Source organism: Ananas comosus, linkage group 21 (assembly GCF_001540865.1).
Source record: "Ananas comosus cultivar F153 linkage group 21, ASM154086v1, whole genome shotgun sequence".
NCBI classification, from domain to species: Eukaryota; Viridiplantae; Streptophyta; class Magnoliopsida; order Poales; family Bromeliaceae; genus Ananas; species Ananas comosus.
Window position 1 is genome coordinate 9,105,436 of NC_033641.1, and position 72,089 is coordinate 9,177,524.

General features: G+C 36.0%; 5 protein-coding genes across 6 annotated transcripts in view; 3 read left to right on the plus strand and 2 right to left on the minus strand.

The window, feature by feature from the left end:
- LOC109726629 (probable sucrose-phosphate synthase 5) lies at positions 845–13,369 on the plus strand. The gene is given in 14 exon segments (XM_020256341.1): positions 845–1,213; positions 1,899–1,988; positions 2,140–2,384; positions 3,658–3,721; positions 3,828–4,042; positions 5,057–5,546; positions 5,779–5,909; positions 5,911–6,043; positions 6,627–6,803; positions 10,088–10,141; positions 10,609–10,671; positions 10,801–11,649; positions 12,029–12,156; positions 12,860–13,369. Coding segments are annotated over 14 exon segments (3,129 nt in total). The 5' UTR covers positions 845–979; the 3' UTR covers positions 13,116–13,369.
- Positions 11,542–17,452, minus strand: LOC109726630 (putative pentatricopeptide repeat-containing protein At5g08490). Of its 2 annotated transcripts, none has more exons than XM_020256343.1 (3): positions 14,317–17,452; positions 13,857–14,201; positions 11,542–11,629 (listed from the first exon to the last, which is right to left on the minus strand). In XM_020256343.1, the coding sequence occupies exon 1, from the start codon at positions 17,243–17,245 to the stop codon at positions 14,435–14,437; it is 2,811 nt and encodes a 936-aa protein (XP_020111932.1). In that variant the 5' UTR covers positions 17,246–17,452; the 3' UTR covers positions 11,542–11,629; positions 13,857–14,201; positions 14,317–14,434. The 2 variants fall into 2 exon arrangements, with proteins under 2 accessions (XP_020111932.1, XP_020111931.1); XM_020256342.1 differs by lacking the exon at positions 11,542–11,629 and adding an exon at positions 12,975–13,069.
- Positions 17,585–25,294, minus strand: LOC109726631 (auxin response factor 7-like). Its single transcript, XM_020256344.1, has 14 exons — positions 24,241–25,294; positions 23,408–23,523; positions 22,789–22,884; positions 22,625–22,681; positions 22,276–22,428; positions 22,063–22,147; positions 21,840–21,930; positions 21,573–21,737; positions 21,066–21,185; positions 20,913–20,988; positions 20,503–20,671; positions 19,395–19,885; positions 18,729–18,919; positions 17,585–18,351 (listed from the first exon to the last, which is right to left on the minus strand). Exons 1-14 carry the CDS (start codon positions 24,287–24,289, stop codon positions 18,177–18,179), a joined length of 2,034 nt encoding a protein of 677 aa, XP_020111933.1. The 5' UTR covers positions 24,290–25,294; the 3' UTR covers positions 17,585–18,176.
- LOC109726449 (cleft lip and palate transmembrane protein 1 homolog) lies at positions 46,049–54,109 on the plus strand. Its single transcript, XM_020256032.1, has 12 exons — positions 46,049–46,372; positions 47,891–48,037; positions 48,201–48,315; positions 48,407–48,501; positions 48,758–48,858; positions 49,129–49,166; positions 49,728–49,963; positions 51,778–51,871; positions 51,968–52,158; positions 52,726–52,945; positions 53,041–53,208; positions 53,458–54,109. Exons 1-12 carry the CDS (start codon positions 46,157–46,159, stop codon positions 53,652–53,654), a joined length of 1,818 nt encoding a protein of 605 aa, XP_020111621.1. The 5' UTR covers positions 46,049–46,156; the 3' UTR covers positions 53,655–54,109.
- The window catches only part of LOC109726571 (protein NRT1/ PTR FAMILY 4.4-like), a 4,290-nt gene continuing 1,088 nt past the window's right edge, over positions 68,888–72,089 (plus strand). Inside the window, exons 1-4 of the mRNA XM_020256231.1 lie at positions 68,888–69,226; positions 69,714–69,931; positions 70,330–70,773; positions 71,777–71,904. Of these exons, the coding sequence (XP_020111820.1) occupies positions 69,094–69,226; positions 69,714–69,931; positions 70,330–70,773; positions 71,777–71,904 (923 nt within the window). The 5' untranslated portion in view covers positions 68,888–69,093. The remainder of the gene's footprint in view (positions 69,227–69,713; positions 69,932–70,329; positions 70,774–71,776; positions 71,905–72,089) is intronic.

Below are 72,089 nucleotides of genomic sequence, written 5' to 3' on the forward strand. Positions count from 1 at the left end.
ATGAAATGCTCTTTGTTTTTGAGATCATGGGAAAAGAGAATAAGAGAATAAAAGAGAGAGGTTTATAATTAGGAATAATCCTCATTTTAATCAATAAATTAAAAGGGAGATCTAAGAGATATATACTTCTTTATTATTGCATGGAATAAAGAGAGCATCTACATTAAGGTTGGTATCTTTGAAGTCCCCTTTGATAACCAACACATTTATTATGTTAGGAAATTAAATAAAGAGAAAAGTAAATTTAATCACTTTGATGTGAAAATGAAATGGTAATGGTGCATGGAATATGTGAGTGCTTAACCATCTCCCTTCNAAAAGAAAAAAAAAGAAAAAAAAGAAAAAAAAAAAAGACACTACCACGCATCATGGAGCACTTAATTATGAAAAAAAATTCTTATTTGTAGCATGTATATATACGGCATAGGGTGTATTCCAAACCAATTATATATATATATGTATATATAATTAAAAAATAATATAATAATTTCATATTAATATAATATTATAAAAGAAGCTGTTCTTATAATTGTATACAATACAGAGATCTTGGTTGGATATGGTTTTTTCAACCTAGAATAACTATACTTTTTACGTGTAAAAAATTGAAAATAAAAGGAATAATTTTGAAAATCAAAGATATACTAAATATTTTTCAAATTTTAACTTTAAAAAGTATATTAAATATTATCCCTAAAATAAAAACACTTTTGAGCCCATTTTTCAATGCTCACTAATATCCCTCATACACTACTCTAGTATATACTATTCCCTCTCTCTCTCTCCCCTATATATACATACACAACTCAGCCCCCTCCATAACGGTCACCAACAACTACACTCTACACAAACCCTAATCTCTCTCTCTCTCTCTCTCTCTCTCTCTCTCTCTCTCTCTCTCTCTCACCAATCTTAAAGCAATTCTCTCAACAAAAGTTCAAGCAAACTCAAAAAACTAAGATTAAAAAGAACAAGGATCATGGCTGGAAATGAGTGGATCAACGGCTACTTGGAGGCCATCTTAGATGCCGGGGCGAAGCTCCGCGAGCAAACCCTAAACCCTCCGCTATCCGCTGCGAGACCCCTGCGACGTCGCACCGAGTACGGTAGCGAAGGAAAAGAGAAGGCGGCGGCGTATAGCCCTACCAAGTACTTCGTCGAGGAGGTCGTTAGCCGCTTCGACGATGCCGACCTCCACAAGACATGGGTCAAGGTATACGTACGATATATCATGGCATCAGAGCTAATTCTTTCACTCTGCAATACTTAACGGGTTAAATTTTCACATTATATAATAAGTTAAATCTTTATTTCCTAACCAACGTATCACCTTTATCTATCTTTCATATTCATTATACACGTGAGTGGGAGTGTTAATATATTTTATACACCAATTTTCTATTAGATTGATCTTTTGGATAATACAGTATCAGAACTAATTCTAAACCTATTCATCAATATTTTAGATAATAGTATTGAGCATTAGGAATAAAAATTCCTACTTACATATAATGTGAAGAGTTTTTGCACCTATCAGTTTAAGTTTTTATATTGTGTCTCGTACGATAATAGGTAAATATTGCAACTCAAATAGTGCAATTGCATCCGCGTATCATCAAATTAAATTGAAATTTTAGCAAAACTATTTGATGTTGCAATGAATAATTACAATAATTGAAAAGTCAGAGACTAATTAAATTAATGAAACCTCGCAAAAAGGTTAGACATTTGTAGTGCAATTTATTTACAATGTGTAGAGTATAGTACTTGATTATTTATAGTAGTGTCATTTGGGTATAGCTTTTAAGCTTTATACAATTTCATAATAGTCAATGGAGCAGCATCAAATTTTATTTTTACCATAATTTGTAATTTGTAATTTTATTTTATTTTTGTAGGCGGTTGCAAAAAGGAATAGCCAAGAGCGTAACAATCGACTGGAGAATCTTTGTTGGAGAATTTGGCACCTCGCTCGCAAGAAAAAACAGGTTTTTTTTTGATGTGTGTGTAATTATATAAATTTTAAAAAATTAGAAGTAAACATAAAATAATAGCGATCTGTTTCAAAATCTGTCTATAGTTTAGCAGGTGGTTATATATATTTTTATCTTTTTCTTATTCGATGAGTATCAAATACAGATTGAGTTGGAGGACGCACGACAGTTAGTAAAAAGGCGATTGGAGCAGGAGCAGGGGAGGAAGGAGGCGGCGGAGGACATATCTGAGCTGTCGGAGGGCGAGAAGGAGAAAGGGGAAGGAAATGCCAATAAGGACCGGAGTGAAAACTTCGCGAGGATCAATTCCGATGTGAGGATGTTGTCCGAGGAGGAGGACGACGGCGAGGACGAAACGAAAAATAGGCGACTATACATAGTACTCGTCAGGTCCGAATTCTAGTTCATTCATTTTGAAGGCTGAATCTGATTTATCTATTTACTAAACGTAATGTTCTACAATGATAAAAATAAAAAGTTAACATATTATCATTAGTATTTAAGGTTTTTGATTCATAAATATAGGCTAAATTACATAAAATCTTCCTGTCAAAACCCGATTTTTCACTTTTTTTCTCTGTCATTTAAAAACATACACTTCGCTTTCTTGTAAAATAAAAAATGGTCACAGAAGAGTACGGTATAAATTGTGATGGCAAAATGACTATTTTGCCCCTCACCATTTTTTGGCAACAGGAGAGAAGGCTTAGGGCATTTTTGACATAAAAAAATATATAACAATATTTTATAAACGGAACCCTAACGAATCACTAACGGTAGGAGATGAAGTGAATATTTTTCATTTTACGAGAGGGCAAAATGTAGGTTTTTAAATGACAAGGAAGGAAAATGAAAAATTGGGTTTTAACATGAGAGTTTTCTGTAATTTAGCCAATATTATATGTTAGTTTTAGTTATCATTGTTAGTTATATCCAACTACATTGATCATAAAGATTTTACATAAGTTTATGTCTCAACAAAGTTTTTTTTTGGGTGTCTTTTTTAGTGATTGGTTGACATGGAATACAAAAAAGGCCCAAAATTCAAAAAGGGTGAAGTGCTTTTAAGATATGGAATTGAAAATGGACCACACATAGAAGGATTTGAAGTAAAGCAAAATGATGCTCTCCAATTTGCTAAAATATTCTTTGTATAGTATATATCCCAATTACTAGACAATAACAAAAATTAGGACATGTGATGGGAGAGATTATTCTCCAATTTAGCTAGTTCTTGAAATGGGGTATAATTCCTTATAATTAGCTTTTAGAACATTTTTTGTATATAGATTTGTTCGTTCGCACTTCAGAGTTTATCAGTTTAATACTCCGTGATAAAGCTGTTATTTGAATTTTAGAATAAGTATTACAGTAAAATATTGTCAACTATTGTTTTTTTTTCCCAAAAAAATTGGTATCTTTTTTTTTTAGCTTTTTGCTACAGCAAACACTTCAGATTTTTCTCTTTATTAAATGCTCTATTAAATTAAATCACTAGTATTAATTAATTGCAAAAGGCAAAGTAAGAGTCAAACACACTCTTATAGAGTTACTATTAAAACTTGAATGGTATTTAAAATATATAAATATATATATTTCTTATAATGCAATATTTTGTTATTAACAGAGTAAACTAAGCTGAGTATTTATATGCGTATTGTAGCTTGCACGGGCTCGTACGCGGCGAGAACATGGAGTTAGGGCGGGACTCCGACACCGGGGGACAGGTGCAGTTCGTTGTACTCTCCTTATCGAAACAAAAATTTAGTAGGGACGGTAAATTGAAATGTATAGCGCTCTTCTTCTGTCGATCTCTCTCTCTCGCTCTGTCAGGTGAAATATGTGGTTGAGCTAGCCCGAGCACTCGCGGCGACGAAGGGGGTCTACCGCGTGGACCTGTTAACTCGCCAAATCTCATCACCCGACGTCGACTGGACCTACGGTGAGCCCGTTGAGATGCTGAGCCGACCGTCTGATTCGGATGCCACTGCAAATGGCGACGGCTGTGGGGCCTACATAGTTCGACTTCCGTGCGGGCCAAAAGATAGGTAAGTGATAGCGGGATACATCATAGTTTGCAGTAGGAACGTCAACGGGTCGAATTCGGAACGGATTTTAAAAAATCCGAAGCCGACTCCAAACCCAAAATTCGAATCCGAATCCGAATCTGACGGATTTTAAAAATCCATATCCAAATCCGAAACGACAAAAAATTCAAAACCTGAACCTGAATCCGAACCCAAAAATCCGAATCGAAACAATTATTTATCTTTTCAATATTTCAAAATATATTATATTAAATTTAAAATTTTAAAATACAAATTCAAATATAACATCAAATTTTTATATACTTATTATTTATAATGTAAACTAAATTCGGGTTCGGGTCGAATTCAGGTTCGGATAGGGTACAATCAGAATTCATATCCGAATTCATATTCGTCAGGTTTTTATTTGTAATATCAATATTCGAAACTATATCCGTTTAGCATCGGATAAATCCGTTCCGTTCAAATTCGGTTTGGATAAAATTTCTGATATCCGTACCCATTGACATCCCTAATTTACACTTGTTTAGCCAGATCAAAAATGCTTAGGGGCTGCTTGGGGTTTCTCCAAAAAGTATAAAAAAGAAGGTTTTGTATGGAAAAAACTCTTTCTTCAATTTTTCATCTATATATTTGGTTAAAAAATAATTAACTTTTTGGTTAAAAAAATTCAAATTTTATGAAAAACTAGTATTATCGTTTTCCTAAAAAAAATTCTGAAAAATAAAAAAAAACTATTTTTCCATAATTTTTTTAAGGAAAAACTTTCCAAAAAAACTTACTTATCTTGGAACCAAACAAGAGAACTTATAAAGGAGTTTTCCATTGAATTTTTTTTTTCTCAAAATTTTTTTCTATACTTTATTGTAGAGCCAACCAGATCTTTACTAAGAGAATGGAAAACGTCGGCCTGTTCTTTAATAACTTAAGTTTTAAAAATAATTGATTGTTTCACACGGTATCAAAACAATGCATACTTAGCGACTTTGCATGATGATTGCTTATCATTATTAGGTACATAGCAAAGGAATCCTTATGGCCCCACATCCCGGAGTTCGTGGACCGGGCCCTGGCCCACATAGCGAACGTGGCGCGGGCCCTCGGCGAGCAACCGGCCGACGAGGGCCCGGCCCAGCTGGTGTGGCCGTACGCGATCCACGGCCACTATGCCGACGGGGCGGAGGCGGCGGCCCGGCTGGCCGGCGCCCTAAACGCACCGGCGGTCGTGACGGGCCACTCGTTGGGCCGAAACAAGCTGGACCAGCTCCTCAAAATGGGCCTGATGGGCCGGGCCGAGATCGACGCGACCTACCGGATCGCACGGCGGATCGAGGCCGAGGAGGCCGGGCTCGACGCGGCCCAGATCGTGGTGACCAGCACCCGGCAGGAGGTCGAGGAGCAGTGGGGCCTCTACGACGGCTTCGACCTCCGCCTCGAGCGCAAGCTCCGCGTCAGGAGGCGGCGGGGGGTCAGCTGTCTCGGCCGCTACATGCCCCGCATGGTGGTACGTCTCTCACGTCTCGTTAGTCACATCCTCAGGTTCGAATATCAAAGCAATATTACTGACACGTCACAATTCTTTTTCACAAAGCCATATCAGTATCGAGTTTTCAAGTACATATCTTCAGAAAAAGCTCAATTTTGAACGCGCAATAATTTATATGAAGAAGTACTATACTATGAATTTTTTTCAAAATTTCAGGGACTAAATTGTGAAAATAATCTTGATCAAACAGGTGATTCCCCCAGGGATGGACTTTAGTAATGTGACCACACAGGAGTTAGTAATAGAAGGGGATGGTGATCTCCACACACTCATAAACTCTGATAAAATCACTGCTCAAGCAAAAAGAGATCTCCCTCAAATAGATAATGCGGTTTTTTACGAACCCTCACAAGCCGATGATCCTCGCGCTCTCGCGACCGGACCCGAAGAAGAACGTAGTGACCCTGCTGAAGGCGTTCGGGGAATGCCGACCCCTTCGCGAGCTCGCCAATTTGGTAACGCATTCAGCTTGTTTCTTTCGTTTACGGCTTTGATTCGGCTTACAGAACAACTTTTCTACTTTTTTTTTTTCCAATAACACAAAAATTGTGTTCAAAAATATTATTTTAAAAAAAAAAAAATTGGCAACAAAAATTCTAGAACATATGTTACAATAGCGAACTGGAAAATCGAGCTCGTGTTTAGTTCGTCTATTAAACGAGCGAGCTATATATATTCAAGTTATATCGAGTCGAACACAAGCGAGCCGATTCCAGCTCATATTTGGCTCAGTTAAGATTTCGACCTAAAGAAATTAGCTTCATTTTCGAGCCGAACACTAGCTGGCTCACGAATAACGAGCTGAATTGCCAGCCCTACTGATCATATAGCTTAAGCTTTTAAAAAATAACAGTTATTATTATATATTCTTTAACATGGTATCAAAACAGAAGGTTCACTGTAACGCGCCTAATTAAAATACATCACCCCTCCAAAGGGCAGAGGCACATTATTTGTTTGAATTATTAATTTGTTATTATTATTATTATTGTAGTTAATATTATTATTATTATTATTATTATTATTATTATTATGCAGAGCCTAATATTAGGTAATAGGGAGGACATAGAGGAGATGAGCGAGAACGGTGCGACGGTTCTCACAACGGTGCTCAAGCTCATCGACAGGTACGATCTCTACGGACACGTGGCGTATCCTAAGCACCACACCCAGTTGGACGTCCCCCGTATTTACCGCCTTGCAGCAAAAACGAAGGTCAATCCTTTTTTCTTTCTTTCTTTTTTTTTTATTTTTATTTTTTTCTAAACGGAGTCTAACAAGTTCTCCGATTTTTTTAAAAAAGTTTTGGTTAATAAATGTTATTCATATCACCTGATATTGTTCGAATTTTCTTGATTTTTTTGTAACGATTCGATCCACTAATAATAATAATAATTTGTTAGGTTCGAATCATTGATCCAAAATATTTAAGCCCTATTCTTATTCGATGTGGGACCATTTTTAGGTCCTGACGTTTTCGTCAATCCAATCACACAGCTCAAGATCACCAAATGTAATGATCCGATCTGTTAGCAATAATAACTTATACTTAAGTTTAGTTTTTATTATTAGAGTCCATAGTCACTTATATATCCAATCACAAATCAGTTTTCATCCTATATAGAACTATTGGGATATCATACTTTCTTTAAAAAAAAAAAAAAAAAAACTCCGAGCTTTTCGATCGTGCCAAATTTAATCCAGGCCAGGCCGTGCCGTGCTCCGAACCGGCCTCTTAAAATTTTTATTTTTTATTTTCTTAAAAACATAAAATTTAAAATATAAACAATAAATTATTTCAATTTAAATTAATATTTTGATTAAAAATTTAAAATTAATGAAAATAATTCTAAAATAACAAATATTCAAATTTATTTCAAATATATATCAATTTTTATTATTTTTTGAAAAAAAAAAAAAGGATTGAGATGGTTTTTGGTCAAATGAACGAAAATTGTCTGGTCCGTTGGACTAAAAATGCTCCTCCCAAGATTTTAGGAGGATAGATTCTGGGGAGAAGGGCCTTCTCCCTAGAAGCTCATACCCTAAGGCTTGATGCCTTGTAGGGCTGGCAAACGAGCGAGCCGGCTCGCGTTCGACTCGTGTTCGGCTCGATATTCGGCTCGCTCGAGCTCGACTCGAAATTAAATGAGCCGAGCTTGAACAAAATAAAAGGCTCGAAATTCATTTCAAGCCGAGCTTGAGTATTACTCGGCTCGTTCGAATTAGGCTCGAAAAGCTCGAAAAGCTCGAAAATTTTTAACCGTTGATTGATGCGATGTGTGGTTAGGATGATGGTGGTCCTCATTTAGAATGATAGTGGTCCCCTAGGGTTGAGTGGGTAGTTGATTAAATAGTATGATCTAACGGATGAAAATGATTAATGGAATAAATCTAAGGGTCGAAAACTTATGAGTATAAAGGAGCCAATACTCATAAAAGTATAGTAGCCGAACTATATATATATATATATATGTATGTATATATGTATATTATATACATATATATACATACATATATACATANCTATAGTAGCGGAGCTCCGGTACTGTAGTGTTGTTTTCGATTTTCGAGCGTTCAAGTCAACGATCCACACCTTTAAAACTGATCTAGGGTATTTAAAATATTTAGAAATAAAATTTTATATTTTTTTGACATAGTTTACTTTATGATCAAACCATTCCAAAAGTGTCAATTTTCAATAGATATTATGACGAGTTTGGAGTTTAACGGTGTAGAAGAATCTAAATTTCTTCAAATTTTGATAGAAAATACTTTAAGCTATATATATTAAGATAAACATTCTTGATCTTGAATTTAAAAGTCCTATGCTCAAATTTTAAAGAGTATTCAATTTCCACCGTTTTGACATAATTTATTTACTAAGTAAACGATATCGAAAAAAACTAAAATTTTATTTCTAAGAACTTTATATACCCTAGATCATATTTAACGGTGTTGATCGTTGATTTGAACGCCATAAGATCAAAAACAAACACTATAGTACCGGAGCTCAGTACTATAGATAGTATAGTAGCCTAATTCTATATATATATAGAGTTGGACTGGGCTACTATTAGTAGCAAAATTTTATTGTTGCTACCAGTTTTTTAGCCTTTGGATCAACTCTTTTCATTATTTCTAACCATTGGGTTAAATACTATAACCTAGTAGAAAGCACTCAACCCTAGGCGGACCAGTCAACTCTAACCGACTAATATCATCCTGACCCTACAATTTTTTATCTAAGAGTTAAAAACTTGATAGCAAAAAAAGCGTTTTACTATTAATAGTATTCCAGCCTAATTCTATATATATATATAATATTTATAAATATAATATATTTTAATTATATATAGGCTTTAATTTAATTTGGGCCATTATTGTTGGCCCATAAAATAAACCCAACAAGTATAACCGTGCAATTGAGCCCAACTCTAAATTTACATAACACACTCTCTCTTTCAGACTTTTACTGTTGCACATAATCCTAAAACATGATAACATTCAAATTTCCAAATCCCTACTTTTTTTCCCCTCTCTCTCTCTCTCTTTCTCTCTCTCTCTCAGACCCTCATCCAGGTAGGAAGTCATTCTAGCTCACATTTCTTATAATTATTTTGTATTTTGAACTATTGGACATATTGCATCAAATTGTAGGTAATGTTCTATAAAAATTAAACTATTGATTATATAATGTCGAGAATTTCAATCGGCTCGTTTAGAGCTCGAGCTCGGCTCGACTCAAAATTAGGCTCGCTCGAGCTCGGCTCGAATTAATTTCAAGCCGAGCTTGAGCCTAGATTTAGGCTCGAAATTAATTTCAAGCCGAATTTGAGCTGACATAAGCTCGCTCGAGCTCGGCTCGTTTCCACCCCTACAGAGCTCGAGCTCGGCTCGACTCAAAATTAGGCTCGCTCGAGCTCGGCTCGAATTAATTTCAAGCCGAGCTTGAGCCTAGATTTAGGCTCGAAATTAATTTCAAGCCGAATTTGAGCTGACATAAGCTCGCTCGAGCTCGGCTCGTTTCCACCCCTACGGGCCTTGGGATTTGGGTCGTGCTAGCCCGGCTTGCACGGGTCGTGCCGTGTCGGGCGATTTGGGTCCAAAGGGAGAGGCCAGGTACGGTCCTGAAGTTCGAGTCAGGCCAGGCTGGCATAGATGCTACAGCACCCGTGCCGTGCTGCAACCCGGCCTGAGGCCGTGCACATCCCTAAGTTGAGGCCACGAGATCTACTTGTAAACGTGTAATGGAGGATCGAAACTCTGACCATAGGCACGGTATCTGGCTCATTGATTATTATTCTAATTCTTTTGTCAATACATTAAGTACGGAACTAGCTCATGTGCAGAAACATTTGAGTGCAGAAATTTTCTGTACATGCATCTACAACAAAAAAAAATACAGGACCGGATTCTAATACATAAATAGTTTGATAGTTTTTTTTTTTTAAAAAAAATCCTTCTTAATTTTATTGTGTATACTTTTTATTTGGCAGGGAGTTTTCATCAATCCGGCTCTTGTAGAACCTTTCGGTCTCACTCTCATTGAGGTAAATTTGTTACTGTGTAAATGCTTAGTATAAAGCCAACAAATATTAAACCATCTAAAATATCAAAGATAATTTAACATTTACTAGATGTCATTTGTTAGAAATTTATGTGTGAATAGTTCTGCATCGAATAATAATGAGAGAACAAAATATGGTGTCAACTTTTGCTGTCAAATTATATAAAATAATTATTATTCTCTATCAGCTTAAGCTACCAGAGAACGGTGTTTTCGTATTTTATCTTCAATACTCTTTTTCACCTTAAGATGTTCCGATTAGCCCATGACGTGAATTTGAATAAAATAAGAAAAAATTTAATGAGACCAGGAGCCTTACAGCATTCGAACTCAGAACCTTATATTCTGATACTATATCAAATTATAGAAAATATTTATTATTCTTCAAAAACTTAAAAGCCATCAGAAAACAGTATTTTATGTTTTACCTTCAGCAATTGCTATTTACAGGCTGCTGCTTATGGTTTACCAGTAGTTGCAACAAAGAATGGAGGTCCTGTGGACATTCTCAAGGTACTTTTTTGTATTATCCAAATCAATCATTTGTAACTCATAAAACTTTTAAATTACACATATTCAAAAGTTAAAAATTTTTTGATGAGTTTCCCTCCAAAATTTGAATTTGAATTCGAATTCGTACAGGCGCTGAACAACGGACTGCTTGTCGACCCCCACGACCCCGGCGCCATCGCCGACGCGCTCCTCAAACTCCTCGCCGACAAGTCGCTCTGGCTCGACTGCCGCCGCAGCGGCCTCCGCAACATCCGCCGCTTCTCGTGGCCTCACCACTGCCGCCTCTACCTCTCCCACCTCGCGCTCCACTGCCCACCCTCGGCCCCCCTCGGCGCACCCCCGCCGCGTGCTCCCCCCTTCGACGATGACGAGCCCCTCACCGACTCCCTCCGCGCCCTTGACTCCATCCGCTTCTCCGTGGACGGCCCCGATCTCACCCATTCTATGAACGGCACGCACGCAGCCGCCGACGCCATCCTTGACGCGCTCCGACGCCACCGCGGGCATGCTGTGGCGAACCGCACTGCAGTGTTCTCCCCCGGGAGGAGGCAGCTGCTCCTTGTGATTGCCGCGGACTGCTACGGCGAGAGCGGCCACCTGGTGATTGACAACTTGAAGGAAATCATTGAACAGGTGATGGACATCGGCAGTGGAGCTGGCGGGCGGGTCGGGTACGTGTTCTCGAGCGGCTCCACGCTGGCAGAGGTTGCGGATGCGATGAGATGCTGCGACGTGGATCCGAAGGTGTTCGACGCATTAATATGTAGCAGCGGGGCCGAGCTGTGCTACCCATGGAGGGACATGGCGGCCGACGCGGCCTACGGATCGCACGTGGAGTTCCGGTGGCCCGCGGAGCATGTCAAATCCGCCGTGCCGCGGCTCGCCAAGTTGGAGGGGGCCGAGGAGGAGGATATGATCGTCGACGAGGCAGCTTCTTCGGTTCATTGCTATGCTTACTCTGTCAAGCCAGGAGCTAAAGTAAGCACATTGGAGTTTCTCCTTTTAGTACTTCTCTACTTCGAGAAGCAGCAGCAAGGTATATTAATAAATTAAAAGAAAAAACATAAAGCTTTTGCTGCGGCAAAAAACACAAATGTGCAAATGATCATCAATAGAAAAAGCTTCAATAGGAGGAGAAATTATTAGAGAAACATCGAAGAGAAATAGATAAGTATCTCTACAAACAGCTTTAAAACTCAAACAACAGTTCTACAGAAGCTCTACCGAATCCAAACATGTCTTATTTGAGATGTAAATAGAACTAAAAAGAAAAGAAAATTCGTAGCTCTGTCCACAGAATTTGGTTTTTTTTCAAAAAAAAAAAAATGAAAAATCATATCGTTTATGTGAATTGTAGGTTCGAAAGGTTGATGGTATTCGACAAAGGCTTCGAATGCGTGGCTTCCGATGCAACCTTGTATACACACAAGCATGCTCACGCTTGAACGTTGTTCCTCTTTTTGCTTCACGGCCGTGTGCATTGAGGTAAAAATAAATTACCTATCTTTACTTGAAAGAAGTTCCATATCCTAGGGGTTGTTTCATGTTGTTATTTTGTTTCCTTAGTGTTCTTAGGTTGCCATATTCTACGACACCCTCTAATATTGTTCACATCAATGGTTACTTTCGCAAACAGAAAGTACCAGATGAAACAATCGATTTATTTTGAGATAAATTTTTACATCATCATTCTTGTTTTTAGTTTCATCTTCATAACCTCGAGTTATCTTAAAGCACAAAAACAATAAAATGCAATCTTAGAAGGGCATATTTTGTGTTGTTCATATTATTATGTTTCTTATTTTCCATCATGTTTTTGAAGACATTTTAAAATGGCCTTACTCAATTTTGTTGTTCTAAGATGATTTATGAATTTCAGATGTATGATTTCTATGTGGCAACAAAAAGACTAGGAAAAATAGTAATGTTGTGTCTTTGTCTCTTTATGTAATCAATGATAAGAAAAATTAGCAACTCACAAAACACCTTCAAAAGCATCAAATTTGAAAAAAAAAAAAAAAAAAAAATAGGAGGACGGGAAACATGTATGACATTGTCAAACACACCCTTAATTTTCTTTTATCACATTCGGAGCAAAAACATGACTTTAAGTATTAATCAACACGCATTATTATTATTATTATTATTATTCGACAACAGATTAAATACTTCATGTGTTGTTTGCAAGGTATCTATCCATACAATGGGGAATTGACCTTTCAAAAGTAGTAGTGTATGCGGGAGAGAAAGGAGACACAGATCATGAAAGGCTCTTACCTGGTCTCCATAAGACCATAATTTTCCGAGGTTTGGTCTCCCATGGAAGTGAGAGGCTTCTACGAGACGACGACGGGTATAAGATGGAGGATGTGGCGCCACTTGACAGCCCCAACATCATCTTTCTCAACGAGAATAGTAAAATTCCGGATATTATGAACATGTAAAATTATTACGAAAAAAACTAAATTGCAAGGGGAATTTCATTCTCCATTATAGGAACCAAGATTGGTTAAATTAGAAATACATATTACTAAAGCGAAAAAATACAAGAGTTCCCTCTGTAAGTGTAAATAAATTGAGATTTATCTCTCTTTTTACTTGTTATATCCAATGTCGGAAGTGTTAAATAATGAACAGAAGAGTTATATAGATGTATTATGCTTACATTTCTCCCTCTAAGATCGTAAAAATGTTATAAGAGCACTCATTTTATTGTTACTGCAATTTGGGAATTGATCCCCATGTTTATTATTTCCAACGTTAAGAGAATTTCGTGCGGTTATTTTCATATAAATGAACCTACTGCTGACTTACTCTTGATGAAAATAAGGGTTTTACATAAGGAAATACTACACTGACACATAAATCTGCCACAAGAAGCAAAACTTATGGTTTCATAGGCATGAAAGAAAAAAAAAATTTGTGGTTTAAAGTACCATCTCCTTTCATCATAAATATATATAGGAAGCATTGAATTAGATATAACAATGTAAATGAGTTTGCCCTAAGAAAGGTAACATAACTTTTCCATTATCAGCCCTAAAAAAACAAGCTCTGCTTTAACTAGGTTGTCAAACCATGTTTAATCTCTTAATTTCACATCACTGCTTATATGCCTAGAATTAACCACAAAATACAAGATCATTTTGCAATACTAACAATTGGAGGAGAGACAAAGAGCTTACCACTGCCGATCAGAATCCTATGAATCCAGCAGATAACTGTACGCATAGCAGAAGGAGGTGTGGAGGTAAATGTGCTTCATGATGCTGATGAACTGGATTTTTAGATTGTGACTTGATAAGGTTAACGCTTTGCCTTGCGCTGATTCATGTCGCCGAAGAATCTGCAGTGTTGACTCGACACAAATTTCACATTCTGGGAGAGGTCAGAGCTAAGTTGTTTTGATGTCCAAACTACATGAAAAAATAACTGCAGGTATGGAAAGAAGAGTGTATATTTTTACACATCTTCCAGATGCAATTGAATACTCTTTGTTGCATTACTCAATGAAATCATCTGTGAAGAACCTACACAATGAACAAGTAAATGATCAGTTAAGTAACCTATATAGATGGTAATGTGCTGATGAGGTATGTTAACATATCAAACCACATACGGAGAGAAAAGGAACTTTTTTATCACCTCCTTGAAAATTGCTTCTCCAATTGAAGGATGAAGAATGATCAACTTTCCGTTCCAACACATCTCCATCTATATGTCCGTCTTTTTGCGTCCTCCAAAATACAAAATGCCAGTTAACCTAAACCTCCATCATATCAACCATTGGATCTTTAATTTGTTGATCCAAACTCGTCAACATATCATGGATATTTACTCTTCTGAGATGACACAGATCACCAGCCACGAATAAATGCCTCGACTTCTCCACTTCAATCCAGCTGCATCCAGCTGGCTTCTTCAAATACTTCGACTTCATCATCCTCCTCACCTCCCCAACACCATCCCATCTCTCATTGGCGGCATAAATATTTGACATCACCACATAGTTTCCGATATTCTCGCCCTCAATTTCAAATAACCTTTTCGCTACAAGCCGACCGATCTCTACCTCCTTGTGGGTCTTGCAAGCTCCTAATAGAGGACCCCACACACTGGCATTAGCCTCACAAGGCATTTTCAGTATGAACTCATAGGCTTCTCGAATCTGCCCACTTCTCGCGAGAATATCCACCATACAAGAGTAGTGCTCCATTGTGGGTTCAATACAATGAACCTCCTTAATGGACTCAAAAAGCTTCTGACCGGCATCTGTCAGCCCAGCATGACTGCATGCTGATAGAAGGGAAGTCATAATTACGTGATCGGGTTTTATATTCAATTCAAGCATTTGAGCGAATATTCCCAGCGCTTCTTCTGCCATACCGTGTATTGCATAACCACCGATCATGGCAGTGAATGTGATAAGATCTTTTTGTGGGCTAACTCGGAATAGGTTATATGAATCGATTATGTTACCGCATTTGGAGTAAGAATCAAGAAGAGCTCCTTCGAGGTGAATATCTCCTAGAGAAGTTCGGAGAATGTAGCCATGGCATTGTCTTACTAGGTGAATAGAAGCTAAAGAAGTGCAAGCAGGAAGGATATTCATAATGCTCACTGCATCAGGTTTCAGTCCTTCATTTTGCAATTCATGGAACAAACTAAAAGCTTGATTTGTACATTCATTCTGAGCGTAAATTTGAATCATCAAATTCCATGTAGTCAGATCCCTCTCGCTCATCTGGTGAAAGATTGTTTCGGCATTCTCTTGGGTACCATGTTTCACATAGCCTGAAATCATTGTATTTGCAGTGACCACATTCTTACCGGCAAAACTCCTAAATACTTTGTATGCAGCGTCAACTTTACCGCATTTCGCATATGCATCAAGTATAGCATTTTGTACTACCAATTCACTTGTGTAGCCCAATCGAAAGGAATAACCATGGGCTTCTCTGAGTATTCTAATACCACATAATATACTCACCCGGAGAACACCCAAGACAGTCACTGAATCAGGTGAGATCCCTTCATGAATCATTTCATGCAAAAGATCGAAGAACTTCTCACAGTGTTCGTTATCAGCGTATGTCGAAAGTATCGCATTCCATGATATCAAGTCTCTTTTCTGAATCCTCTTAAAAACAGAAAGTGCATCATCTAATTCGCCACACTTCCCATAGAAACTTACAAGCGCATTCATTAAGGATGTTTCTTGGAGAAGTACGGGATGCTTGAGGATGTAAAAATGGATCTTCATTCCCTCTTCGATGTCACCCAATTGAGCCAAAACAGGGAGTATACTGATGAGAGTAACCGAATCAGGATTGGCCCCAGTTGACAAAAGTTCGTGAAACAAATCTCGAGCTTTAGAGTACCATTCGTTCATCGCATATCCTGCGATTACTGTGTTCCATGTCACAATATCTCTTGAATGCATCTGTTTGAAAATAAACTCGACTCTCTTCATGTCTCCCACCTTCGCATAGTGCGTAAGAAGTGCATTATTGACTAAAAGATCTTTTTCTAAGCCAAATCGCAATAAATAACAATGAACTTCTTTTCCATAGTACCTCCCATCTTCTACAAATGCACAGATAGGAAGAACATTGGCAATTGTCGCATAATTAGGTAGGAATCGCATCGACACCATGTGAGAAAACAAATCAAATGCTTCTTCATAGAACCCATTTTCCAAAAAGCCAGAAATAATCGAATTCCACGAAACGACATCCTTGCAACCGATCAGCAAGAACACTCTGTGGGCATCCTCCAAAACTCTACCGCACTTTGCGTGCATTGAGACAAGCGCATTCCCTACTAAAGTATCCGAATCCAATCCGATCTTGATTGCGAGCCCATGAACACTCAAACCGGGCTTCAAAAGCTTCAACTTTGCGCAAACAGGGAGGATAACCGCAATTGTCACGGCAGTAGGCTTAATTCCCTCGACACCACAAACGTGCATCGAGTAGAACAAACCCATCGCCTTCTCACTAAGTCCCTCGCGAGCGAAACCCGTCAGCATGATGTTCCAAGCAACTGAATCTCTCCAACCCATTTCATCAAACACCTTATAGGACTCACTAAGCAAACCAAACCTAGAATACATATCCATCAGAGCCTTCTCCACAGCTACTTCCTTTGCATACCCCTCTTTCGCTGCAAACCCATGAAGGGATCTCCCGAACACATTGTTACGGAGCGCGGCGGCTGATTTGGCAACCGCAGCAAGCGCAAAGCAATCAGGTCTCAGATTCCACTTATGCATGCACATGAACAAGGAAAGGGACTGAGAGTGTTGGCATGTTGCAGTGTATTCCTTAAGCATTGTGTTACAAGCTTTGTAATTTGGTTGAAGCATTTCATCGAACACGTGGTGGGCACTGTTGAGGTGATCACTTTTGGAGAGGGAGGCGGTGGTGGTGAGGTGAAGCAATGATGGTTGGTGTAATTTTGGGTGGAAAAGAATAGCGGGTTCATGGAGGAGGGAGAGAGTGTTGGTGAATATAGTGGTTGTATAGGGACTCAGTAGCTTTTGTGATAATTTGGGAGCACAAGGTGGAATCATTAATTAAACTCAAACCAAAAAGCTTGTGTTTAGCTTCAGGAGACGTAAAATATACGCGTAGCCCCTCTACTCTTCCCATATTGCAACTAGGTCAAAATATTTTCCGTTCATATACTTTGCATCTCATCTTTTTTTATACCTAAACCTTACATTGCTTTCAGATTCTGAAGAAAAAAAAGCCAAAAAATTTTAAACAAATTCAAAAACATTGTCAAAAAAAAAAAAGATCGACCAAGGAGTCAAAGTAACAAGTACAGTTAGAATTCTAATTGAAACATACTTATCAAGCACATAGTAAGATTAGAGAGCAAAATCAAACTCTCTCCGAGTCCAGGAGCATTTCGAAGTGCAGAATATTTTCAATAATATCAGTACATTTTCACCTAAACAGAATAAGAACACAGAATAAGAACGACAAAAAGACCACATTCAATCACATATGTACATAGGCTTTGGATGACAATATTGACGACAACAGCGATGACAACAACACAGCATCAGGTAATCAAACATAGCTAGACAACCCTAAAGAAGCCGAATAACGCATCCAGCAATGCGTTTGCATGTTACGGTACCGCTAATAGTTACACATATATTCTATTTGCTAGTGAAAAGCTAGGAACAAGATAAAAAAGATAGTCGTGCGTTCGGCGCACACATCTACACCCTAATTAGTTATCTGAAGTTGCCCAACAAGAAGCCTTGCCTGCCAACCCTCACACTGGAAATAACGATGATCTTGCCAAAAGCTAGAGTGCAACCATCTGCCGAAACCACTTCTGCTAGGTGTTAATGAGGGCACAATACATGGCGCCACGACCAAAGCATGGCGTGGAACAGAATCGGGCCCCACCGTAGGGCCCACAATCCAATCGAACAGCAGCTACATCCTACTTGGTTCAAAAAGGAAAAAGAAAAAAGGAAAGAAGAGTTAGCAATCATTATCAGCAGGCCGGTCGCGGTCATCCATGTTGGCTTCCGGTGAGGCCTTCTTCGGGCTTGGCTTCATGACGTCGCCGAAAAGCGATGGCTTTCCCTTGGGAGACAGCCTCTTGGCTTCTTCATATGTGAAGATGTAGATCTTCCTCACCATGCTGCAGAACTCGCTGCAAGTGCGTAAAAAGGACATTATTCTACTATGATAACATTGCTATAACATTGAATCACCTTTAATCCTTATATTATCATGAAATTTAGTCCTAGAAGTTTGACCTCAATTTTGATTTCGTACTGTCTAGTTTCTACTGTAACACTTTAGTCTCTAAAGTATGCTTCGTATAACAATTGAATCCTGTCAGTCTCATTGTATGGGAAAGGCGCAGCATGTCACTGATGTAGTCAGATTTTATTTTGTAATTAACCAATTCAGAAATTAAAAAGATAAAAAGTTACATTTCTTTTAGAAAAAAAAAAAAAAAAAAAAAAAAAAAAAAAACACTAATCTGGGATACTTGAGGAATTTTGTAGAGATTAGGGTTCTTACTTCCAAGGATCATCTCCAACCATCATCATGTCGTCCTCATCGTCGGTGTATACAACCTGCCATTTCTTCATAGTACCAGTGAGCTCTCCTTCGATACTGAACATCTCCTCCAGCTTGAGGAGGAAGTCTCTATACCCATCTAATCTCGTCAAATCAACCGCCCTCCCAACAGCCTTTCCTTGCATGTGAACCTGTAGGAGACGAAGCACTTTCTATTTCAGCTTTAGCTTCTTTAGTTACTAAGCTAGAGTAACAAAGATCAGCATTGAAAACATAATTGGTCCCCCCACTTCTCGCAACGTCTGGATCGTGTCGCTAAGAGTCAATTTGCCGCAATCAAGGCATCAAACATCAATTTCAGTTAATTGTTCCCAATAGAGGGATAATGTGGCACCTGAGTAGCCAACATTAACTTTTGGAGATGACATCATGACATCATCAAGAGATTATTGTGATTTAGCTTATACAACAGCCATGTCATCCTTCTGTGGGAAAATTAAACCGAGTTTCTTAGATTGATCTGTTTGAAGCAAAAATTGAAGTTCAGTGCCTCAATTTCAACAAAACAAAGTCTGGCAACAAAAGTGAGGCTTCACAATAAGTTCAATCACCAATCATGTGACTCGACCCATGTTTTTTGCATAAATGAAGAGAAATTGCCCTCACCTTTGTGCAGCTCCTCACTTGGCGGCTTTGATTTTCATGGGGCGATCGCTCGCTGCTCACTGCAGGGGCATCAGACTTGGTTCCATTTGAAGGCTGAGATTGCCGATCGGAGTCCACATCTATTGAGTTCGCAGCGTGATTATCACATACCCCACCGGACACAGTTACCACCACTGAGGCATCTTCTACTGCGGAACTTTCTACCAGCTGGATCCCGAATAATCTGCATCCCACACTAGCACTGGACTCTTGCTTTCTTTCGCTTGTTTCTTTGACATTAACACTTGCAGAATAGGAACCGGTCTGAGAGTCTCTCATTGGCCAGAAAAGCTGGTTTGCGGTTACCATAGATGGCTCGTTCTTTGCACCAAAGCCGATTGATCCAGATGAAAACAGATGGGTGGGACTGGATGATGAGTAAAGCTCTTGAACTCGCTGCCCCCCAGTAAATGAAAAAGTCTGGGAAGACTCAGGCGGAGATTTCCACAAACCTATCATCAATAGCATGAAAACACTTGTTTCAAAATTAAAAGGGAAAAAAAGGAAAAGAACCAGAATGAGAGAATCATTAGCAGATTAGCAATTATATATATACTAGTGTATATCACATAACTCGCATCACAACACTCTCAACAGTTGTTTATCTTGTTCTCAAGTCCTAGAAGAAATACTAGACTAACTGCAAATCAATAATTAAATAGAAACTCCACCAGCAAAATACCACAAACATAATCTGTGCTCATATCCGCAACAATCATTTTTTACATGAACCACAAGCATGCCAGAGGAGTTTTACATATATATCTAGAAAATGCTGAATTATTACACATATCTGAAAATGTTGATTCTAAAGACCACATGCTCAGTTAGTAGAAACACAAATTGAAAATGGATTAAAGGGAACACCACTTGAAACTTAGAGACCGTATGCAAAATAAAATCAGATTTAACAGATGATATTTTTAAGCAGAGCACATAAAAGGAGATATTACAGAAGAGTTTTGCTGTAAGAGAAACCATTAATTCAATATATAAATGCAAGAGAGACCATTAATTTAATATATATAAGGAAGGCGTTAGAAGCAATAGCAGAAGGCAACTTTCGTACCAAACACAGAAGAAAGTTCTGGCGTTACAGAAGGTGAAGGTGGCGGCCGAGCTCGTTTATTCCTTGGTGCAGGCAGAGAAGTCGGCGGATTAGATGCAACAAGTGGCTCCACCTCCCATGGAGAAACTCTGTCAGGGCGGGGAATAGAAGAAGGTTCGTCCCATTGAACCTGTAAAATACAAACATGAGCTAAGATTCAGGAAAGAAAAAAAGTGCATGATAACAAACAGCAACAAGTAATGAAAAGTTCATGATTATTCTGTTCATCGACCAAAGCAGATAGAAAAAATTCTAGTAGAAGAAATTGCAAATTGAAATGTTATTCAGATTAACTCTAAAAAGCTTTGACTTTATAAAGTTTCTGTTAGCATAACCATTTCCATATTAAAGACTGTTACAGAACATGTTACCTTTAAAGATCTCCAATCAGAATCTTTCCATTGAGATGCTGGCATGTCTCCGACGCCAATAATAGTTCCGCTAAATCTGTGAAACAGAAATAGATCCTCGCATTGGTAGTTCAATTACATTTGTTAAATAAGTCAAGAACATAACAAATTTACCTTCTTTCTGGAGCTTCATCACCCTCAAATCTCATTTTAAACCTCATTCCCACTGACATCTTTTGATTTTTAGCTTCAAGATACTTGTTGACGCTTATGACAAACTCGGATCGACTTGTTCTGAAACAATAAGGTACTTATTCACAATGTTGTTCTCCTTTATTGAAGAAATCAAATTATTATCTTCTTGAAAATTATGAATTCAAAAAAAGGACAAGATTATTTGTCGACCAGACAGATTAGATGATCTTGAGCATTCCTAGTCAACCAATGCACTGCACATGCTATAATACAATACGTTAAGACTTGAACACTTCTTTCTCATTAAGCAGTAATATAAGAGTGCCATAGTTCAAGTGAAGTAGAGAGGGAAGTGTATAGTTTGTGTGCTTGTTACTTGTTACTTTCTGTGAAATTCATCAAACATAAGCTGATCTAGAGTAAATTAGGAAGCACCTAAAAGTTTAAAGGAAAAAAAAAAATTTAAAAAAACAAAAGAAATCATACCTTGGCTTGTAGAAAACACTAAAAAGAGTCCCAGTAGAGATAGCATGAGAAGCAGTAGCAAGAACTCCAAGATGCATGCTGTGGCTAGATATGACAGATGACGGCATGTTGCTTAATTGCCTCATAACCCTCCTCACGCCAACCCGTAATTCACCATTCTCGCCTCTGCCATGAAAAAGATGCAAAAATGTTATTATATACTGTACGTATGAAAATCGTTTAAGAGGACAATGACAAAATGACGTACGATGTGATCAGTTTACCGACCTTAAGAAAATGAATGCATCACCAGCAACCAATCTTTTTGAGCTAACAAAAACGCTCCAACCAGTGGTGAGCAGATGCCTCCTAGGTTGTCCTGAGAGAGGCATGCACGTTTACCATGTCATTCATAAGGAAATGAAGTATTTGTATTGACATAGGAACCAAACTGCAGCTCACAAACCACAAAAGATAGTTTTACAGAAAATTAAAGAAACATCATCCGAACCTCGGAAAATATGACGAAAATGCCATTCATTCGCATGAAGATCTTTGGCAACCAATTCCTGCCATGGTGGTTGCTGGGACATATCCTGAACAAAAAAAAAAAAACACATTTAGAAGAAGTATTTGAAATGTTGAGTGTCAAGTACCCTGAAACTTTTAGTTTAGTTCTACCATTTTTTCGTTTGGACTTAGTAAAAGTGTTTCTAAAACTCACCAGTGGAGGTAGACATTCATCAGCATGCCTCCTAAGAACCGAGAACCCCCCATGAGTGCTTGTATCTGAAGCAGTTAGCGTCTTGCAAAAGGAATGGACTGTGCACCTTTCAGGCTCAGGAACTGGAGGATCTGAGCTGGTGATCTCAATTTTCTGATTAGACGTAGCCAGAACAAAAAATCAGTACACACAACGAAAGAAATCAAAGAAAAAACTAGAAGGTTAAGATACAAAATTAGTCAAGGGAAAAGCTGTTTAAATGACAGATTTTTCAAACATAAAGCAATAAATAAACTTGTCATGGAGGCTTGGTTTCAAAGAACAAAGGGATAAAAAGAAGAAAACTTACATCTGATTCGGGTATTAACATTATCTGTGCGTAAACTTCATCTGTATCTGGCTCAGCCTAAATTGCATAAGGACACACGATGAGCAAAGAATGCAAGTGAGGAGAAGTTGCAACACTCTCAGCAGCACATCAGATAGAAGGAAAGAAGAGGAGGAATCGCTTACTCGAAGATCAATATTCACTACCCTGCATAAGATCTTTGAAGGTATATTCATGAAGGGGACCTGCTGGTCAAGGCCCTGATTTGTCGATGCCTCAAGCTAAACAAGAAAAGAAACAGAAATCATTCTCGAAACTTATAGCAAAAGAATAGAAACATATTAGAAAATGTAGCAATCTGGTAATACATGACATGCAAAGAGCATGATACTCTAGTTTGCTCCTATAATAGAACAAAGGCTACTCAGCTTGCAGTTACAGGGACCAATGTACTCCGGGCATGTTCTTTGATTGTGAACATAGTTATATATTGATAGTATAGTTCCTTAGGCTTGATCATGTGGATTGCCAGAGATGATGCGTTGCAATTACGACCAAGAGACAACTGCTGCAAGGAGTGGTATTCCCTATATTCTTATATCGAATTTTATTGGTTGGCACATCTTGTTCTTTACCAGAGTATAGAAGTATGAATGAGGGGTAACACCAATATCTAGTTATTTTGTGTTTCTTTTTCCCATCGAATATTATTAGTTGACATACCTTGTTCTTTGTCGAAGTATAAAAGTATGAAGCCCTAAGGAGAATGTCATCAAGATGTGGTGGATCAAAAATGAAACATACCTGTTCCATATGACCTTGTGGAAAGTAATAAACTCTCTCATCCTGGCGGGGTAAAGTGACAAGAGGTCCTGCACATGCATGCCATAGTTCCCTATATAGGGCATCACCAGAAGGCCCTGGTGAAAGGTGATTTCAATTAGCAGAGAAGGAAGTAAAAACAGTATGAAATAGATCACATGAAATAAAAAAATGTGTATTATTTAGCACTATCTTTCATGAAATCCAAAAATTGGTAGTGTTGAAGGCGATATGGTTATTTAGGCAGGAGTCTACATTATAATTGAGGACTAACAAGCACAGAAATAATCCGAAGTCACCAAATACCATGAGAGAAGTGCACAAAAACTTCATCCTGTCAACGATTCAAGCTAGTTGATGGCAAGAATTCAAAACAGAAACAACCACCAAAAGAACAGTCCAGAAAAGTTGAAAAAAAATTGAAAATTCAAAAGAATTTTCCAAACTTACAAATTAGAAAAGAAGGGAAAGCCTAAAGAAATATTCCAGCCAACAAAAGAAGAAATGGCCCGTAGACACATTCAATAAACAATCAACTCAAATCTCCATACTCATTCAACTATCTGAGAAATGTCCAATTGAATCTAAAGATTGCGCATATAAAACGAGACCCACTTACCCAGATCCAGCTAAGATTCACAAACAATGCCGATTTCATCCAATGAACAGCCTTACCCACAATCTTAATGAACAAACTAACAATGAAGGCGTGTAGAACATAGCCATGGACAATTATTTAAATGGGTAAATACTGGAACAGAAAAGAACAAACATGAAAAGAGACTACTATAAAGAGAAAGGATAAGGGAACAAACCTGAACCTGTTGGAGCTCGATCTAAACAATTCGGAGGCGGCATCGCCATTAGAAATTTTTGTCTCGCTCTTTCAACAGCTCAATTCAACAAGGGCTAAACTTTAGATAAGAGAAGTGAAAAGGAAGCAACCAACTCCCCCTTATCTGCTCCATTTCTCCAGAGATCTGTTAACCATAAGCTACAACAGGAAGATTACTTAAAAGAAACAGCGAAAGATCCCTTCCTTTTGGCCTTTCCAACCAGTTTGACACTTTAGATGCCCATTAAACCCTCAGTTGTCCACGTATTAACTAACTTCAACGCCGCTTCAAATTCCCCTTTGCCCTCGCAGAAACCCTAGGAACAAATCCAACGATCTTTAGGAAGCGAAAAGGCACCTCCCCCTTCAAAACGCTCCCTTGCTACACTTCCTCTTCCACTCTCCGTTACTTTTAGAACCAAAAAGGGCGACCTTTAACGCCTTGAGGCAGAGTAAAGGCGCGCTCCGACTCCTCTTCTCCTCCGGATTCACGGAGGGGTGGTGATTCTCCTCAGCAACCTCAGATCTAGCGCGAGGAACACGATCGGAACCGCGATTAGCACGAGAATAGCCCCCTTCGAGCTCAAAGCACCCCGAATCTCCTCACGAAACCCCCGCGGGATCTCGGAGCAAAGCGACCAAAAGCAACCCGCGCGAATCCGACAACAGCAAACGGCGAAATCGAGAGCGAGAAGGAGAAGAAGAAGAAACAGGCGGAGAACACGAGTTCTCGCGCGATTCAACCTCGCAGAAGCTCGAAACCTCCCAATTCGAACCGCGACCGAGCCCCCAACCGATCAAAACCCTCGAGAAATCCCCATCTCCGGCGAAATCGAGCTCGTTCGGAGGCGCTCCTCCGCGCGAATCCGCCACAAAGCCCGATCCAGCTCTCCCCGATATCCCCGGCGCGTCGATCAAGGAACAAAGGATCCGAGGGATCGCGTTCGCGAGATCGAGATCGAGATCGAGATCGAGAGAGAGAGAGAGAGAGAGAGAGAGAGAGAGGAAAAGGGGTTAGGTGGGAAAGGACGAGCTCCTCGTCCTTTAACACCGCGAAAGAGCGAGAGAGAAAGAGAGAGAGAGAGAGAGAGAGAGAGAGGTGGAGGGATTATTATTATTATTATTATTATTTTGATTAATTAATTAAGAAGTGGTTTACTTGGCGGATTAAGTAACTAATTTGGTACTAAATTAAGCGTAATTAGTATTTAAAATAATTAAATCTCTTTATGGGGTGTTGCCTCTGAGAGACCCTACACGGACCCTCCGATATCGCTGTCGCCTTTCTCCGCTCTTTTTTTTCTTATTCCACGGCGACCGGGATCTCGCGTCCTCTACTGCGACTTCTCCCCCTCGCCTTATCCTACACCGTCGGATCGTCCTAGCCTATCCTACACCGCCACATCCGACGGCTCCGATCTCTTCTAATTAGTTGCGTTTTTACTGCACTCAACTTTCCCGATAAGTGTTTTTTTTTTTCTAAATTACAGAAAACTTTCACGTCAGTACCTATTTTTTTACTTTTCCTCCTGTCATTCAAAAATCTACACTTTATTTTTTAAAAAATAAAAAAATATTCACTTTTACCTCTACCGTCAGTATTCCGTTAAGATTCTACTTATATCCTATTTTTTATACTCAGAATACTCCTAAAATTCTCCTCCTTTCTCATCCTTGGTCGCGCCACTTCATCCCCGCCCACCTTTCTGTCCATGCCCACACACAAGCTGTCGCCCGCCTCCATTGCCTCGCCCTCGCCCTAGCTCTCCCTCCTCTCCGTCCATGCCCACCTCGAAGAAGATGAGAGACAATTTAGTCATTTTATCACAGTGTACCCTTTTGTGAATATTTTTTATTTTTTAAGAGGGTATATAAAATATAGGATTTTGAATTACAGAGGAAAAGTGAAAAAGCGGGTATTGCAAGAAGGTTTTCTGTAATTTAACCTATTTTTGGTCAACTTCAAATACCACTCCTGTGGTTTTGCACTTTCTCACTTTAGTATCTTGTGATTGAAAATGTATTAATTTAGTACCCTGTGGTTTTATTTTTCTCTTTTCGTCAGCCACTTCGTTAATTTTTCATTAAATCATATACAAAAACTTTTAAATATCCAACCTATAGTTTATTGAAAATTTACTTTATTACCCTTTAGTTTTAATTTTGTCACTGATTTAACGAAAAAAATTAGTGAAGGGGATAGCAAAAAAAAAAAAAAATCACAAGGTACGAAAATGATACACTTTAAACCATATGGTACTAAAATGAAAAAGTGTGAAACTATAAGGGTGGTATTGAAAGTTTTTTCTTTTTTTCGCATTGCTGGTAAGTTGGTCGGCATCCTGCCTACATAAACAAGCGCCCAACATTATATCTGTATGTTTTAAGCTAGTTTTTGCGCAGATTACATTTTCGGTTCTCAAACTATAAAGTCGCTTGATATTCATTTATTGTAAATTTTTAATTGAATTTCGTAAAATTATTATAATCAAGTCTGACAAGCTAATTTAATTGAGAAGTAATATAGAAGTATTGTGATTGATGATGATGCGATAATAATTACTTATTTTTTTTACTGTTGGTATGTAGGTCAGCATCTAGTCTACATGAACGAGAGTTGAATGCTGTGCCTGCATGTTTTAAGTTAGTTTATAGATAAACTACACTTTTGTATCCTCAAACTATAAGGTGCGTGAAACTTAATGTAGTCATCAAACTTTAAATTATTACAATTATTGACTCAAACTTTTTTGAAGTATTGTAATCAACCCACAGCCTAATTTAGTCAGCTAAACATTGACTATATTGCTGATGTTAAGCAATATAACATCTTAGTTATTATCGTATCATCAATCGCAATATTTCCACATTGCTCTACGTCAACAATTTATTAACGTTCGAATCCTAGGTGGTATCCGAGGGCAAGTGGCAAAGGACTTGGTATCCGAGATTCCAAGTTCAAATCCTAGTTGATTCACATTTCAAGCTACGTTTATTTCTAAATGAAATAAATGAAGCGGGTAATGTACTACCTATTTCTCAAAAAATAATAATAATAATAATAATTTATCAACGTTTAGCAAACTAAATTGGATTGCATAACTTTATTATCGAGCCAGCAATTATAATAAATTAAAATTTGAAGGCTAAGTATTACACACTCTATAATTTGAGAACCAAAAGTGTTAATGTTAGTTTTTTTATTTATTAAATATTTCTATATGATACTAATTGAAGAATTTTCAGAAATTCTTAATTTGGTTAGGGAAAAAAATTAAAATTTTAAATTCTTTGCTTGCAAGCAACCAAAATAATTATTTTAAAATTCTTTCATTTGCTTTTTAAAATAAAATAAAATAAAATAAAATTTCAGTGTAATAAGTGTGATTATTATTATTATTATTATTATTATTATTATCTTTTGTTTGGTTATCGTGATCCGCGGGTACACCGTAAGCCCGCGCGATACACGATTACGACGCGCGAATCTCCGCCGCTGATACCGAGATGCGATCGCCGATCCGAACCGTCCCCTCAATTCCCCGCATACTCCCAATACCCAACAATAATAAAAATTGACAAATTAAATAAATCATTTTTTTAAATTAATTTAATCCCCCCTTCCGAAACATACGCCCCCATATTTCTCTCTATTTGCGCAAATGCCACTGCGCTGCGAAACACCACGGGGAGGGCTCTGGTGAGTACGCGACAGGATAAGGTGGGGGGTGTTGTGTGGTCCTTTTCTCAATATTCGTGCTCGGCCAATGGGAGATCGCAACGTGGAAGCTCACCACGGGGCTGGTGTTGGATCCAACGGCTGCGAGATTCGGAGCAGTGGGGGCCGTCGGATTTGGCGGAGGCGCCGCCCATCACCGTACGTTTTGAACGAATTCTGGCGATGGCTCAGTTTCTTTTATTGGTCGGATTCGCGGGGAGAAAAAAAAATGCGTGGACACGGTCTATAGACCGAGCTCTTAGAAAAAGGAAAAAAAAAGCTTAATTTAGAGGTATAAAACAAAATTAAAAATTTTTGTTTGGAATTAGCCGTTTAATCAAATAGAATTAGACGAGAGAGCATTCAAATATAACGTCCGATTTGTTTGGAATGTTTTAATTACTCTAAGTTGAGCTATTATTGTAAAATTTTAGCTGCGACAGTCGGATCAAGTGTACCAAATCGAGCATTATATTTGAATCACGTAACTAAATAATATCAGCATGCTAATAATCATATTTTAAGTATCCAACAAAACTAAAAAAAAAATAGAAATTTATTGATATTGACAAATTTTTCTTATGTAACAAATAAAATAATATTTTAGCATCATAAAACTTGTGCCACTAAATACCTAATTAATAATCTTTTTAAAAAATTATAAATTTTCATATATGAATCCAGTATATACTTGCGCTGCTGAACATGTAGAATGCAGATTAAGAGCCTGTTTGTATCAGCGAAGCTGGAATTTAGATTGAAATAGATTATCGAGCGATGTAGAGTTCAGGTGAATGATTTTTTTTTTACTATTTATTTGTATAGCTGTGGAATTTAAATTTTTTCAGTTTTTCTGTTTGTTTGTCAGGAAATAAATTGCGCAAAAGGTGAAGGTGCGGTGGTAAGTTGATATTTTATTTTTTTTTTCCACTTTTTTCTGCAATTGACTTTAGTTTGGGGTGAATTAAACTCAATATAATTTGAATTATATCCGAAAATAACTTTACTCCTCTCCACTTCCGGTGAAATAAATAAAAAGTTATGTATTTAATCTCTCGCTTGTGCTTTTATGGGCATAAAAAAGGGCAAAAAAAAAAAAGAGGTCTATAGACCACGGTCCATGCAATAATTTCTCGTCGTTGAGGGGACCGTAGGATGCTGATCAAAGCGAACGGTCCTAATCGATCCACGACACACGGGACTCAACAGTAAATAAAATAACCCATCAAGGACATTTTCGTAAATATGCAATACCAGGGGCAATACGGTAAAAGTAACTAATAACGTAAAAAGTGGGGGGGGGACCAATGACAGGGGGACAGCGTGGTCCATGACCCGTTCCGTTCTGCTGACGTGGCATCCTTAACTCGCGATTACGTTACGAAATTGTGGGTGCATGCACCCGGTGTATAAATATATATCATACACCACTTCACCTATAATCAACTAGGACCCTAATTTTGAATGAAATTTATCATTCAATATTATTTATTACTTACGAAAATGAATAATATATTTTTTTTATAGTATATACTCACCTCACGTAAATATATTCTGTCTGAAATTCTAAACAAATTTTACTATCGGTAAATAAGTAATCATATATATATATATATATATATATATATATATATATATATATAAAATTTTATCAACTAATACTAAAGGAGATTAATGAATTTATAAACATATTATTAAATTAATTTTATCAACCAATACTATATATATATATATATATATATACGGTGCACCGTGTAACTTTAAAAAAAACATTCACGCGGTATACCGTAGTATACTAAGTTAGCCTTGTTACGAAGAAATCATAACCATACATACCAAATTATTTTAATATTGTAAAATTTGGTCTTCTTTTTTATATATTTTTTTTATATGCAATAGCTTTACTTATTTTTAAATATTAAAATAATAAAAGTAATATTTTTTTTTCCTTAACTGCACAATAGTTATTTTTTTTCTTAACTGCACAACAGTTATTTTTTTTCCTTAACTGAACAACAGTTTTTTTTTTTTTCCCTTCTTTCTTTGATTGAGGTCTATTCAACTTTTATCGTTCTCTCTCTCTCTCTCTCTTTGGGTTTTAAGTTTCTAACGATCTCTCGCGCGTTTTACTTTTATCCATTGCAGGATGATGCGAGCGGGGCGCGTCATAGAAAAGAGACGGAGGCGGCGTGAAAATCGCAGGTGTTTGTTTTAATTTTTATTTAATTTTTTGGATTATATATATATATTTATACAACTATTTTAATTAAATTATTATACAAATATTTAAATAATTAGAAGAAATCATAACCATACTGTAGTGTTCCTGAGCTTTGGATAGGATTGGCTTCAGTATTATAGACTGGTCGACATCTCTGGAGAGTGTCGGACTGAGTCGGAGTCAATTCTGCACGAATTGGATGCAGAATTGGACTCGGCGCACTCAAATAAGCAAAACTGGAGTTTTGCCAGATTCGAGCGCCCAGAAAATGGGTCCGGAAATTTCACCTCGTGAATATCGCTTGCTTCGACGCGTGGCAGGGCGGTAGGTGAGTTCCGCCGGTGCCGTTTACGGGCGCAGCACACCGCGGGCGGAGAGTCCGAGGGGCCCATTTTGTGCAGGCCGGATGTTCTGGTCGCCCAGAACATGGTTCCGGGCGCCCAGAAACGCCCGTTTCTGCAGGGGCACTGGATTGCGGCTATTTTTCCTGGGGCTTATCTGATCTATCCAGCAGCCTATAAATAGCTGAGAAGCGCCCCCTTTGAGCTCTTTTACCTGTTCTTCACAGAGGACTTAGATTTTACTCCCAAATCCCTCAAATCTTTCCAATTTGCATCAAGATCCACCTCTCCAAGAATTGCAAGGTGCTGATTTTGCAGTTCTTCAGCGACGACCTCCAGTGTTTTGGCTCGTGCGTGACGTAGGAAGGTCGGATTTCAACGAAACTTGGTTTGCTGGATTCTTGACTTCCAGAGGAATCCACGAAGCCCTAATTTGCAGAATTTGGTGAAGGTTAGCTCAGTCGAACTCAGGTTTTCCTCTGCTGTTGTTGCTTTGGACAGAATTTGCCAATTTTTGAGTTTTCTTGGGGTGAACTTGGGAAGCAGGGGCTTTGTGGAGCTGAGTCACTTTCCCTATCAACCAGTACTGGATTTGGAACCCTCTCCACCTGAATTGGAGTTCATTAGGTGAGTTTTGACATTGGAATTGGGATATTGAAGCTTAAGTGCTGTTTTGCTGAACTTCATCGTCGATTGTTAGTATTTCAGCTCGTACTCGACGTAGGAGCATCGGATTTCAACGAAACTTGATTCGTTGGTTTCGGGACTGCGAGAGGAATCCACGAAGTCCTTACTTGTGGATTTTGGTGAAGGTTAGTTTGGCCGAAACCCTTCTCTTCTCTGCTGCTGTGTATTTGGACTGAATTGTGAATTTTGATGTTGATAGCTTGGAGATAGCTTGATTTTGAGACTCGGACATTTTCAGTCGATCCAGCAGGTTGTGCCGCAGCCGAGGGAGTTCCGTACTGCCAGGAATTGCACTAGAGGTGGGTTATCATCGGTGTCGCTCCTAAGTGCATGTTTAGTCGACGTGTATAGTTCGGTTCTTATATATCATGCTTTAATTCATCGATTCGCATTTTGGATGTAATATGAATATAAAAGCATGCTGAAATGAATGTTTATATTATACATGTTGGACTTGAAATTGACTTAGGAGAAAACCTGCGTTTTGACCCGTCATATGCTTAAACTACCAGATTTAGCTCTAGGAGGCGAAATTCGATTGTATCGTTGCAGTATTAGTGCGATGGATACCTGGGGTAGTTTAGATGGCATTTACGCTCGTGCTGAGGTGCCGAGCTTATTTTTCAGCAGAGTGTAGGCTGTTTCGGGTCGTTGGGTGCCGTTCGGGTTAGCGGTGGACCCAGATTCTTGTTTTGGTCACAGATTGTGCCGAGGGCACGTGGGTTTGGTTTGTAGACCTGTTTTGACCATGTTTACTTGGCTTTGGCTAGTTGGAGCCTGTTTGAGCTCGACAGAGATACGCTGCATACTCGGTTGGGTAGCGCCCACGAGTGCCACTCCGGAGTCAGGCTTTGTGCTTTCGCGTTGGTGTCGCTCATGCCAGTTGGACTCGCTCTCCACGGACCAGTTGGTGTGGATAGAGCTGGATAGTCGCAACGGGGCAGGGACGGGTGTATTCACAGTCTCTGGGACGGGTATGCTTACAGTCCCGATTAGATTGGGTCAGGTTGGATATTTTCTACAGTTGGTTAGTGTAGAGCATAATAGTGTAGTGTTTGATAGCGGTAGACTTCATTCCTGCATTTTACTACTATTCTTGCTTCCTTCTGTAGACTTAGTAGGTGGACCGATGTTGTTTTGGGCTGTACCCACTGAGGACTACTTGTTTTTACAGTAGTTCTCACGCCCAGTTGTATCTTATGTTTTTGCAAGCACAGGTTTCCGCTGCTGCGCCTTCGCGGGTCAGGATCGAGGCAAGGGCGTCGCGAGTTAGAGCCCTACCCGACGTACTGAGCTAGAGTGTGCTCCTACTGCAGGTAGATTTTTGTTTCGATTTATGTACATAGTGGACTTAACTCGCTGTGCGAGTTAACTTTGTATTTTGGATCTGAACTATGTATATGAAACTCAGTTTGTTAGCTTCTATTCTCTCTAGCAGCTTCTCTACTACTGTTCGTGTAGTGTTTGATTTACAGGTACAGCTATCGCTTCGTATACAGGGGAAATTCCTTTGTATACGGCGGATTGTCGGCCGGCCCGGAAAAAGTGTAATCGGGGCGTGACACATACATACCAAATTATTTTAATATTGTAAAATTTGGTCTTCTTTTTTATATATTTTTTTTATATACAATAGCTTTACTTATTTTTAAATATTAAAATAATAAAAGTAATATTTTTTTTTTTTTTCCTTAACTGCACAACAGTTATTTTTTTTCTTATTTTTTTTTCCCTTCTTTCTTTGATTGAGGTCTATTCAACTTTTATCGTTCTCTCTCTCTCTCTCTCTTTGGGTTTTAAGTTTCTAACGATCTCTCGCGCGTTTTACTTTTATCCATTGCAGGATGATGCGCGTCATATGAAAAGAGAGGTGGAGGCGGAGTTATTTTCTCATTTTTATTTAAATTTTTGTATAATATTTAGGTTTATTTATACATCTTTATTTACAATTATTTTACAAAATTTAAGTTATATTTGAATAATTCGAAAATAATTACGTGTTCCTGAGCTTTGGATATGTTTGGCTTCATGTATTATAGACTTGTCTTCTTCTTTGTAGAGTGTCAGGATTTATTCGGAGTCGCTTCTGGACTTCGTCATAGTATTGAAAATTTCGGAGCGCATAAATATTTACCCCTATCGCAAGAAATGCTCAATAATTACTTTTGGGAGGTATGTTTGATATTTATATTTAAATTTTTGATTGATTTGTTGAAAATAATCGATATACATACATGACTAATTATTCACAATAATAATTATTTTTTAGTTTAAAAGAATCATAATATGTATCATACTTCACAAGTTCTAAAAAATTACTTTTCAAATTTAGTCACTTTAAATCCTTCAAAAAATAACCTTACAGAATTAGTCATTAAGAATTTGAAATAAAATTAATTTTCTTCGCCATTTCAATATTGTGTATTAAAAAATATATAAATAATAATTACGTTAAATTTTTAATGGATTTGAGCCTTTTTACTTTTTCATTTTAAAATCTTTTCATTTTAAATTATTTACTTACAATCTATTAGTATATCATGATAGTATTTATTTTAATTTGATTCAATAATTTTTCTAATAAAAGCTTAATATGTAAAAATTAATATATATTATATAAAAAATGTAATTAAAAGATAAATTTAAAATCCGTGCATTTCGCGGGTTAGTTGCTGGTTAAACTTAAACTCACGAATCGAAGTTATTTTCATAATTATACTTTCTACAACTGACACATATTCAATCCGATAGAAAAATGGATCATCATTTTGATGGTAATAGCTGCAGGAACTGAAATTTCAAATGTCATGCATCTGTCGTCACATAAACCTACCATTTAGAGGGTGTCAGTAATATTCAACTCAATAAAAAACTTTTTGTCGCGACTGCACATGATTTTATTATGCACCATTTATAAAATTTCGAAGTCCAAAATGTCGTTGACCGACTCAAATTAAACAAATCAAAAATTTTGATAATAATACCAAAATTTTGAAACATCGAATAACTAAATCCAAATGTTTCGTAGTTCATATAAGTTCCTTATAAAAACTGCATGATAAAATCATGCGCCTTTATAAAAATTTCGATGCCCAAAGTATCGTTGACCGATTCAAATTAAATAAATTAAAAAATTAGATAATAAAATTAAAATTTTGAAAAATTGAATAGTTAAATCCAAATATTTTCATACGTCATGTAAGTTCCGTATGTTTTTTTTTTATTTTCTAATAAAAATAAATGAATTTATTATAAAAGTTGCATGACGTGTACGGATACGCCGGGTACAGGAAAATATTGCTCCGTCCCGTTTCGCGTGCTAACGGAGACTTGACGGCGACCGTTTGTGGGGCCCACACTATTTCTTTTTTTTTTTTTCTTTTTAAATATTCTGTCTCACGATGGGCAGGCACTAAAGTCCTGGCCAGTGATATTCCGGCAAGTAAAGTATCTCTCTCTCTCTATCTCTAATTAATTAATTTGGATAAAATGTTTAAAAGTCCCTGTATTATCTCAACTTGCAATTTTGGTCCCATGGTCCTTTTTTTTTTGGGAAAAACTTCAAATACCACCCTGTGGTTATCACACTTTCTCACTTTAGTGCCCTGTGGTTTTAAGTGTATCAATTTAGTGCCGTGTGATTTTCTTTTTATCTTTTTATTATCGATTCCACTAATTTTTTTCGTTAAATTAGTGACAAAGTTAAAACTATAGAGTACTAAAGTAAATATTCGATAAATCTAGATGGGGTATTTGAAGTTTTTTGTATATAATCTAACGAATGAGATGTTAACGGAAAAACTGACGAAAAGATAAAAATGAAACCATAGGACACTAACTTAATACACTTTAAACCGCATGGTACCAAAGTGAGAAAGTGCGAAACCACATGGGTGGTATTTAAAGTTTACTTTTTTAAAAGTAAAAATGTATAGAACTTATCCTAACTATGAACCATTTTAAAGCGTAAACTTCAAATACCATTCCTGTGATTTCGCACTTTCTCACTTTAGTACCCTATGGTTTAAAGTGTATCAAGTTAGTATCTTGTGATTTTATTTTTGTCTTTTCCTCAGTTTTTTCGTTAATATTTCGTTAAATTATATACAAAAAATTTCAGATACCCCACATAGGTTCATTGAATATTCACTTTAGTACGATTTAATTTAACTTTGTTGATTTAACGAAAAAAAATAGTGGAATTGATAATAAAAAGATAAAAATAAAACCACAGGACACTAAATTGACACGCTTTAAACCATATGGTACTAAAGTGAGAAAGTGTGAAACCACAGGGTGGTATTTGACGTTTTCCCCATTTCATCTAATTTCTTATTATAATTAGTTTGTAGTCGCGAGAATTGCATAAATTATACTAACTAAATCTGTAAAAATAAATAACGTGTTGAAATTTTAAAGTCACGAAACCGTTGGCTGACTTAAATCAAACAAATTGAAAGATTGGAGAGTAAAATTAAAATTTTGAAAAGTCGAATATAAAAATCAAAATAATTCATGGCTCAGATACATTCTCTACGATTTTATCTGTTTTTTCTTTTCTTTTCTTTTCTTTTTTTGAAGATGTCGGTAGGCCATTTGCATGCACACGCACATCGTGCTCAAAGCCTGATTCGATTTTGAGTCGGTGATTGTTAATCTCTGTATATTTTACTTAGATACTTGGATTTTGAAAAAATTAATTTTCATTATAAAATAAACAATTTATTTCTACTCATTTAAATTGATCGTTCAGTTAAATTAAATATAGTTTTTTTTATTAAATTTTATAATTTTACTAGCTTTTAGTTAACAAAAATGTAGATTCCAACATCCCCTTCCCCATGGAGTCTTTTGTTACCACAAAATCTCTGATTCAAATGATTAAAATAACTCAAATAAAATAACAAGTGTTCAGATAAATAGTATATGGACCGACATCAGAATATTGATGGTACAGGGACTATCCACACATTTTATCCTTCAACAATACAAAGAACCTAATACTCACATGTGAGGCTAAGTAACAATTATAAGTTAATCCCCCCAAGTTGCATTATTTATTTATTTATTTATTTTGTGGTGGGGTGGTGGAGAGTACACCAGATGAACTGTACCCACTTTTTTTTTTTTTCCCCATTATAATAATCTTTGTGGGTAGGGGAATATGATAGTGATTAGCCTCTTAATTATTTGTGCTCTTATTTTAAAAAAAATATAAATTTAAAATTATTATTATTATTATTATTATTATTATTATTTTCAGTTCAAGATGTTTATAGGATGCTCTGGATTGTGATGTCCAGGTAGGAAGTCAATTGCAGGGAAAAAGCCAAGGAAAAAGTCACCACCATTAATTAGCTTGTGCATTTGTAGGTTCAATTAATAATTAGTTTAATTTTTAATTATTATTATTATTATTATTTATTTTATTTTCTAGGGTTTCTCATTGCTTGTTGGTGTGGGGCAGAGGAGCAAGTTAGGGCAAGAGGGGGCAGTATTATATCAAGAGGTGGAATCACTCATTGGCATGTGGTGATGCAATTAGAAATATATATATACATATATATATATATATAAATTATAAATCATTACCTATGAATATATGTATTAAAATAATAATATTATCGGTATCTCAAAATGTACCCTAAACTAGAACTGTTGAATTTGCTTTGTGCGTGTAGCAACCAGTTAGTCCGTTACTTTTCAGAATAGACAGAAAACTTATTTTAAAGTACATTATTGTTAACTTCTGATCACATTTCTTATTTATCAACTGCTGTAAAACTCTTGATTAAACAAGACGAGAGATATGCCAGACATGTTAAGACATTCAAATAGGCCTTTTACACATGAAATCTGAATAGTTAAGTCACCGACTAATACTCAAATGTATAAAACTGACTCATCAACTGCATTCAGTGTTTATTTAGTCAATACTTGGAGAGAGAGAGAGAGAGAGAATAATTATTAATTAGGATTGTGGTCTCCTGGGAATCACAAAGGGGCAAGATTCCTTAATCCTCTCCATCTGCATTAATTAAGAAGAGAAACTTGTGTTGGGTGTGTTGAAGAAGTCCCTTTCAGGGGCCAAAGGGGAGCAAGAGCTTACTTGTCCTCTTTGGCAACCTAAAATTAAGAAGGACAAAATAAAAACAAAATTATATAATATAAGAAAAAGAAGTGGAATGGTGGAAGGAACTTGTTGTGGAGTTGTTAGCATGTTAAGAGTTTGGTGAAGGCCATTTTTTGCCAATAAAATTCATGTGTTTAATTAAGCTTAAAATTTTTAATTTGCTTGCTTTTTTTTTTTTTTTTTCAAGTGCAATATGTGCTACTTATTTTATCTTGTTTTTGTCTACCAGTTAGAAATGATTTACATGAGCTTATATGTGTTCAACCAATCACAAGGTAGTAGGGTTTTTTTTGCTTAGTTCATGTTCATGTACCCACTAAAACATAAATATTTTTTTTTCTTATATAATTATAGAGTCAGACTAAAATACTTCGGTCCTTTCAAACGATGAAAAATCTGAATTGACGATCAGCATCGTCAAACACGACTTAAGCTATTTGAACTTTTTAGAAATTAAATTTTATAATTTTAAAATATCTTTTGTTCTAGCTTTAAATTCATTTTATATTGGACATTAAAAATTTTAAATTTTTAGACCACTCGAATACTAGACAAATACTATAATAAAACTACAAAATTCAAAACCTAAGAAGTTCAGATAGTCTCGATTAAGTTTGACGGTGTGGATCAATAAGTCAAATAATTTATTGCCGGAAATTAAATAATGCGAAACTTAACGACCTCGTTTACTTCCAGAAGTATTGCAGCCTGACTAATCTGTATTTACATGCATATGTATGCTCCTTAATTGCGCAAGTTGCACTGTAAATCGTTTCAACAATTTGATTAGGTATTTTCGTGAAAAACAGTTTCGTTTATTATTATTTTTTTAATTTTTTAGATGCTAGTAGCAAGAAAATATGAATGAGGATCTACTCATCTAGATATTATTCAAGTGTAGCCAAATGATATAACATATTAACATGGCTTATTTTCTTCTAGCCTCTAACATAGAGAGCTTAAAAATTTGAACCTTTATGTGTAATAATATTATCCATGTTAGAATAATAAGGGATATATACTTATTAGGGGATAATAGGATACTTATAGGGCAATAGGAACACTTGTAGTCAATTTTTTGTGTGCTTAATTAGTTTCATATATATTCTAATTTGGACATTTTTTCCCCTAAAATTTTCCACTATAAAGTGTATGATTAGGGCTAAATTAAAAATGTTAGCATGACAGCTACATATATACCATAATGTTCTTAATATGAATTTTTTTTTTCCCAAAACACACTTAGTGATTATAATATTTTGGAACTAACATTAATTATGAAAGGAGAATTAATCCACACATTGCATTACAACTTTGGACACTAAAAGTGATTCAATAAGTTATATGAAGATTTTTTTTTTTTCTTGTTGTGGTTAATGTTAGCATAGGTGTGAATAATAGAAATAATTGGGCAAGATATAGAGTAATGCCATACACCTAATATGATAAAGCTTATAATAAAAAATCATGGACTGTTGCCTTTTCTATTAACACATAAACCGAAAGAGAATTATAAGTAACTCTAAAACCTAAATCCTAAACCCTGATTGAAATCATAAATATGTACCGGTAGTTAATACTAGAAAACGTTTATTTTTTCTGCGGGTGGTAATATGTTTATGCAGAAAAACTATTTTCTTTCTTTGAATCATAAAATGTGTTTACTTTGACTTGATATGATTTGGTAATCTATCATTTTAACAATTCTAGTTGCTTAATCAAATAAATTGAATAAAATTTTCATTTTGCTTCCAAGATAGTACAAAAAAATATTTAGTATTTTTGTTACTATCAAGAAATATGATTATATAAATGTTCAAGAAATATGATTCTAATTATGCTCTTTTATGAGAGTTCAAATGTCATAAACTATTAGATATGCTCATATCCATAACTTTTTTTTAAAAAAATTTTGGTAACCTCATGATTCACACTTACCTATTAATGGAAATTAAAATTATTGTAGAGTATGATTATAAGTAGTGAAGTGTAGCTTTATTCCAATAATAATAAAAGTACTTTGATACTAGAGAGTCAAAGCCATTGTATAAAAGATATTATTGAAATAAATCACATTATTGAAATAAATCACAACTCATAAAAAAAAAGGTTAAAGTGCATGATTTTATATTCATTTTGATTATCTCATAATCCAGAGAATAATATACTATTTACAAGAGCATTTTAAGATCATCTTTTATTGGATAAACAAAATTTAGAGAATCTTTTTTGATTTGCTTTGCATAATTTTAATCAATCATATGTTAGTTGTATGCAAGTCTTGTACACAAGAAGAAGAATATTTAGATTGACATATATGACTTTTTGAAAGTAATATAAAATAGTCCCAAAAAATAATAAATAGGATAAACAATAAATTTATATACTAAGATAACTCAACATATTTTTCTCATGACTAATAGGATATATAAAGAATCTTCTTTCAACTAGAAACAAATACAGTGCTGTAAAATATAATGTTGAGTTAAAAATGTTTGCAACATTTTAAGTGAGATTTAAGTTTGATTTTTAGGGTAAAACATATAGATCGTTCTGTGCAAAAAGTTATTTATACAATAAAGTAAGTTAATTTAGATAAAAAGATACAGAACTTATCTAAACTATAGGCCATTTTGAATCGACTATTTAACATTTTAAAATTTCAATTTTACTACCCGACCTTTCATTTTATTAATTTGAATCATTCAACGGTACTTTGACTTTAAAATTTAAGCCAATCATTTACTTTAATAAATTTACAGTTACGAGAATCGTATAAAGTATACTAACTAAATGTGTAAAGATAAATGATGCATTCGAATTTTAAAGTAAAAAATACTGTTGACTGACTCAAATCAAACAAATTGAAAATTGATAATAAAATTAAATTTTGAACAATTGAACAGCCAAATAAAAATAGTTCATAGTTCAGATAAGTTTTGTACTTATTCATCACGAACTTACCCAACCCGAATCCTATTTGATGTAGCGGTCGCAAAGGGTCGGTAATACCGGTTTCGGGCTGGGTTTAGCTTCGTATAATTGTGTCTATGTAGGTCGCGACCCGAACCCGACTTGGACCTGTTTCGAGTAATAAAGAGAAGAGCGAACTGAAACCCAAGTGGGTCGGATCCTGAGATGAAACCTGACCCGCCAACCATTTAAATTTTGTAAACAATGTATTAACCAATGAATCCATCAAGCACTACTAAATCGTATCCAATCCAATCCAACTTGTCGACCCGTCAAACCCGACCCAACCCAATCCACCAATGAATCGACCTAACCCGAACGAGCCTATCGATTGATCTATCCGATTTGTTAACCTGGTAAGTTTAGGTTGATCCGACCCAACTCTGCGAACCCTGCCCTTTTCAATCAAGTTACAGTAATAAAAAATTATTCAAAATCAGCTCGAAAATCATTCGGGTTTATGAGCTTTTTCGACCCGACCCGATTAGATTTTCAAAATGGATGATCCGAAACCAAGCCAAATCGGATGCTGTATTTTTTTTGGGGGGTTAATTTCTTACAGGTCCTTACAAACATAATGAATTATAAATACATCCCTACAAAGTTCAACTTTTATATGTTGTCCCTGCAAAAGTTCTAATATTTTTAAATATGTCTCTCTGGTTTGTTACCGTTAAAACACTATTTATTTTATAAGTGAATGAATTTTTTGCCATCACAAATATGCCTCTCCAAAAATTCCAACTATTAATTAAAAAGAGGTAAAAATATCAATTCACATCATTAACTAAATAGAGTTAAGTATTTTATCTATGGTTAACTAATTTTTTCTAACCGATCATAACGGCAGGGACATATTTGAAAAGATCATGACTTTTGCAAAGACAATCTATAAAAGTTGAAGTTTATAAGGATATATTTATAATTCACTGTATTTGTAGGGATATATATGAAATTAACCCTTTGTTTACTACCCCTTTCACCACAACCTTCCTCCAATGTACTTTTTTTGGTATTATGATACTAGGCCTAACATGGGGTTTCATTTGCATGGCCCATTTATGGCCCATTGTTAGCCCAATATTTCTTTATTTATATATCCTTGTGTGTAGTTTCCCGTTTCCTTTATGGGCCGAGGCATATTTGAAGCGGATTAATTTTTATCTTATTTTTTGCTTCTACTTCTCATTCCATTTAGAGGGGACTGGACGGAACGGGAGCGAGTTTTGGACGGAGTCCCCCCACCTCCCACTTCATTTCTTAGCAGATCGTGACAAAGTCAAAGCGAATTATTATTATTATTTTTATTATTTTTGGGCCCAACTTATTATCCTATTCAGGACAGATCAGGGTAGTAGCTCCACCGATACAAATCTATGTGCATTTCCTGGTCCAATCCAATCGCTCACTATTAGAGAGATAGGGGTGGAACTGGGCCTGGGCCTAAAAGATGCGGCGCGATTGGCCATGTATAGGCCGGGCTTTGGATATCAAAGTTATTACTTTGGGTCTAGGCCTATTTGGACATGTCCAACCCCGGCCCGGACTCGCTCCGAAAGCCCGGTATATTAGTTATCAACATAAGATACTTAATATTCATAACAAGTGATAAAGTGCTTGGTGGTTGGTATCTGAGGTCCCAAGTTCGAATCTTAGTTATCACATTTCAAGCTAAGTTTATTTCTAAATGAAATAAACGAATTGAGTAGCGTCTCAAAACATAAGATACTTAATTTTTTATGTATAATATATTTACCCATATTAGAAATGAATGATAAGTATAGTATTATTAAGATATATATTAATATATACGAGAATATGTTATACAGATAACTAAATATCTAGTTTCCATTTGAGGATATATTATAAATAGGGAAAACTTAAATACCCTCCTGTAGTTTCGCACTTTCTCACTTTAGTACCATATGGTTTAAAGTGTATCAAGTTAACATGTGGTTTCATTTTTCTCTTTTTATTATCCATTTTGGAGTATTTTTTTCATTAAATCAGTGACAAAGTTAAAACTAAAGGGTACTAAAATGAATATTCGATAAATCTAGGTAAGGTATTTGAAGTTTTTTATATATAATTTAACGAAATATTAAACCACATGGTGCTAAAGTGAGAAAGTGCAAAACCACAAAGTACTAACTTGATACACTTTAAACCACAGGGTACTAAAGTGCAAAAGTGCGAAACCACGGGGTACTAACTTGATTCACTTTAAATCACAGGGTACTAAAGTAAGAAAGTGAGAAACCACAGGGGAGTATTTAAAGTTTTTCCTTATAAATAAGAGCTAGGCTGGTATACTATCGGTAGCACAGAGACCTACGTGCTACCAGTTATTTTCAATGATACGGCTTCCAAATCGATCGCGTTAGACTTGATTTACACTATTAAAAGTATTTGAAAACTAAATTTCATAATTTTTCCACATCATTTGGCTCAATTCTAGCCCTAATTAGAGAACAGTATTTTAGTATTTTATATTTAATATTTAGAGCTTGAACTTACATATTTAAATTTTACCTCTTGTATATTCGCAAAATACCCTTCTAAAATCCAAATACCATTAATAAACCCTTGAATTAGGGGTATATTTGAATTTCTTTTTGCAAATTAGTAAGGGCATTTTAGTCCACTAGAAATATATTATATATTTTTAAAATTTTGAAAAGCATATTAGATATTATGCCTTAATAATATTTTATTTCATATATGATCTCTAGATTTTTTATTGCAATAAGAGAGGCCATTTGCCAATTAGGGGGTCTCCTTGTTAGGGGATTTATTAAAGCAATAAGTTGGATTATGAATAACTTAATGATATATGCCTTTGAGTTATTAATTAATACTAAACATATTTTAGTGACAAATTTAGAGACCGCGAAATGCAGTGGATACTAAAGAGGTGCAAACAATATTGTCATGCTCAAAAACTCAATTTTAAAAGTTAATTTCATTATTAAATAAGTACTAACCATAGTTTTTGTAATTACGTCACTAATTTTTACTATTTATTGCATTTAAATTCGTCTAAGGCTTCGTTTGTGATTGCGGGGAGATTGCGTTACGTGCGGTGAGAAACTACAGATGTGAAAATACCCTGTTTGTTTCAGTACGTAATATTGCGTTCTGCATATTGCAGTTAATCGGTTACGATATATTTTCTGCGGTCCCATCGGAGAACGCAGAAGTATTACATTCTATCTAATAGCATTACATTGAACTCAATACCAAACTAAGCCTTAGTAGAAAAATCGTTAAATCAGAAAAAATTTGCCACGTGGTATAGTTTATGGTGGATTGTTGGCGCTAAACATAAATTTTAAAAACTTGAGGTATTAAAAAGATTCAACAAATTCACTTTAGAGTGTACTTGGTTCAAAGTCGGAATCGGTATAAGAATCGAAATGAAAATAAGTCGGAAATGAAATCGGAATGATTCATTACCTCATTTTGTTTGGTTCGCCATCTGATTTGGAATTGAAATGAACTATTTCCATTGTCGGTGTTTGGTTTAGATAGTTATCAGAAACGAAATTAAATTAATATGCTGATTTTATCTTTATAATATATTAGTTTAAATTCAAACTGGAAATTAAATATTAAAAATTTACATCAAAATTTTAAAATGATGTCAAAATTTCAAATATATTTAAAAAAAATAAAATTTGAAATTGAACGGATAGTTCAAAATATAAAACTAGGTTCAAATTAAAATTTAAATTTATAAATATAATTTTTAAACTTAGGTTAAACTTACATTTGAAAAGCTTAAAAAGGTTAAATTTAATCTGAACATATCCATTTCGCTCGAATTCAATTTTCAATCCGGCCTCTTAAGCCGGATTGAAAAAAATAGGTAATTGGGGGAATCCCATTCACCTGAAATGGGAATCAGAATAAAATTTTCACATATCAAATACGGACAAACGGATTTATCCATTCCGATTCCGAATCCACGATGAAAAATAGACGAACCAAACACGCCCTAAAGTGTACAAACACAGCAACTCCCAGCAGTTTCAACATGACTTGATCCAATCGAGTCTCCCACCTTTTCGAATATGACTCGGCCTAATCTGGCTTTCCGTTACAGAGCAGAATGCCGACATCTTGTAATAACAGTTTAATGCTGGCGTGACGGTTGGAGTTAAAATTAACGACGTGGTTCTGGATGTAAATTTTGTCAAAACAAATAATAAATGTTAGTAAATCTGTTGTTGATTATTATGATGTTAAGATTGGGACAGAAAAGTTTGAGACAAACAAATATTTTAAAGGAAAAACTTCAAATACCACTCCTAGAGTTTTACACTTTCTCACTTTAGTACTCTGTGATTTAAAGTGTATCAATTTAGTGCCTGTGGTTTTATTTTTATTTTTTTATTATCGATTTCACTAATTTTTTTCGTTAAATTAGTGACAAAGTTAAAACTAAAGACTACTAAAGTGAATATTCGATTAACCTAAGTAGGGGTATCTGAAGTTTTTTTTTATATAATTTAACAAAATATTAATAAAAAAACTGACGGTAAGATAAAAATAAAAAAACAGTATACTAATTTAATACATTTTAAATCACATGATACTAAAGTGAAAAAGTACGAAACACATGGTGGTATTTGAAGTTTACCAGGATGAGTCACACGGCTCAGCAAATTGCTTCAACGAAATCTCGCCGAAGAGCTACTCAATGAACGGTTGGGATTGAGTACAGTTGTACAATTAAGAGTGGATCACAAGGTGGTCCACGGATAACGACGTGGACCCGGTTCAGGGAATATATTATATAGCTCCGCGAAAATATCTCCCGCCACGTGGCATGCAACAGCCAATGAGGTCCATCCGATGACGGTGACCCACAAAAATCACACAAAACCCTTCTTCATTATGAAACAAACACTCTAAAAATAAATTAAGTTATTATTAATTTAAAAACCATCACTATCACCTTTTGTACGTAAAATTGTATGGAACCCCTTTGAGTATTTACTATTTCGAAATTAGGTGTCAACTTTTAATTATTTTATTAAGACTCAACTTTTTGATTTTTTTAAAATTGATAATTTTACTAAATTTAATAATATTAAATACTTTACAGTAAAATAAAATTAGACTAATTTTATAGTTAGTGACTAATGGTATTATTAAACTTCATAAAAATTTTAGTGAACTAGATATAAAATTCAAAAAAATAGAATTTGAAGGAATTAAGATAACAAAATTCCTAACAATAGGTTCTTGCGGCATGAGTATCACTTCTGTAAAAATAAGACAAAAAAAAACCTATATTTTGATTTTTTCAATATACTTGAGGACTTTTTTAATTTAAATATTTAAAATTTAAAATTTATCAAATGTCCTTGTAAAAAATTAATTTGGCCAAATAAGCTTATTTTGTTCAAACAGTTTATCTTTTTTAATGAAATTTATTATTTTTAATGAAATTTAAAAGACGTGAATATGATGAATGATTCACTATTTTTTTCACTATTTTTTATTTTTTATATATAATCTTAACAATTATATAAAGATATTGACAAATTATATATAATTCTAACTATCTAAAATATTTTAACAATTTATTCACATAAATCTAACAAGAAAATAAGAATTCTATTAATCCCAGGGACTATCCCGACATTTTCACCCTTTGTATATATATACAATACCACCCCCACCGATGTTCGATTCTTATTTGTATTCCTCGCCATCTCCTCTCTCTCTCTCTCTCTCCATCTCTCTCTCTCTCTCTCTCTCCCCCTCTCCTCGACGTGGTAGGGATCGGGAGCTCCGCCGCGGGAGGTGGTGGCGATGTCGCAACCTGCGGCTGTGGCGGCGGCGGCGGCGGCGCCGCCGCCGGGGGCGGGGCGGCCGGGGAGGCCGGCGCAGGGCGGCTTCGGGCAAACAGTGTCGGGGATTGTGCGGATGGCGGTGTTCTGGTACTTCGCCTCCAAGTTCTTCTCCCCCAAGAGGCCCTCCGAACCCTCGGTGCTCATCTCCAACCTCTTCCAAAAGGGCGAGACCCTGGTGAGTGTCCCAAACCCGTCGCAGGATGATCTGAGCCCGTGATTTGGTACTTGGATTGATCGATCCGAGATCTTAGGGCAATTTGTTCTGTTGTTGTGATGGATTGGGTGTGGGTGATTGATTTGAGTTTGTGGGAATTGTAGGGAATGGGATCGTGAAATCGTTTTAGTATGTGGGGTTGTTTGATTTGGAATCTCGATCTAGTATGGGAATTGCTAGGGTTTTAGGTAGGATTATAGGATTGTTGAGAAAAGTGCTGATTTTGTGTGTGTCGTTTCTTTGTTCATTTGTATATATATTTTTTGGCCATATAAGCATTTGAAAAAGGTAGCTATTTGTGGCTAAACTCAGTTCTCTATGTAGTTCAGAAGTGTATGGTCTTTATTTTGAATATTGATGAACCCATCAGCAAGGTTATATGCCTTATGAGTTTGAACTTTGGATTGCTATGCTGATGAGAGAGAATCTAGTTGACAAGTTTTTCCCTATTTATCAATCAGGGCTATGATCGTAGGTTCTGAGCTCAATCTTCATGTTGCAGTTAGTTTAGGCAGGTCTTGAGACTCTAAACAATCACCTGAAAGAAGAAAACTTAAGACTTGATGGATTTAAGGACAAGCTTTTACTAGTCCTCCATGTTATGTGAGAAAATGTCGTGAGGCATTGTTTGATGTTTAAGTGTGACCAAAACTTTGTGTACTTGATATAAGCATTGCATTACCAAAATACCCTGGTCAGGATGTTGGTAGGAAGATCAGAAGAGAAAGGAAGAGGTTTTTTAGTAGATGTTATTTAGTCTTAAGGCGTCGGAAAGAGACCACCTTTACAGCCTTTTATGTATGTTAATATTGCTGAATTTCAGCTGTGTCTTGGAAACTAGCTTGACTGAGACCCTGCTTGTAAACTCAGTGAAGCCCAAACTGTGAGGCGGTTACTTGATTTTTGGGGTTCTTAGAAAAAGGAAAGGGGGTAGAAAATTGATGAAGCTTTAAAGCTTTTGAGTCTTCGGGGAAGTTTGAAGTTATATCTTTAGATTTGAATTGAGTTTGGTGAAGCCATAGTTGAAAGCATTTCTTATCGCACCTAAAGGCATTTCTTCTCAAATGATTCTTGAAGAAGGAAGAAAAAAATAATAGTAAGAACCTTTTTAAGATATATTTTATCAACATACCATTTATGTACACTGAGACCAACTTAGAGTTTGCCTATCTGACGGATAGTGTTGAAATGGCTTCAGATGCACAAGTCAGTGCCCACAGATCTCATTTTAAAACACTTGTAATTTTCTACTATTTAGACTATTTTGCCACTTTGGCATCATACAAATTTCTTATAGGAACTCATCTGGAATTCTTTCATCAATAAGTATGTATTAAATTGCAGTGTCTCAGCGCCGACAGGCACTTGCTTGTTATTTACCTTCGTGTATATAATTTACTTTGGACACATTTTGAATACTGTATATTGTAACTATTTACCGTCATTGGTTGATATGTTAATTGCTTCTTCCTATCTCAGGATATGTGGCTATATTTATCTGAAAAGGAAACGTTCAACGACTTCAATGATGAAGAGGCCCTCGTTTGGCATGAGACAAATGTGCCATATGCTATATGGGGACCTGCTAGCACCAGATCTCATTCAATGACATATTATCCATCGGAGGTAATGATTGATAGATCGCACTGTTATGAGTATCTTACCCCTATACTTTTGTGAGTAGTTCAAAATGGTTGAGGAGTTGAGGGGGTCATCCTACACTTTTACCTTTCTCTTAAATTTAAAGTTATAAATTAATTTTCAACTATTTGCATTATGGGTATTGTAGGCCTTGAAACATAATGGGAGCCTCTATGCGCATGTTTTCTTTGCCCGCTCTGGCTACCCAGCAGATCCTAGTGATCCTGAGTATGATCCGAAATCTGCCTTTGGGAGGACACATCGTAAGGATTATTATTATTTTTTTTAAGGCTATCTCCTTATGCAATTAGTGTAATTTTTAGTTACCTTAGCTTGCTCAATTTTCTCTTTTAGCTGTTGTGGTGTTCCTGCCAAAGTCGAAAGTGGACAAAAGGAAGAGCTTACTGGGAGATTCTAAGAGTTCATCGGAAGAGGAGCCACTTCCCAAGGTTTCCCTTACTCTTATTGCTCTCTTTGTTTTGCATTCAGCTGTCATATTGGCTTTTCCTATTTTGTGGCTCTAGTATTCTTTGATTGCTGGCTGTACTTTTAGTAGCTTTGTTCTGCTTGTCTCCTTCGTTAATCTGTTTTTCAAAAAAAGTTAATTATATCGTCACTCTTGTGCTTGAGGAACAAAACTGTCTATCCGTCTTTCTTCTTTGTTTTGTTGTTAGAGATGATATAACCCCATCATTGTTCTCACAGGATGATGATACACAGCTTGAAGCTAAAGATGAAGGTCCTTTAGAATTTGTTTCATATTGGAAGCCCAATATCACCATTAATCTCGTTGATGATTTTACCCGGTATGTTTTCAAGGAACGGTTACTGGTTTTCTTGCTTAAAGATGAGTGAACTAAGTGATCATGTAAAATGCTGCACCAATCTTATTTTGATTTGTTGTGTCAACACATATTGTAGCATTTTCATAATCTGTAAATATCGACCTAAGTTTATTCTGCAGTAGTATTCATTCTTGATGTTTTGATTCATTCACTTATATTACGTTGTCTTTTTGCTACTCTGATTACTTGTTTGATATCCTATCAGTTTTTCTTTTTTGATTACAAATTCAGGTACCCTCATAACAACATTCCTCAAACGGTTGCTGGTCGTATCCTTGTACCTCAATACCTTTGTTTTATATGCAGCTAGACGGTATTTCTTTGGAATTTCACTATCTACGTATTGATAGTGAAATACGGAATAACTGTTTTGTTTGCTAGCCATCTTAATCTTGAACTTGTGTATACTACTTTTCACTATATGTATAATAATTACCCAAACTTTCTTCTCTTGTTCGGTTTGTTTATCTGCTATTATTTCCTTTTGTGTATACCATACCATAGCCCTCACTTAAAGCTGTCAGAATCCCCCCATACAAAAAAATAAAATAAAAAAAAATGCTGAGAGGAAAATTGAAGTCAGACAACTTATTTAAACTCGGTTGGTCTTTTTTCCAATCATTTTGGTAGACAATTTTGTTTTTGACGAATTAGTAAGTACATAATACTAGCACACATGTTTGTAAAAATCTTGTATATGATGCTTTTAAATGTTTGCTCCCTTCTTGAAATTGCTTTTTAATCAATTTTTATGAAAATTTCATTTGTATATAATGTCTGATATACAAAAATGAGAACTAGAAAAGTTTTCCTTTACATTAGACGGGCAGATTTGAATGTGGACCCAATAACTGGGAACTACTATCCGACAGTATACTTCAATGAATTTTGGCTTTTGAGGGATAAATTGATTCCACTCAATGAAACAGTGAAGGAATTGCCTCTTAACCTCGAACTCAGTCCAATTAGTATGACCAAGTGGCAGTTATTCTTACAGATTGAGCAGTCATTCCAGGTTCATCGCAGTTATGGAAGCATGCTTGAAGGCGAGACCGATGAACTTAAGGTATGATTCATGGTAAATTGTCCCTTTTACTTGTAGAGGGCCAAACTTTTGCATCTTTCTGCACATAAACCTTATTGTTCGTAAGGATGCCATATCAAAGATAATTAGCATGTTGTCCTTACAAGTAATGTGGAGCCCTTTGATATATTAGGTATATTAGGGGGCTTTTTGGGCTACTAAGTCTACGCATCTTTTTTTATTGTAAAAATAGGCATCCAAAATTTTTATTTATAAAATTAGGCCTAAGCGGTGAATGGTTTACTGCTTTAAGAAAGCGGTGAATCATCACCGCTTTCACGTAACTTACATGTTTTCCACATCCAAATTTCGAGAAATGCGTAGTACTAAACTCTAAAAATAATTTAAATATTTTAAAGAAAGTGGCGAATGATTTACTGCATTTAGAAAGCGGTAATTCATTCCATAGTTAGTTAATTCGGATCGGCAAAAATTCAGTATGGGTATAATTCAAATAAAATTTGTATCTTAATTTTTAAATTCGTTGAAAAATACGGCTTAAAAAATGGATTCGCCAATTATTTGGATACGCGATTTATACGGATATTATACGTTCACCAATTAACAATTCAGGATAAAAAATTCGGCTATTAAACTAAGCTATTTTCTCTAGATTTTTGCTACTAGCATACATAGTTGTAAATTCTTAAAAACATAAAAAAGAGAGCTACAAAATAAAGTAGATTAAGTGAAAAAAGCAATAGCAAATTTTATTGTCGTCTCTATCTTCATGTTTTTCATGATCCACATATTTCGGAAGTTCATGAAGTTTTTCAATAATTCGTGAATGATTCGGCAATAATTCGGCAATAATTCGGAAAGGAATTTTATCCAAAAAATTTGTGCCTTTTTTTGGCCGAATAGTTCAGCATACGCGAATTATTCGCGAATAATAAATCTAACCCAAAAATTCGCGTATTATTCTGATTTTTTGGGAATAAATCGTGTACGGTCCGTTTTATTCGAATTTTCAATAATTCGCGAATTAACTATGATTCATTCACCACATAGGACTACTTTTGTAAATAATTTTTTTGCAGACCTATTTTTATAATTATAATATTCTTTAAGCCTATTAATAAAAAAAAAATCTACATTAGGTAACTTTACCTGCCACACTAATAGGTAGTTGTGTAGCATTATCTTCATTGAAATACCACACTTTTGGATAAAAGTCATTCAGTTTCTTCATTCTACAATTTCAGTACTATCACTTAGTTCTTGATATCATTTAGAAAGATACAAGTTTTATGTCATTACATGTGATAAAGTTGTACTTGCCGAAAGAAATAGTATTATGAATTTAATTACTTCAAACTCATTAGTTCTAGTGGATAAAAGAATGACATAGGGTTCTGAAGAGCTGGGATTCTAGATTGAGCCTTTAGGGTCAGATTCTTTAGAGAAGTAGAGTAACTTTTGTTTGACAATCTTTGATTTCATACTAGGAGTATGATGGAGAACACATATTGATTTCTCATTTTGTGAAATAAGTACGGGAATGACTTAAAACAGTGTTTGATCTCTTTTTGTTGGGACAATGAAGTGGTAAAATGAAAAAAAATGCAGTGGCACTTGTTTCAATTTCCTGAACAATTGGATAGACTGATATGGTTTTATTTACCTGATTACAGTATTAGGCCTAAGTTCAATGTTATACATGTTTTAGTCCTCATGGGCCAGGTGTGGTATGCCCTTTTATTATTTCCGTCCCTTGATAGTGAGTTGTGTTCTATGTCTGCCCATTTATGTTATCATTTTTATCACAAATGCTTGACATGGTATTTAACTTGCAGAGGGTGTTCTTGGAAGGAAACCCATACCTTTTGGTAGTAACAATGGTCGTTTCCCTACTGCATTCTGTGTTCGATTTCTTGGCTTTCAAGAATGGTATGATGAGAATGCTTAATTATATGTTTTTGACCCTGTTTTAGCTAACCGACATAGTGGTAGTAAATAAACAATTAATTGGGTTCTTTTATCCAGATATTCAATTTTGGAACAAGAACAAGTCTATGGAGGGGTTATCTGCTAAATCAGTGGTTGTGAGCTTTATATGTCAGCTGGTTGTTTTCCTTTATCTCCTTGACAATGAGACTTCATGGATGATCCTTGCAAGTTCTGGAGTCGGCTGTTGCATTGAGTTTTGGAAAATTGGGAAAGCCATGCACATTGAGGTATGTTCCATATAGTTGTGTAACTCTTCAGTTTTCCGATATCGGATATAACATGTCGGCTTGCTTGCACAGCTTGAAAGCTAGAGATACAAAACCATATAGGAATTAGTGAAAATTCAGTGGCACTGTTGGTTCTATATTTGTGCAACTTTATATTATCAATATATGTCCCTTTATTTATTCAATTTAGCTATCTTGTTAAGTCGAACAATCCAACTACAAAGGATTAGTGGGAGAAAGGAATAGATAGGGCATGCAGATCTGTTGGGGCTACTTATTTGGCATATTTCCTTTTGTTTATTGGAGGGCCATTCGATGGTCGTAGAGAGCCACGAAGAGGAGCAAAACTTGATGATATGTAATTACCGTTTTCATTATAACAATCAGATAGTAGAAATTATTGCTTATTTATGTTGGTTCATTCTTTTCCTTTGTCTCAACTGCCACACTTTATTACTTTATAGCCTTAAATTTAGGAGCTTTCCTGTTATTGGCAAAGATTAGTTTGAAATTATTTGTTTCTCTCTTCTTATGCTTAGCATTTAACTTCTTTGACCTCCAAACCAGATTGACAGAAGCGGAAAGATTCCCATGTTAAGGTTCCGGGACCATGACTCATATGCGAAGAATAAGACCAAGGAATATGATGACATTGCAATGAAATACTTGTCGTATGTTCTTTTCTTCCTTGTGGCTTGTTCCTCCGTCTATTCTCTCATGTATGAGAAGCACAAGAGCTGGTATTCTTGGATACTCTCTTCTCTCACTAGCTGCGTCTACATGTTTGGTAAGCCCTTGTTCAAACATTTTATCGTGTATTACATGCCTACTTTTTGTTTAGGAGAGAAAAGTTCAATTTATACATTCCTACATGATTTGCAGGTTTTATCATGATGTGCCCGCAGCTCTTCATAAACTACAAGCTTCAGTCGGTGGCACATATGCCTTGGAGACAGATGACATACAAATTCCTCAACACTATCATCGACGACCTTTTCGCTTTTGTCATCAAAATGCCGATGCTTCATCGGCTCTCTGTTTTCCGAGACGGTGAGTAATATATTCCCATGTAGTGGACCTAGTAGTCGGGGCTTCTCGCATTTGCTATGGTGGCATGGGTTCAAGTAATGAAGATATCCTCTTAGATCCCTGCTTCTTTGAGCCTCACGCACTTGATGCCCTAATCACTATCTCAAATACACTCTCCAATTTGTGGGCAGATTGTGCAGTTTCTATTGTCTGTTTTTTTCTCTGGTTTTTATGTATGTCTTTTCTTCTTTTTTTTTTTCTGGTGTACAGATGTAATTTTCTTGATATACCTATATCAGAGGTGGATATATCCGGTCGATAAGAAGCGAGTAAATGAGTTTGGTTTCGGAGGTGAAGATGAAGACAAGGGGAAAGAGAACCTTCTAACAAACGAAGCAACAGCAGCTCAAGATGGTGCCGCGACATCCGACGCTGCGACGTCCGATGAAAGCAAGAAGACCAAGTGATCTCAGAGATGAAACTTTTAAGGGACTTCACTTCGCTGCAAGAGTCTGCAGACTCATTCTAGTAATGTTTGGAACTTCATTTCACTGCACGAGTCTATAGACTCATTCTAGTAATGTTTCTCCGTGGGCCATTGATGCAGCCCACTTCCTGCTGGGGCCCATCCCTGCTATGCGCCAAAATTTTTATGGTTTAAGTTTTAGATGAAATTCGCTGAAATTGCATTGCTGACCATAAGAGAATCATGCAATTATTTTACACTAATAACAGTTAGGTTTTGGTGTATGGTTTTGTTTACGTTAGAGTGTGATAACACTGGATTAAATGTAATGACGTTTGAGTCATGACTTAATGTTTTATTCTTTCGGATGTTGCGGTGGTGCGGGCGACCGCAGTCGGCGGTTTCTCCTTTCGTTTACTGAATTTGGAATATGAAGTTTTGAGTTGGTTTCGCTCTGAGTTAGGAATTTACTGGTTGGAGCTTTAAGATTGTATTTGGCTTCTGTTAAGCATGTCACATCCTTGGTCGAATGCGAGCTTTGCACTACGCCGTCGACCTCATCTGCTCGCTGTTTAATCTTATGTTTATGTTAAATAAGTTTGTAAATCTTAGATGCAGCAACCAAGTTGGCGGGGATTGAAGTATGAGATGGTGTTGTGAGTGCGAAGAATAAATTTTTCTCGCAGGTATTACAGTCCATAATTTTCAAATCAATCTCTCTCGATCTTGCAGTTGCTTTTAATATTAGTTCGTGTGATTTGTTTCTATTATTGTATGCGGTGTTTACGTATTACCAATTGTATCTACTGTTATTCTTAACCGGTGAGAGAACGTTTGTTCTCATTTGCACATTTTTGGGAGGATTAAGCGCAGGGGAACTTTTTGAATTTGTTTCTATTTTGCAAATAGCTATCTAAAATTTAAGAATATTATATTCGTTATCTAAACTTTTAAAATTTTTTTTTAAAATAATTAACCTGCTAAGTTGATACTTCGTCCGCGACTAATTTTCAATCCTCAATAGTTAAGAAATAATGAAAAAGTTATTTTTTAGAGATTGTTGAAAAATCGAATAAGATACCCGTGATTAATTTTACTCATTTTTTGACTTAAGAAGACCTTAGTTTGCTGTGGAGTAATAATAATGATAGTAATAGTAAATTGCACACCAATGTGCATTGATTGGTAAATGTCAAATCATAAACCTTCAAAAAAAAAAGAAAAAGAAAAAAAAGAATGAATCGAGTCACTTTAACTTTGTTCTCAACCTTATGGTCAAATTTTAGTACAAAACTTTAACTCATTTAGCACCAACAACGTACACTAAAGAGTGGGTGCATATCTAATCAATTTGACTTAGTCCTCTACTCAATAGTCAAAAATTTGGCACACAAATTAAATCACTGCAACCCACATCATCCCTTTCGAATCTTTTTTTTTTTTTTTTTTTCAAGTTTCTAACCCCATAAAACCAAAAGTATATTTCATAATAGTTATTTTATGTAGAATTAATGATAAAAAATCAAGGCCTTTTTGCATAAAAAATTCATTTATTTTGGGCTTTTGCAAAATCGGATCACTTTTTTCGTTTTTGCAGATTCGGTCCGTTTTTTCAGTAAACTGACCAAAATACCCTTATTACTTTTTCTCTTTCCTCTTTCTCTCACCTCTTCGTTTCTTCCGTTATTTTTTTTTTTCGTTCTTTTTTCGAGCCCGCCGCCGAGCCCCTCCTCCGCCTCCGCAAGCCGAACCCCTCCTCCTCTCCCCCGCCGCCGCCGCCGAGCCCACCCCCACCGTCGTCTCGCCTCCTCTTTCTCTCTCCTCTTTCTCTCTCCTCCTCAAGCCCCTCCTCACCTCCCCGTCGCCCTCCTCAAGCCCGCCGCGAAGCTCCGCGTCCTCCTCCTCCGCTTCCACAAGCCGAACCCGCCGCCACGCGAAGCTCCGCCGCCGAGCCCCTCCTCCTCTCCCCCGCCGCCGCCGCCGAGCCCACCCCCACCGTCGTCTCCGTCGCCGTCGCCGTCGCCGAGCCCACATCCCGCCCCTTGCCGACCGCCTCGTCACCCTCCAATCGCCTCGTCACTCCCCTTGCTGAGCCCTCGTCACCCCCACCGTCGTCTCCGTCGCCGTCACCGTCGTCTCCGTTGTCGTCGCCAAGCCCACGCCCCATTAATGGTGTAATGGTGCACCATTGCACCATTACACCATTAATGGTGCACCATTACACCATTACACCAATGCACCATTCCACCCTTACTGTTGTCTTGGTCGCCGTGGTCGTCGCCGATTCCACTAATGGTGCCCCTTTCCGACCGCCTCGTCACCCTCCAATCGCCTCGTTACTCCCCTTGCTGATGTCCTGGTGACCCCCATGGTCGTCTCCGTTGCCGTCATGGTCGTCTCCGTTGTCGTCGCCATTCCCATGCCCCATTAATGGTGTAATGGTGTACCATTGCACCATTACACCATTAATGGTGCACCATTACACTATTCATGGTGTAATGGTGTAATGGTGCACCATTACACTATTTTTGCATGGTTGTACCATTGTGCCATTACATGGATGCACCATTACACCATTTTTCATGGTGTAATGGTGTAATGGTGCACCATTACACTAATGGTGCACCATTACACCATTACACTATGAAATTACACCATTAATGGTGTAATGGTGTAATGGTGCACCATTACACAATGAAGAAGAAGAAGAAGTAGCCGCAGCGCGCCCGCGTGCCCGCCCGCCGCCGCTGCGTGCACCGGCCCCGCCGCCGACCCAGCCCCGCACCGCCGTTGCGCGCCCCGCGCCAGGAGCAGCCCGCGATCAGCGCCTCCCTCGCCGCCGCCGTCGTCGGCCCGCGGCCCGGGGGCTCAACGTTGGCGCCGAACTCCAGCAGTAGCTGGACGAGGTCCGGCCGGCCTTGCGCGATGGCCGAGTGCAGCAGGCCAACGCCGGACGCGTCGACGGCGTCGGCCGGGCGCCAATCCGGGTCGCTCCGCTCCAGCCGCCGGCGATGAGCTCCGCAGCCTCTTCCTCCGCCGCACCGTCGACAGCGACGACGACCGCGGCGGCGGACGAGGGGCTCGGCGACGGAGACGACGGTGACGGCGGCCATGGGGCCGCCGCCGCTATGGCCGTGGGCTCGGCGACGGCGACGGAGACGACGGTGGGGGTGGGCTTGGCGGCAGCGGCGGGGGAGAGGAGGAGGGGTCGTGGGCGGTGGAGAGGAGGGTGAGGAGGGAGGCAACGGTGAAGAAGGAGGGTGAGGAGGGAGGCGACGGTCCGATCCGTCTCTTTTTTTTTGGCGAGAAAAAAAAAAGAACGACAGAAACGAAGAGGAGAGAGAAAGAGGAAAGAGAAAAAATAATAAGGGTATTTTGGTCAGTTTGCTGAAAAAGCGGACCGAATTTGCAAAAACGAAAAAGGTGGCCCGGTTTTGCAAAAGTCCAAAATAAGTGGATTTTTTATGCAAATTGGCCAAAAATCAACGATCTTCAGGAATATTATAGTAATTTCAAAGAGAAAATATGGTGAAAAGAGAACGTCACCAAAAAAAATTCATTTTGCTTGACCAATTATTAGTAATCCTAGATGAAATAGTTGTCCTCTCGGAGACCTTTTCGAAATAAAGAGATTACAAATGATATAAAATAAATTTAAATTTTATATGCACCGCCGGCTAGTAGACTGATTGACTGGTATTTTATACTCAAAAAGTTATAAGTTCTGAATTTAAATAATGTTTCGATTGTGAATACAGTAAATGCGTGGTGTCTGCTGACTTCTTTAAAAAAAAAAAAAACAAAAAAAAAAGTTAAGTGGAGGTGCATAAGAGGTGAAATTCTAACCTACTTTAACCATTTGTTGACATAATTGTGTCCAACAAAAGCTCAGTATATATTGCACACCCAACTAAGTCCAAATTTCGGAGCTAAGTTTGACAACCTCAATTCAGTGGCTCCAATAAGTTTTGTATTGGATGAGAAATTTGAATCTTTGGCACTTTCTCTCTTTTGCTTGTCAAAGCAAAGGACAAGGAGGTGAATGGTTCAGAATATTCTCTCTCTCTCTCTCTCTCTCTCTCTCTCTCCTTTTTTTTTTTTTTTTTTNCCCCTTTTTTTTTTTTTTTTTTTCCCACTTTTATTGATGTGTTACTTAGGATCCCAATATCCAAGGTTGAGAGGCAAGTTCATGTCTTTCATGTCTTTCTAGGTTATTCTACAAGGATGGAAATCAAACCTATCCTTTAATTTATTTTATGTCATTTTTTTTTGACATAATGGAACACTGGAAGGTATTCACTCACTCAAAATATTGTCAAACTCTTTCGGCGCATGTTTAAAAATAAAACATCTTTACGGTGACAAGTGTTGGTTTAAATGGGCTAGCATTCTGCCCTATGGCCGGAGGTCATGTTGGGCCAAGTCACGTTCGAAATGGCGTGAGGCTAAGTAGGCCGAGTCATGTTCGAAGTGGCATGAGGCCGAGTGGGCCGAGTCACAATTGAGACCCGTGGGCGCTGTATCTGAACGGTTTAAGTGAATTGGTTGCGTATTTCTAACAGCTCGAGCTTTTGAGATTAATGGTTAGCGCCAACAATCTGACAAGTAGTATCAGAGTCAGAGGTTACGGGTTCAATTCCTGCATGCTGCAAATGTGTGCAGATACTGGAGGGGAGATTGTTGGCTTAAATGGATCAGCATTCTGCCCTGTGGTGGGAGGCCATGTTGGACCAAATCACGTTCGAAATGACATGAGGCTGGGTAGGCCGAGTCATGTTCGAAGTGATGACATGAGGCTGGGTAGGCCGAGTCATGTTCGAAGTGACGTGAGGTCGAGTGGACCGAATCACAATTGAGACCCATGGGCGCTGTATCTGTATGCTTTAAGTGAATTTGTTACGTATTTCTAACAGCTCAAGCTCGAGCTTTTGGGATTAATGGTTAGCGCCAACGATCCGACAACAAGAACACTTTCCTTTTTACGTGTAGATACCAGTATTTATAAAATTCGATTCTGCTAATCTATAGTTATAAATTGCAACTTCACACCATTTGCGATGCACATTTGAAGCAAAACGTTTCTGTATATGAGCAGAGCGATGGGAACACTTTTCTTCTGTTAAATAATCACAATTTTACGTCATTTAATCTCTTCTCATCTTATGTTATTTTCACATGAGATCTTATATTTAAAATATTTTCTCTTAGGTGGAATCTAACCTACTCTAAAATTTTGAATCATTGCAAAGAATTTTTAATCCCTTTTCAGAAAAGGAGAGAGTCGGCAACAAAAATAAATAAATAAATAAATAAATAAAGCACTTTAAGTTGATGTTACTTCATTGAAGCTCTTTTTTTAGTGTGTAATCTTAGAATGGTGACACGGCCGACACCCAAAGTGGGTTTAGGTTGTTGCCACATCATAGTTGATTAACTCAATTGGACTTTTATATCTTTAATTTAATTATTAACATCACATTTTTAACATTTTAAATGTTTAATTCATTTTGGAGAGAGAAAAGAAAAATTGTAGTAGCCATGTGAGTAGCATTTTAATGCTCAAATAGTCTCATATATATTGAATAGATTAGCTAGGGATTATGATGGGGTATTAGAGTATACAAATAAGTATATTGTGCCGGTACTTTTGGCCCAACGAATTATTATTGCCAGCGTGTCGGGTCGTTATATTTGGTATCAGAATCGAAAACTAGCCGAAAATATAAGAGCTAAGTGCTATATATGATAAAATGCTATACCACTAGTTTGGTGGGAGCCACATCTTGAACTCGCTTAAACTCGCAGAATTCATCTCTAGAATCTCATATTACCTGATAATTCTGATTTACACGTGTGATTGGATTTGGACCCGATGAGGATGTCAAAATCTTCTAAATTATCAGATTGACTGTACGTGTGATTACGAGGCCGTCAAGATCTTCTGATTGGGAATATAAGAGGCCACGAATTCTAATATATAATAGTAACTGTATTCTAAATTATTATTAGAATTTCTCATTCGACGTAGGACTATTGTAACATCATACTAAGTTGGTGTTAATTGGTTTGAGAATTATCTAGTGCGAATTTTATCTTTAGACGCTATCTCACCATTATATTTGATTACAGATAACAAAAAGAGGATTTTCCAATGAGGAAAGTGGAAATTCCACTCTATCCTGTGACTAATTTCACTTGGAGATTTAATAAAACCCCCAACATATATGGTGGGAGAGTCTAGATATTAGCTATTATGCATACTTTATTCCTTATCCAAATAAAGATTTCCTTTTCTTTTCTTTTCTTTCTTTTTTTTTTTTAAAGAATACAACATCCATTCCATCATATGATAAAAATCAAGGCCAAGTATATGAAAGGTAATAGCTTAATCATTCAACCTCAACCATATATAATACAGTGTGACTTTGCAATGTGGAAACCCCACAATTTTGGATTCTTCAAAGATCTCAAATTTGAGGACCATGGCATGATCTAGGGTTGGTGTTGAACACCTCAATTGACAAGTTCCAACTCATGTTGTTGCCCATGGCCACCAAATCCTAGATTTTTCTAATAGATCTATATTGACATATAAAAGTAATAAAACTAATACAAACTAATGTTTAAAGATCATAAACAGAATAATACATAACTCACAAAATGTTATAGAGAAGAAATTTTTTATCAATCTGTAGAAGTGAAAAGTCCTGCTACGATATGGATATCATTAAACTGAACTTGGATAATTTGATTGCTGCTCCTGTATTGTCAAGCACCCTCCTGTATGGTGTGGAACAGTTGGTAATTCTTTACCAGCATACACGTGAGTAGGTGGCAGAGCCAGTATTCCTGTATATAGAGTTCATATTGACTTTCTATCAAAGTTTGATTAGAATTCTATATAATTTAAATAGATGAAAAATGAATAAAATATATCAAATCAAGCAGTTTAATATCGGTTAGAATTAACCTTATTTATAGTAAATCCATATTTGAATACGATTAATTGAGCCATATTTATAAAAATCCTAATATTTTATGCATAAAAAGATGATGAGAACTAATCTATGATTAATCTATGATTTATTAGGTTAATAATACTAGTGGGTACTGAATACAAAAATTAAGAATACCATTCTATGATAATTTAAGTTTTTGAAAAAAAAATAATTATTTCACATAATTTAACACAGTATCAAAGCTCGATATTCTGAGTTTAAATCCTGTCAGCCTTCTCGTCTTATCACCAAACCTAGTTGTGCATTGTGAACTAATTCCAAGAATAACCTAGCATTTAATATTACCTATTTACTTATTTATTTATTGGATATTCATTTGCTTTGACAAAGTCCATCTACAAATTGAAGTGCTAATGGTGCTTGACATGCCTCTTACAATACCATGATAAAAGTGGAAGCCAACCCTAAATCCTGATTTGCGACCGCCACTTGTCGGCATTCGACTTTTAACACGTCGATCATACGATCGATTACAAAACTGATATCGTAATCAATCAGAAAGCAATCAGGACCAAAAACTTATGAAACACGAAGGAAGGCGAGAAAAAGAATAAGCACTTTTGGAAAGCTAAAGAAAATTAAACATAATGCACCACTTTTGGGGTGCTAAACATAACCAAATTATCCACTTAGTTTCTGACTTTTTTCTCTAAATAAGCAAAGGTAATGGAAAGTGTTGTTTTTTTTGGTCGGCAAAAACAAAGCCCAAGAAAAATAAAAAAAACATTTCCCAAAAGAATGAGATCACCAAAGTCAAACATTAGGGTTGACATGTAAAGCTAGGGCAATGATGGAACATTTTGGTAGCACACCACCACAAAGAATTACTAATAAAAATTTAAGAGTATCTACACTAGTAAATAAGTACATCTTAATATGTCTCATGTATTAATTGTACTTTCAAAATGAGAATCTAATTTTTTTAGGTTATATTCTATAATATTTGAATGATCTACATATTAAAATTTATAAATTTTAAATATCAATTTCTCATGTAATACAATGCAGATCTTCTCATACGCTTGCGCTGCACATTTTAAACACTACCAAAGAGCTCAAATTAGAATCTACTGTAGTGTTAGGCTTGTATATGAAAGTCGGTAACTTTTTAATGCTGGATCTATATTATTGGTTTTTACGACTACCTAAGTAATAGTTTTTCCAAGCTTGTTTTAGTGCAACCAAACTTTTTAGATGTTATAAATCATATATTATACTTTAATTTTTAATATAATAATAATGAAGTATCAGATATACAAGTACATCAGGTGCAGACAATAATTTAAAGAAAGAAAGAAAATAATGCCCCCACAATTTGGAGCTCATTGTTATCCTATCCAACAAACAAAAAGGCATGCATGTTAAGCCTAACACACCTCCATTAAGAATAAATTATTCTAGGGTTTTGTTGTTACTGTTAAATATAAAAAATGTTTAAACACCGTTCTCTAACAGCTTAAGCTTTTAGAGTACAACGGTTGTTTCACATGGTATCAGAGCAGGAGGTCCTGAGTTCGAGTCACGCCAGGCTCCTAACATATTAATTTCCTCCCATTTAATTCAAGCCCACGTCATGGGCCAATTAAAAAGTCTCGAGCCCAGACGTGAGGGGGAGTGTTAAATATAAAAAATGTTTAAACACCGTTCTCTAACAGTTTAAGCTTTTAGAGTACAACGGTTGTTTCACAGTTACCCCTTCTTGGAATATAAGAAATGCATAACACTATACATGGTAGTTGCTTGGGATTATAAGCAACCCCACTACTATTATTATGGTTATATATGTAAGTTTGGTGTGGTAAAAAAGCAAAGGGGATAGTGGTGTTTAAGTTTCTACACATAGCTAACTTGTGGATCTCTTCCTATGACACATTTATGACTTTGGATTTGCATTGAGAATAACATTCAAAATAAAAAAAAAAAAATTATTAAAATAAGATAATAATGGAGTATAAAGCAAAATGCTTTGTTGAGAAATTAATGTTGTATACATAGTTTGGATTTGTTGTTCTTTGACCATGTCATAGGGGAGAGGTGGAAGAGGCTATTCATTAATCTTTGTTCTTTCCCTTTGCTTGTATATTGTTTGTGACCTGTGAGGGGCATGGGCTTATAGGAACCATTTGATTGTGTTTGGATGGATTAGATCTCTTTACAGAGGGCTTGTTTGGTTCTGCAGAAAAAAAAAAAATTCAGAAAATAGTTTTCTAACCAGAAAAGTTTTGTTTGGATGTTTGGTTCCCAAAAAAAGTAATTTTTTTAAAAAAAGATTTCAAATTTTACGGAAAAGTCTTTTTCTTTTTTCGTTTTTTTCGTTTTTTATTTGGAGTAAGAAAACTATGAAAATGATGCTTTTTATAGAAAATCGTTTTATTCTGAAAACATTTTTTACGATTTTTCGAGGAACCGAACAATCCCGAGTGTATTTATATATTGAGTAATGGTTTAACCACTCTCTTTTACATGTTTATTGGTGCAAATGATATAGGTAAAGTTAGGCCTCGCTTGGTATCATATTTATTTTTTTATTTTTTAAAAATGGAATTTTGTATATTAAAATATGAATGAGCAGAGACTAAATTGTAAGCAATTCTTTCATCCAAAGTATTTATTAGGTAACAAAAAAATAAATTTTTTTTTTTTTTGCTTTCAGATTTTTTTGAAAAACAAGATATTATCTACTATTTAGCTGAATGCATTATAAGCTAGCCAATTATAACAATAAAAAAAAAAGCTTTTCTCAAACAATCATATTACATCGAATTATTTTCTAAAATTTTACTGTGCCCAAAGGATTAGCGCGACTCCCCTGTTGCAATCCCAAACACCATTAGAACCTTCCAACATGAAATTTCTATGACAACAGATCTAGAATCGACGCAACACGAATCATTCTAAACAGGAAACATTTAGTCGCAATCGCAAACTAACCCAACAATTCTGACCCGACTAACCTGATCGCTGAATGCAAATACTAACCTAAACCGGATGAACCATCAGACCCATCCTACAAAATATATATATAAGTAAACGAGAGTGGACACAACATTTTTTCGGTTTCTATTTTGTACTGTGAGTCACCCTTATCCGATTTTATTGGCTGTGCCATTTTGGGCCCACTTTTTTCGACCCACTCATTGGTGCATGCTCCTATTCAAACCCTAGGGCCCACTGTGGTCCAAAATCTGCGGCTGAGGTGGACCTGAGCCTCTCGATCAAAGGGCCATGATTGCACCAAAAAAAACCTCCTCACCTATAGCATAAAGGTTGGCCCCACTGCTGACTTTTCAAAGTCAAAATCTTATATTCAGTGCAAAAAAAAAAAAAAAAAAACCTACTAGGCCCACTAAGAGGTGCACAAGTGGAATTTTGCAATGTGGAAATTCTTAATTTAAGTTACAGCTGCATTTATTAGTCGTAAAGCACTAATAAAATCACCACTGTTTAGTGCAATCAGTAAATATACTAATAATGATTTTACGGCAAGTTCGACGGTCTTCTTTTGAAAAAAAGAAAAGAATAAGAAAATATCAAGCGATTTCAAAATATTGATATATTGAAACTTATGCAATCCAAAAAGTCAAGCATTTTACTCCGATCTAGTTATGATTATAGTCACTTATTTGCATTTATAAATCCAAGATTTGCGCATCATCAACTTACATTACCATTTACGAACATATCATGCTTATATACGAGAGCTATCAACTTAGGGCCTGTTTGTTCCACCGAAAATGAATCCCTAGAACAAGTGGTCAAGGGCTTGGTGGTTGGTACTCAAGACCCAAATTCGAATCCTAGTTGATTCACATTTCCAGCTAAGTTTATTTTTAAATAAAATAAACGCAGCGGGTAGCGTGCTACCTATCTCTCTCAAAAAAAAAAAGATTGAAATGAATTTTGGGTTAAAACCCAGATCGATAAAAACTATTTTTCTTATGCTGTTTGTTTCATAGCTATTGATGTGAAGTTTTTTTTATTTTTATTGCTTGTTTGGCAGAAAATGAATGATGTAAAATTATAATTTATGTGTAAATAGTAAACAACTTAATAAATAATAAACTATAACAAAACAAATAAAAATAATATAACTATATTCCTATATAATTAAAAGATTTCATCTAAAACAACTAGATTTTTTTTTTATACATAAATTATAATAATACAACAATAAAATTTTAAAGTAATATATATATATATATATATACTTAATTAACTAATCAATTTTTATCGTACTTTAAATGAACAAACTAAATGAAGGAAATACTAAAACTTAACTAATCAAAATTTGTCCTATTTTAAATATACAAACTAAATGAAAGAATAATTAGTATCATAATTAAATATATTTAAATATAATTAGTATTACTCAATATATTCTTTTATTATTTTTTCTTTATTTCTCTTCACCATAATTAACTTCAGTTCGGAGTGAGCCGACATTATAATACACTATTTGGGATAACATGAGTTGCGACCGTATCTTTATTATGGCGAAATAAATAACGAACATGATGATTTACGATCGAAAATAATTTCACTCGTCGCCACTTTCACCCAAACATGCAACAAGGCCCTTAATTAGTGGCGACATATCACTAAGAAAAGTAACTTTATACTTTTTATATTTTTCTAGTCCTGGATCGGGGACGTGATCCACTAAAACTCCTCTCAACTGAAAAGTTTAAATCGAAAAGTTTGGGCCTACGACACTACATTAACCTTTTTTATTTTCTTCTTGTTATTTTTAGGAATCTTGACCATATTTTTCTTACGCGACTATTCTGTTTAGAGAAGCAACAGCTCAGTGAATGAAACACAAATATATATATATATATATATATATATATATATATAGAGAGAGAGAGAGAGAGAGAGAGAGAGAGTAGGACTATTATATATATACTTTTATGAGTATTGATCTTTTTGTATTTATAAGATTCTGGTCATTGGATAAAAGAATGTGCGGTTAAGAAAATAGTGGTTCTAGTTAGGGTGATAGTGGTGCCGTAGGGTTGAGTGGTTGCCTGGTTGGTTAGATGAATAGTATGATCTAACAGATGAAAATGGTCAAAATGGTAAATTTAACGGCCAAAAATTTATGAGTATAAAGAGGTCTATACTCATAAGAATATAGTAACCGAATTATATATATAGAATTAGGCTGGAATACTATTNCAGCATCTTTAACTGACGAGGACCGACCCGTTCCGGCTGGCGTGTTCCGTGTAATGCTTGCGAGTGGCGGGCCCACATGCCAGTGGCGCCGTATATTTAAGATATTTTTGTAAATCAACTAGTAGCAGCTTACAGTTTTTAAACAAAACCTGCTCTCATTTTGTGGAAAAGTCAGAACAATAATAATAATTATAAATTTTAATTTTTTAAATTTTAAATTTTAAAAATAAAAATAGGGATAGCATCCCTATATATATATAATTGGGATGGAATACTATTAATGGTATTTGAGCTCTTTTGCTATTGAGTTTTTAATTCTTGGATGAAAAATTATAGAATTAGAATTATAGTGGTCCCTCAGGGTTTAGTGGTGGTCCTCTTAGGGTTAAGCGAATGGTTAGTTGAATAGTATAATCTAAAGAGTGAAACTGATTAAAATGTAGATCTAATGGCCACGATAGTAAAAGAGCTCAAATACTATTAACAGTATTCCAATTCAACTCTCTCTCTCTCTATATATATATATAAATAAATAATTATTTATGTACCTCTCAAAATATCCAAAATGTGTTGTATTTATAAAACTAATCTAAAAGTTGTATAGCAGATTTTTTTTTTTGGCTCTTTTCTATTAATAAGTTATTATTAACTTTGAGGGAATAAAATAAATATACCAAATAAAATATTCATCCTAATGAAGTACTATATTAAAAAAACATATGTAAGTAAATTATTAGCTTTCTTTGTATTTTTATCATATCATTAATCTTGGCTGTTTAATCAATGTAGGGCCAACTTTTGCACTCCCAAGCCACTTGCAACACAATGTATATAAATAATACATATGTAGAATTGAGCTAGAATATTATTAATAGTATTTGGGCTCTTTTGTAAATCGATTTTTTAGTCTTGGATCTACACTTTAATCAATTCCATCCTTTAGATCATACTATTCAACCAACCACTCACTCAATCCTAAAAGGACCACTACTAAACTTTAGGAGACCACTATCATTCTAACCCTATAGTTTTTCATCTAGCAGTTAAAAACTCGATAGCAAAAAAGTCCAAATATTATCAATAATATTTCAGCCCAATTCTATATACGTATATAGAATTGGACTGGAATACTATTGAGGCTGAAATACAGAAAACCCCCCTGTTAAAATTCGATTTTTTACTTTTTCTTCCTGTGATTTAAAAACCTACATTTTCTCGATTTGTAAAATAAAAAGTGTGCACTTCATCCTCTACAGTAAGTGATCCGTTAGGGTTCCAATAACCACCTCTCCCCTGTGATTGGGCTTTGCAGACTAATAATTAATGTCACAGCAACAAGCTCTGACCCCCCAACATATGCCCCCACTACATTACACTTTGTTCACTGCTATAATACCCTTGCTTTAATTACCACCATTGGCTAAAATTATATTGCACCAACCCATCACTTCACTTCTCTCTTTCTCTCTCTCTCTCTCTCTCTCTCTCTCTCCACCAACCCTTCACTTCTCTCTCTCTCTCTCTCTCTCTCTCCACCAACCCATCACCTGTCTCTCTCTCTCTCTCTCTTACATACACACAATAGTTGTTAACTTCATTCTCTCTTTCCCTGTTACAACATTAATTTGTTCACTTATTTACTCTTTCTCTTGCTCTCTCTCTATAGATCTCCCACACAGTTATTCTCTGCATCTGCTGATATGTGCATTTGTGCATTGTATGTATCTATTTTGTATCTGATGATCTGTGCGTCCGTGCATGATCTATATATTCTGTATCCGATGGTATGTAAGAAAATATGCATCGTGCCTGTTCCATCACATACTTTCAATTGAATGTCAGCTTATATATATATATAGATAAGAAAAGCAAAGGAACTTATTGGGACCGACTGTCCCTAGAATAAGTGGCAAAGAGTTTGGTGGTTGGTATCCAAGATTCAAGTTCGAATCCTACTTGATTTATATTTCCAGCTAAGTTTATTTCTAAATGAAATAAACGAATCAGATAACATGCTACCTTTCTTTCAAAAAAAAAAAAAAGGAACTTATTGGGAGGGAAACTATATATTGTTGCATGCCTTTTTTTTAGCACTAAAATTTCGCAAAAGAATTGTATTTTGATGATTGAATTTGAAGTTTTTGAGACAAGGATGTGAGTATTTATAAAAAAGCGTAAACTTCAAATACCACACCCATGGTTTCGCACTTTCACACTTTAGTGTCCTATGGTTTAAAGTGTATCAAGTTAGTGTCCTGCGGTTTCATTTTTATGTTTTCGTCAGTTTTTCCGTTAATATTTCGTTAAATTATATATAAAAAATTTCAGATATCCCACCTAGATTTATCGAATATTCACTTTAGCATCCTTTAGTTTTAATTTTGTCACTGATTTAACGAAAAAAATTAAGAGGATCGATAATTTAAAGATAAAAATAAATCCATAGGGTACTAAAGTGAGAAAGTGTGAAACCACGTGGACGGTATTTGAAGTTTTTCCTATAAAAAAAAGTTGAATCGGACTTTCTACTTTGGTATTAAACAATAATATTTTGATATTTTATATCATATATTATGTAATCAAATTGAAATAGTAGATGTTTTCTCATATTTTGAGTTTAATCATCTAATTATAGGTATGAAAATGGTTGCAACTTATGAAGTGTAAAAATAACCCTTTTTGAATGAAACATTAAGTTGTTAAATAACAGTATTTTAATATGTTAAATATAGTGTAATTTTCCATGTTTGAGCTCCATATAAATTTTGGCGTGGACTTGAATTAAATAGTAAAAATTAAATAAAACTAAAGGAAAAAAAAAAACTTAAAAGTTATGCCGTCGTATGCCTGATACTATACAAAATTGAATATCTCTAAAAACTTAAGCTGCTAAAGAATAATAAAAGTTTAGAATTTTATATTTATACATTGGCAATTGACATTGAAATAATGAAGGGGTGGATAGAGACAAGGTACAAAGATATATGAATCCACAACCATAACTTTTTCTCATTTCTCTCTCTCACCAACCCATCACTTTAGTCTCTCTCTCTCTCTCTCTCATCAAAATAGTATAAATAACTGAATCAACCTGCCTTGGTTTTACCCCAAAGTCCTAATGAGAAGGAGAACATCACACTTTGTGCAGTTGATTGTGAGCTCATCAGCAAGAGATTCACCACCCCCCCTACTAAATCACAAGAAAAAAGGAGTGGTGGTGGTGGTGTGAGAGAAGGAGAAAAGATGGATACCCATACAAGAGAGAGCTTCAAAGGGGAGTGCTCTAATTTGCTTGCTGAGGTTTCTGTTGATTGGAGGGGCAGGCCCTGCAAACCTAACAAGCATGGTGGCATGAGAGCTGCAATCTTTGTACTAGGTCTCTCTCTCTCTCTCTCTCTCTCTCTCTCTCTCTCTCTCTCTCTCTCTCTCTCTCACTCTCTCTCTCTCACTCTCTCTCATTACAAAACCATGATGAGATTACTATGGCTTATTGCAAGAGCTCAACTTCAGTAGCTCTGACTAAGGTCTCATTTGGAAATGCATTCTTCGAAAGCAACTGCTTTAATGCTTCGAAACCACTTTGGAGCTTCGCTCATCCAGTATTCAATGGAAGCTTATTTTCTACTTAAGATCTAGTTTGGAAATGCATTTTTTTTTAAAAAAAAAACTACTCGCTCTCGTGCTTCAGAATCCAATGCTATGTACAAACATATAGTACTTTTGTTTGACTACTGTATTTGCAAAGTTCAAAAAGTATTAAAGTGGTTGCGTTTGAAAAACGCATTTTGAACTAAGCTAGCTTGATATATAGCTAGGCCTAAATTATGTGTTCAAATTAAGTCAGATTCATCCTCTCTTTTTAGGTATCCAAGCATTTGAGATCATGGCAATTGCAGCTGTGGGGAACAACCTAATCACATATGTGTTCAATGAGATGCATTTTCCTCTATCAAAATCAGCAAACATAGTGACCAACTTTGTTGGGACCATCTTTCTCCTGTCCCTGTTTGGTGGGTTCCTCTCAGATTCTTACTTGGGGTGCTTCTGGACCATGTTGATCTTCGGATTTGTTGAGCTCTCAGTAAGTTTTTTTTTTTTTTTTCCTTTTTTCGTAATGATTTTTCTCAAATGTTACTGATGAGTCGGTACTTTTATGTGGCAGTAGATTAGTGGCTCAACTTTTTAGATTCGTAACATAATTCGGCTATCACTTCGAAATGCTGACTCATTGAGTATTAGTAATCAACTTTTAGGACTAAAAAACTACCCCTCAACTATAGGATCACAACACAAAGTTCTGAAAGATATATAGATGCCATAACATGCTTCTGAAATTGCTTATTAGTTAATCAGAATCATACATCATAATTAATCCTCTACTAAATGATCATATTGGTCCATAAGAGTGACACATTTTATCAAATTTCTTCTAAAAATAAAATAAAATTTCTTTCTATGTGACTTACTACTCCATAATAGGGCTTCATACTACTATCAATCCAAGCCCATCTCCCCCAACTGAGACCACCCCAATGCAACATGCTATCCCAAGAAGATCACTGCACTGAAGCCAAGGGGTTCAAGTCCACAATCTTCTTCATGGCCCTCTATTTGGTTGCTTTAGGGAGTGGGTGTTTGAAACCCAACATGATAGCCCATGGAGGAGACCAATTCAAGGAGGATGATGATCCAAAGCACTCAAAGAAGCTCTCCACTTACTTCAACTCAGCTTATTTCAGCTTCTGCTTTGGGGAGCTCATAGCTCTCACTGTGCTGGTTTGGGTCCAAACCAGATCAGGGATGGACATTGGTTTTGGTGTCTCAGCTGTTGCTATGGCTCTGGGGCTCATTAGTTTGTGCTCTGGGTTCTTTTTCTACAGGAATAAACCTCCCCAGGGTAGTATATTTACCCCAATAGCAAGAGTAAGTTACTCTCTCCTTAATTATAACCTCTTTATTTATTTATTTATTTATTTTGCTCATTGATTAATAGGGTAAAAATATAGGCTTTTTTTAAGCTCTTAATTTCAGGGAATAATATCAGAAACACAGTATTTATAGAGGGTGTTATTATACCTTTATTTTTAGTTTTTTCCCTGAATAATAGTGCATGTTGTGTAAGATTTAGGGTTAATTTCTACTTATTTGGTGGATGCTTGAGGAAAATGCTAAGGATATAAGGTTTGTATAAAGCAAAATGAGCAACTTCACATTTAGATTTTTTTGCTATTCCCTGGGCATCATTAAAACAATTTACTCTTGTTTTGTTGGTGATGTAGGATTCAAAGAGTGGAAGGAGTATTTTGTTGATTAGTCACTGTCCTTAGTCAAAAAGGTTCCCTGGTTTTATTCAAAATAAAAGTATAGAATAATGGTCATCACTTTATACTACACTTGTTCAAGGACTAATTCTATGATTGATTGCAACTTTACTCTTATAATTTAAGTCAATAAGGCCAATAATTCATGCTCAATTCTATGTCTATTTAGATTACATTTTTGAACTACTTAATTTTTTTTTGTCTATTAGAACCTTTTTGAACTACTAATTATTATGTCATGAAAAGAATATTAGATCTTAAATTTGTCCTCATGTGTCCTTGTGCTTTTTCTAGGCATCTTGAGGTTAGGTATATATGATAACATATCTAACTACTTTACTCTAGCTAGTGGTGATGTATGCACATGTTTTTTTTTTCTTTTTCCTCAATTGTTTTTTTGTGTCAATTGTTGTTTGTTTTCTTCTTCATGCTTTGTTGTTTGCTAATGATTGTTGAAACCAATCTTGTACTTTTCCACCAATTTGATGTGTGTTGTTGACTTGTTAAGATATTTAATACAAGGGTCATATAAATCAATTATAAGGAGCCATTTTGATCAGATCTTTTGAGTCTAATATAGTTTCTCTAATCTGAGAAATTTGTAGGTCTTTGTAGCTGCATTTACCAAGAGGAAGCAGATTTGCCCTTCTAGTACCGAAATGCTCTACCGAAGCGAGAACACGAATGCACCGAACCGTGCTGTCGGAAGCTTTCGCCACACAAACAAATTCAGGTGATTAGTGCACCTATCAATCATCTAGACCTAATCAGAAATGACCATCAAACTAGCAAAGACCAAACTGTGCCCTTTATCGTGAATACAATCGAGAAAGTTAAATTGAATGTAAAAGCTAAGAATACAACACTCTCTTCTTTCAAATCAACCTTCCATTTCTCTTCTCCGTCAGTTTCTCGATC

Excerpts from the sequence above, each read along its gene's own strand:
- LOC109726630 (XM_020256343.1), bottom strand. The coding sequence starts at position 17,245 with ATGATTCCACCTTGTGCTCCCAAATTATCACAAAAGCTACTGAGTCCC.
- LOC109726631 (XM_020256344.1), bottom strand. The coding sequence starts at position 24,289 with ATGGCGATGCCGCCTCCGAATTGTTTAGATCGAGCTCCAACAGGTTCA. Across the intron at positions 23,524-24,240 it reads TCGAGCTCCAACAGGTTCAG|GGCCTTCTGGTGATGCCCTA; the intron begins GTTTGTTCCCTT and ends ACCTTTCACCAG. Across the intron at positions 22,682-22,788 it reads TAGTGAATATTGATCTTCGA|GCTGAGCCAGATACAGATGA; the intron begins GTAAGCGATTCC and ends TATGCAATTTAG.
- LOC109726449 (XM_020256032.1), top strand. The coding sequence starts at position 46,157 with ATGTCGCAACCTGCGGCTGTGGCGGCGGCGGCGGCGGCGCCGCCGCCG. Across the intron at positions 49,167-49,727 it reads TCCTCAAACGGTTGCTGGTC|ATTTGAATGTGGACCCAATA; the intron begins GTATCCTTGTAC and ends TTAGACGGGCAG. Across the intron at positions 52,159-52,725 it reads GGAAAGCCATGCACATTGAG|ATTGACAGAAGCGGAAAGAT; the intron begins GTATGTTCCATA and ends CCTCCAAACCAG.